The following is a 70,943-nucleotide window of genomic DNA, read 5'->3' as shown; positions in this document are numbered from 1 at the left end:
TCAGTCGTGTCCGACTCTTAGCGATCCCCTGGACTGCAGCCTACCAGGCTTCTCCACCTGTGGGATTTTTCAGGCAAGAGTACTGGAGTGGGGTGCCATTGCCTTCTCCGATGTCCTAGAGCTCCTGAAATCAGTGTGTGCATAGCTAACACACCATCTTCCCTTTAAAACCTGTCCCTTCTCCCATTTTTTCCATCTCTGAAAAAGGAAAACCATCCATCCAGTCACTCAAGCCTGAAACCCTCTAATCATCTTCTCTATACTTAGCCTCGGGCCTTCTCATTAGTGCTTCCCCCTGATAGCTCAGTTGGTTAAGAATCCACCTGCGATGCAGGAGACCGTGATTCAATTCTTGAGTTGGGAAGATCCACTGGAGAAAGGATCGGCTACCCACTCCGGTATTCTTGGGCTTCCCTGGTGGCTCAGCTGGTAAAGAATCTGCCTGCAGTGTGGAAGACCTGGGTTCAATCTCTCGGTTGGGAAGATCCCCTGGAGAAGGGAAAGGCTACCTACTCCAGTATTCTGGCCTGGAGAATTCTATGGACTGTAGAGTCCATTGGGTCTCAGAGTCAGACACAACTGAGTGACTTTTACTTCACTTCTTATCTAGTATTTGGGCTTTAAACATTTCTCCTCAACTGTTTCTAAAAGAGAGGCCTTCCCTAGTGGCCCTCCACCCCACCTTGGCACACTCTGTCCCCCTCACCTGGCTTTGCTTTTCTCTATAATACTTAACACCAGCCTCCTCAGGCCTTGCTTGTTTATTATCTGCTTTCTCACAGTTGAATGGAAGCTCTGAGAGCTTAGGGTTTTATGTGTCTTGCACATGCTGGTTTCTAGAACAGCTCCTAGATCACTGGTGGGCTCCTTACTAATTGTCTGTGGAATGAGGGGTTGATGCCACCAGCTCCCTCACCCATGTCCAGTCAGCCACAAAGTCATTTCTATATTTTCCTGGACCCACCGCCACCTTCACACCCCCCGAGTCAGCACCCTGGTCCTGCCGCTTCAACCATCACAGCTGTCTATTACAATGTCCCTCCCTCTGCTTCCTAGGCCACTTAAAACATTAATTTTGATTATTTTCCCCCAATATAAAAATAATGTAAAAATACATGTTGCCAGTGGAAAACTTAGAAGACACATATCAATGAAAAAAGAGGGGGAAAAACCCACCCACATCCCCACCATTTAGAGACAAGCACTATTTACATTTTGAAGTGTTTTCCTGCCAGTCTTTTTGTGTGCATAAGCTACTGCATTTTGTACAAATACCAGTGCTTCTGACAATTCTCCAATGAATGCGCTACTTTGAAGAAATCTATCATCATAGTAGCTAACATTTAAATTTATTATGTAACTTTAAGCATGTCATTTCACCTTTCTATGCCTGTTTCCTCACCCATAAAATGGGAATGGTATTAATACCTACCTTCTTTGTGGGTTGTGAGGATTAAACCTGAACAGTGAGCCGGGTTAGTGCTCAGTAACCATCAGCTATTATTGTTGCTGTTTCTGATTGCTTATGCTGGACCAGGCACCTTTCTAGACATGCTACTTGCACTGAGCTCGTACAGTCCTTACTCTCACCCCATGAAGTAGGTGTGGTTATGTGTGTGTGTGTGTGTGTGTGTGTCTGTATGTTAGTAGATCAGCCGTGTGCAACTCTTTGTGACCCCATGGGCTATAGCTTGTCAGGCTCCTCTCCCCATAGAATTCTCTGGACAAGAATACTGGAGTGGGTTGCCATTCCCTTCCCCAGGGGATCCTCTCAACCCTGGGATCGAACCTGGGTCTCCTGCACTGTAGACAGATTCTTTACCGTCTGAGCCACAATGGAAGGTGTGGTTATAACGGTAACACAGTAACATAAAGAGGCTGCAGTGGTTTCACAAAGGAAAGAGAAAGCAACCCTGGTCAGGGCTCTCTCCAGTTTACAGGAAAGTCTGATGCTCCCACCATCTGGAGGATTCATAATACCAAAAACAATAGCTGGTGTTCCCTGAACATTAACGTCCGTTGGGCCCAGTGCTAAGTGTTTGCGTGAGCAGGCAGTCCTCCCACAGCGCCGATTTTCATAACCTGAACTGCACAGAGCTTGATGGATCAATTAGCGAACACAATTTGCATCCCGAGGCTTGTGATTGGTTATACACAACTGCAAGCTGGAAGCTGCCGGAAGCTGCAGCTGCATGCGGCTGCTGGCTGGGTCTGGCTTTGTTTATCCTAACAATGGTTGCTTCTTAAGGTGTGTTCCTGATGGTGCTGGAGGTGATAGACATAGGAAGGCGAGTACTCCAGAGGAATATCTAGATGTAATCAAACCCAGAGATGCTCAGAGATGTTTAACATTCATAGCTGAACACATATTGCTAGAGTAAGCACCTTTATCATTAAAATATCGGGAAGGAAAATGACTTTGCAATTGCTAGATTGAAAGTCTGTAGTCTGCCCGTTTTCACATTCGTTTTTGTGATTAATTTCAAAACGATAACACAATGATAATAATGATAGTAATAACCTTCATCAGTCTTTCTTGAACTTACTATGTGCCAGGCCCTATGCTAAGAGCTTTATATATATGATCTATTTAATCTTTACAATCATTTTGTTTGTTATTGCTATTTTCCAGATGGGGAAACTGAGGCATAGAGAGACATGACAGTTGCTCAATGGCACACGGCCGAAGGAGGCAGAGCTGGGCTTTAAACACATGTGATCTGACTTGAGCCAGAGGTCTCAACCTCATTGTACTGTTGGATCATTGATACCATGAGATTTCTTTGTTATTGCATGATGGTTGAAAGAGTCCATAGCATCTCTTTAGTGTTCCTACCCATCCCAGGGATGATTACCACTATTTCTGCTCTTTGCCAATGAAGACCAAGGCATAGGGATGTCAAGCAAATTGCCTTTGGGAGTCACACTGCCAGTAAGTGGCTGAACATGGTTTCAAAATGACACCTGCTGAATCCAAAATCCTTGACCTCCCTGTCTGGGTCAAGTCCTCTTGCTGTTTCCTCTCCTAGCATTGTGTGCTTGAAACAGAGCACAGCTAGGTCATGGTTGTCATTTTATACACACCTGGTGTGGTTATTGGCTTGTCTCCCCAACTAGGGGGTAAGCTCTGTGAGGGCAAGGTCTGTATTGAGTTTTGCTCATTATTTGTCTCACCACGAACAGGTGATTAATTATTATTTGTGGATTTGAATGAGTGAATGATGGATTCTGCCACAGGCACTGAGTTAGACCCAGGGAATGCAGCCCCACTGAGGCAGTTTCTGGGCTCAGCCTGTCTTAACTTCAGGAGTCATAAAATAATCTCAGCACCTGAACCCACTGGCAATAAAGGCCTGGAATTACCTTTATTGCCCAGAACTTGGATCCAGGTCCTTGGAGTTATGATAATGCCCACGGACTAGCCAAATCCATTCCTATGTCTTTCTTGCTGGAAAGGCCTATTTTATTTGGGTGCCACCCTCTTGCGGTCAAGCATTCAGAAGACAGGCCCCTCCTCAGTGCTTGGACATGAATGGCCCTAAGCCAATCGTGGTGATTATACTCCCATTGCCAGTGTTGGCTTAATGAAAAGTACATGATTTAATCATGGTCAATGGGAACTGAGGGGAACTTTGATGAGATGCTTCAAATAAAAGTTTTCTTCTTTTGAACATGCATGGGAGGAAACACCTTCTTCATGCAACATTGTCATGTCTGCAGATGAAGGCAGGCATTGCTGCATCCATTTTGCAACCATGAGGCAAGCTAATGCCAAGAGGGGAAGGAACATGGTGCATCTTTAAAGGCATCGCTGAGCCACTGAATTTCCAAACTCAAGAATGTTTCTCCTTTGTTATGTAAGAAAATGAACTCCTTATGGATGAAATCTATTTAGTTGGAGTTTCTTGCTGTTCAAAGACTCCTGACTGGCACACATGGAGCCTCTGGCTCCTATGGAATTTGTCTAGTTGTTCAGCTGCATGTCTGCACATTAAGCCCTCATTTAGGGGGTGGAAACTAACATTTGAGGTTCCTAATACAAATGCATTGTCTCATTTATTCCACTGCAAAGTAGATACTTTTAATTCCAACTTGCTGATAGGGAAACTGAAGTACTATCTGGTAAAGTGATTTGTCCAGGACCACACAGACATTGCTATTTGCTCATGGGATAAAACCCAAACTTCTTACCCTAGCATTCAGTACCCTTCAGGATCCCTGGTCCTCTCTACCCTCTTCAGCTTCCAGTCTCACTATTCTGCATTCCCCATCTCACTCTAGCCAGACCAAACTTCAGTTTCCCTGGTGTGCCCTTTGCACATGTCGCTCCATCTGCCCAGGATAATCCAATTCCTTTCTGCATGATTCCTCACTCTTCAGGCATTAGTTTTGCTGTCAGAAGCCTTTCTTGATCACCTGAACTGGCTTTGGTCTTCCCTTTTTCTGCATGCCCACGATGCCCTCACCCATCGCTCCTCACCCTTTGTATAGTTGCCTGAAGTCATGTCTATCTTCCCATGAGATTGTAAGATTCTAGAGGCTTAACAGGGCAGTGTTGTGCAGAGGTCATAAGTTCAGAATGTGGGACTTGAATGTGACTGCCAGCTCCATCGCTTCCCAGCTATGGGACTTTGTATATTCCTGCATCTTTCTCTGCTTTAATTTCACTCCCCATAAGATGAGGATATTAAATAGATTCTACCCTGCACAATTTTTGTGAGGATTAAATGAGTTCATTCGTGTAAAATACTTAGAACACTGCCTGGCACATTGCAAGTTCCCAATAAATCTTGTCTATTTTTATTACCTCTGCACTCCAAGCACTTGGCACCTACCAGACAATTTGTTAAAGGAATGAATGGAGCAGTTGTGATAGTTAGTTTTACGTCAACTTGACTAGGCTATAGGATATCCAGGTATCTGTTTAAACAATATTTCTGAGTGTGTCTGTGAGGTAATTTCCAGAAGAGATTAGCATTTGAATCAGTAGACTGAGTAAAGCAGATTACCCTCCCCAGTGCGGGTGGGCATCACACAATCTGAAGAGGACCTGGGGTGGGGAGGCAGAAGAAGAAATGAATTTGCTGTCAGTCTGAATGTTTGAGCTGGAACTGTGGTCTTCTACACTCAGTTTTGGACTGACACAATTGATTCTCCTGGTTCTTGGGCCTTTGGGTTTGGACTGGAAATGCACCATCTGCTTTCCTGGTTCTTCAGCTGACTGGGGAACTTCTCAGCCTTCATAATTCCATAATGAGCCAACTTCTTATAATAAACATCATCTATCTGTCTATCTAGGGGTTCCCTGGTAGCTCAGCTGGTAAAGAATCTGCCTGCAATGCAGGAGACTCTGGTTGGATCCCTGGGTCAGGAAGATCTGCTGGAGAAGGGATAGACTACCCACTCCGATGTTCTTGGGCTTCCCTGGTGGCTCAGTGGGTAAGGAATCCATCTGCAATGTGGGAGACCTGGATTTCACGCCCATGGTGCCCACTGCAACCCACTCCAGTATTCTTGCCTGGAGAATCCCCATGGACAGAGGAGCCTGGCAGGCTACAAGCCAAGGGGTCACAAAGAGTCAGACACAACTTGAGCGACCAAGCACACACATCTATCTATCTATCTATCTATCTATTTCTGTTCCTCTGGAGAACCTTAATACAGAGTTGAAATTTAGGTTACCCAGAATAATACCCTTGGGCACTGATGCGGTTTGAAGTTAAACACTATTAAGGTTCTTGCATCAAACACAGGGGCTCAGATCCTAGCTGTGTGACCTCAAGCAAGTTACTTCACCTCACTGGGTTCCATTTCCTTCTCTGTAAAATGAGGAAGCCAATTCCCACCTTGAGAGATTGTTATGTCTATGAAAGATTCGCTTGGCACAGAGCCCAGAATATAGTGGTGGCTCAAATACCTTAAGTTTCCTTGCCCCCACCCCATGTCATAATTTTTGCCAAGGGCCACATCAGAAGAAAGGATGTTAGGAAGTTGGCTTCTGGCCACTCAAAATCTCAAAGGATAAAGTGGTCTTTGTGATTTAAAGGCCCACTCTCCGCTCTGAGCTGTCCAGGCCCACCCCGCCTCCCCCCCACCACACACACACACACCATTCCAGGGTACTTTGAACTTGCTCAGCTTTGACGGGAAATGGACCCCCCACAGCAGAGAGATTGGAAAGAGCAGGCCCTCCCTGCTTGCTTCCCGCTGAGAAAGAGGAAGCAGGAGGAGCTTTGAGGAGCAGAGACAGCCTGGGTGAGCACTACGGTTTCCCCGGGTGACCTTGACCAGCTCCTGCACCTCTTCAGGGCTCCCTGGGCCCCACCTGTCCAACAGGGTTGGACTCCATGACCTCTGAGGTCTCTTCCGGAGCAGGCATTCTGGGACGCAGGAAGTGGGACCCCTTGGCGGCTGGCGGGCTGGGGAGATCAAAGGATGGCTCCACCAGAGGAGGCCTCCCAGCTGCCTGCCCTCTGGAGCAGCTCCGGGCTTCCTGCTCTGCAAGGAGCCTGCAGTGTAGCCCTGGGAACTGTGGAGGCCACCACCCCAACATAGAGTTTCCTCACCTCCCCCACCCCCAGTCTTGAGTCAAAGGTTTGAGATACTTGACTCCATTTTCCTCCATTAGCCACCTGTGATGGAGGCACCACGCTGTGTATTCTTCAAGTATAATTCATGGGAAATGTCTGTCTGTGCCTTAGGACACTGGGGACTTCCCACTTTCTGGCCTCCTGGAACCTCCCTGGACTCTGCATGGCTAGGGGATCCCATCCACATCCCTCACCTGGCCTTTGAGGCCTAGTGCCACCTGCCCTGGCTGGCTCTAGCTGGTTGATTTCTCCTGGCTCTGCTCAGTGCCACCTCTATAGCTTTACAGATCCCGTCCCTGCCCTGCTGCACTGCATACCTTCTCTCCCAGGTACTCACGGCCAAACACAGGTAAAAGCCTGTGAGACAGAGATCATTGCCGTCTTTGTTTTCCAGCAAGACGGAACAGAGACTTGGGAGGGTGAGAGATGCTGAAGGTGTCTGGGCAGGGAATTCCCTGGCAATCCAGTGGTTAGGACTCGGAGCTTTCACTGCCTAGGGCGCAGGGTCAATCTCTGGTCAGGGGATTAAGAACCCGCAAGCTGTGCAGCCACAAAGAAAAAGTCTCTGGGCACCTCCAGGCTGAGCCCAGTCTAGGACCCTTGCCTCCTTTCTGTACATCCAGTGCCTGTCCATGCTCTCACCTCTCCACTTCCACTGGTCAGGGCTTGGCTTTGTGCAGCGCAGAAATCCAACTTGAAGAAGCGTAAGTCAAAAAGGAAGTTATCAATTTATTAGAAGGATATCAGGGTAGACTTTGGAGTGAGACCAGGAGCCAGACTCTGGGGGTATGAATTGACTCTGCCACTCCTAACAGCGCAGCCTACAGCAAATGAGGAGCCAATGAGGTCACTTCTTGGTGCTCTAATTTCTCCACCTATAGGATGGAGCTTATAAAATGCCTCCTTCCATAGGTTGTTGGGAAGGGTCAGTGAATTAGGGCAGTGACAGCGACCCACAGTAAGAAAAGCACTTTATATCATGACCCAGTACACACGTACTACAAAACAAGCACCTGTAAAACAATATTTCCTCTTCTTACGTGTGATATACTCAGGGATTTTCTTTTGTAGCTTAGTCTAGTCCCAGGTCTAGTTTAGTCTATTTTGTTTATTGAAAAAATAAGTATTGGTAGCAACTCCTTAAAATGATTTCATGACCCCTCCCTTTGCCATGGCTTGTGGTTTGAGTTTAAAAATTAATTCACATCTATTAAGAGCTTCGTTGGTTATCCATCTTAAATATAGTAAGGTGTACATGACCTTCCCAAAGTCCCTAATTATCCCTTCCATTTTCCCCCTGGCAACCATAAGTTTGTTTTCTAAGTCTGTGAGTCTCTGTTTTCTAAGTTCATTTGTATCATTTCTTTTTCGATTCCACATATAAGTGATGTCGTATGATATTTTTCCTTTTCTGTCTGACTTACTTCACTCACTCTACCCCAATACAGAATGTTTTGGGTGTTAAAAAATAAAAACAAGAATCCACATTAAAAAAGAGAGCTTAGCACATCATCTGGCACGTAATAAGGCCTCAATAAATGTTAGCTTACTATCATCGTCATTATTCAGGGCAAACAAGCAAGACTGGAGAAGGACGGGTTTGACTGTAGCAGGCACTTCAGTACCATCAGGGTTTTCTCTCTGGCCTCTGTGACTCACCTTGGCTCCTCTTTCTGTGTGTTGGCATCTCTTCCTCACTCCAGCTTTGCCATTTGGTAGAAGCCGTAGCTGCAGCTGTTCTATTGAAAGTCACTCAGTCATGTCTGACTCTTTGTGACCCCATGGACTATACAGTCCATGGAATTTTCCAGGCCAGAATACTGGAGTGGGCTGCCGTTCCCTTCTCCAGGGGATCTTTCCAACCCAGGGATCGAACCCAGGTCTCCCACATTGCAGGCAGATTCTTTACCAGTTGAGCCACCAGGGAAGCCCCTGGTGTTCTAAGCAGCTATTCTAATGCGCCATCAATATGGCTTGACTACAAATTATCATAGCTAACATTTACTGAGTGCTTCTGAGGATAAATCGGACACTATTCTAAGTCACTACAGTTTTTTTTCTATTTCAGTCCTTATGGTAACCTAGAGTCCAGAGCAGAGACTGGCTAGATGCTCATCAGATACAGTTTCTCTTCCTGGACCCACAAGTGAACTACATTTCCCAGAACCCCTGCATCTAGGTGGGACCACAAGACTAGTTCTTGCCAATGGAATATGTGTAGAAGTGACCTGTGGTCCAATGCAGGTAAGAATGAATGCTCTTCTGTGCTCTCTCTTTAATCTGACCGCTGACTGAAGACAGGGCAGCCTTAAAGCCAGATGTTAAAGAGTGGAACAGTATGGTAGAATGAGTGTGATCTGCAAATGACTTCATGGAGCAGAGTTGCTACCAACTGTGCCACCTGCTTCTGACCATCAGCAGTGGACTATGAACAGCATAAGAAATAATTTCTTTGTTGTGCTAAACCACTGAGATACTGGAGTTGTTTATTATAGCAACTGGCATTATCCAGTCTGTTTAATACAAACATTTTTTTAGTCCATGTTTTACAGATGAGCAAACTGATGCACGAAGATGTTAAATAATATATATTCTTTGCAAAAATACCAGGTAATAAAGTCAGGATTTGAACATGGTTAAGTCATGAGCCCACATTTTATCCATCTTTCTATATTGTCAATCAGAAGCCAGCAAACTCCAGCCCACCATGGGACAAATCCAGCCAGGACTGTTCCGTTACATATTGCATTTTCCTCTTTCACTTGCAGAAGGAAATTGCAACCAACTCCAGTATTCTTGCCTGGAGAATTCCATGGACAGAGGAGCCTGGCCGGCTGCAGTCCTTGGGGTCACAAAGAGTCAGACACGACTGAGTGACTAAAAGGACAGAGTTTAGCACAGATTGAGGAGTTCTGAAAGAGATCTTATCTCCCTTTCCCTCAAAACTGAAAATATTTACTGTCTATACTTTCATTAAAAAATTAGGATTCCAGCTCTAAACTGTAAAATAAACTCTCTTAGAAAGTCAGATTGAACCATGTGCCTATGGATGGACCAATCATCATATTGGCCAAGCTTAGATCAGGCACTTGCCCCTCAGCCGATGGATGCCTCAAGGAAGGCAAGGTTGTATAAAAAAGACGTAAAGCCAAGCCAAAGCAGGTGTTATTGACAGAAACGTGTCCCCCTAAAATTCACATGTTGAAATTCTAACCCCCAATGTAACTGCTTGGAGGGAGGGTGGTAATTAAGGTTAAGTAAAGACAGATGGGTGGGGCTTTAATCCCATAGGACTGCTGGTCTTACAAGAGGAAGAGACAATAGAACTCACTGTCTCTTTCCATTGAAGACGCAGTGAGAAGGTGCTGTCTGCAAGCGGAGGAGGCAGTCCTCACTGAAAACTAACCCTTCTGGAACATTGATCTTGGACTTCTAGCCTCCTGAACCATGAGGAAATAAATTTCTGCTGTTTAAGCCACCCAGTCTTTTTGCTATCATGCTACAGTAGTCTGAGTAGGCAAATACAGGAGGAGGGTTTTCCACATGGTTGTGTGTTGCTTGGGGGCTTGGGAACAGAAACATGGTGAATTAACCCTGGGAGCCAAGGAACACCCACCCCATCCCCCAATCTGTATCAGTTGCTTTATCTGTTGTTGTTTAGTTGCTAAGCTGGGTTGGATTCTTTGAGACCCTATGGACTGTAGCCTGTGAGGCTCCTCTGTCTATGAAATTTCCCAGGCAAGAATACTAGAGTGTGTTGTCATTTCCTTCTCCGGGATCTTCCCGAGTCAGGGATCAAACCCACATCCCTGCATTGGCAGGCAGATTCTTTACCACTGAGTCACGAGGGAAGCCCCTGTTGTATTATTATCAAATACTATTAATGATAGGGGATTATAAATGGTTGATAATTATACCATTGGACAGAACAGTGGCCACAAACTTACTCTAGGGGGATTTGTAGACAAAAATTGAAAGGAGATATCAGATTTGTTCTCTCCTGCTTCAACATCCTTGGCAAGACCCAACACATGGGCTCCAATAGGGACCCCCAGCATTCCCTCTGGGACCCCTTAGGTCTATTTTCCTGGTACTCATATATACCTATTGGTACGTAGACACATACAGGTATTTATACACACATGGCCATGTATTATGCATATTGTTATACAGAAAGTAAGAAAGCACTCCAAACAATGAGGAGACTTCCAAAGGACACAGGAGCTAACTTGAAGGGGTTCCCACTGGCCGTATCAGGGACAGTCTGAAAACCAAACTAATAAATGGTAGTAATGGATTATACACCATCGAGTAAAACAGCAACCTATGAGTCCCTGTTGATACAAATGAATGAATGAATGAAAAGGAAATGGTTTTTTTCTTATCATAGAATGACAACTACTAAATATGGATAGAATGAGAGTTAGAAAATCACCAAGGGATGGTATTATAGAACCAGTGGGTAAAAGCCTGATGAGGAACAAGGTATCAGTGGGGTCTCAGAGTACTTCCCCCTTGTTATTTATTAGTGTGCCTTTCCAGTGGTTTCTAGGTTCACCTAGTGTTGAGGTAAACATCGTCAATATTGGGATAAGATGACGTGCTGTGCTTTCTGATATGATGTCCTGGATCAGTGGTGGACCAAAGATGGAGCTATCTGGTGGAGTGTCCACTGCCCTGGGTGCTGGCAATAAAGAGATGAATTGTATTTCTAAAGAATTTAAAAGTAGTAAAACTGACTAAAATTTATTTGCTGTTTGTGATGACCACATGCCAGCAGTTTGGTGATTAAAATATTGGAAAATAATCTAAGCAATTGTTAGTTACTTTTGAGTTTCAATTATATATTTAGTATATACACACATGTGTTTCATATGAACATATTTTAGTGACCTATTTTGTAATAAATATTGAGTTCAAAGCAGAAGTGTATTTGGAGAATTCCCAGTTATACAGCTGACCTTGGCATATGTGGCCTCTGAAAAACGTGGGGTTTTTTTCCCACTTTTCTTTAGAGTACATCAGTTTCAGTTCTTGAAACTATTTGAGCTAACTTTGGTGCAGTTTGTGCCCGCAACCTCTATTGTGCTATATATTCCAGTATTTAAATAGTAGACTTGAGATAAGCAATAATAGAGTGGTGGCAAAGAAACTGATCTTGAGATAGTTTAATTCTGACACTCTATGTGACTACCTGGAGTTTTTCCCCCATGTGTGACATTTTTTTGAACTTTAGAAAAAGTGTAGTCATCTTTTCAGGCTCACTTCATTGATGGAAAATGAGGAACAGTGAAAAGACTTTCCCAAACAAAAGGGATTGCTCCACGTGAAGCTGTGCATGCAGTAGAAATAAGGCTGGAAAAGTTAACCTCAACCTTTGAAGAACTGCACGATCCAAAGGAGAACCAGTTCAGATTTTGCTTTCTGCGGTGTGTGACAATTTCCTCCTGAGTTATCTTTGATCAGTTGTGAAGTTTTCAGTGAGGCCCATCAGACACAGAAATATCTGAAGCAGCTGGAATCAGCCTTGATCCCTGTACAGTAAAACATCAAGCTTTGAAATTGCTTCTTGAAGGTTGGTGGACAGAAATTGTGGAAAAGCTCATTAACTATGCAAGAACAAATGTGAGGAAGTGGCCATGTACATAGAAATGGTCATCGGATTTCAAAAAACAGAGCTAAGAAAATAAAAGATGCCGGTCTTACCTGGCCAGAAAAAATAAAAGGGAGATGTCTGAATGCTGCAATCGTTTTCACCAAGAACTGGATACTTTTGAAAAACAATGTATCATAGAATGTCAGTTTTCAGCCATTTTGTCTGTTTTCAGGAAAGAAGAAAAACTGTGGAAGTTTAAAAAAAAAAACAAAACAAGTATAATAGAAATATTTCCACTGCGGAGCTGTTTGAATCAGTATCAATTTGAAAGAAACAAAACCATGAGCAGCACTGAAATTTCTTGGATTTATTGTGAAAAGGGATTTTCTTGAGTGTCTTAGAAACTTCCCCGTTTTTCTATTTGTTTATCTGTTGATTCATATGAAAGAAACTGTTCTAAATTAAAACTAATAAAAACTATTCTTGGAACAATTAAAAGGACAGATTTATCAATCTAGTTATGCTTTCCATTAAGCACGAAAATATGAATCAGATCAGTTCTGATGAAGATGTGATAAATTTATAGCAGTTGAGGCGCAGAAACAGAAGCTATTGTTATTATGCATTTCAGTAACAGACCAATATGTAGTATATTTTTCTCCCTTCTTATAAAAACTACACTGATGTAATTAAAAATCATTAATCCATTAAATTTTTTGCTCCTAGAATATGTTTTAATATTTCTATTTCCTCATATTTTCATTGGCATTTCTGTGTTTCTTTTCTGGGTCATTATTATCACTCGTACCATTTCATGAACATCTCTGAAAATAATTGTGTCATGTGTAAGAGGAGGATCTGTGCTGGATGTTGGGTGCCCAAGTAGGGCACTGAGAAGGATACAGCCTTCAGTGGTATTCCTGAAAAAAGTGTATAATCGGATTCTGATCGTGAAGAAACATCAGACAAACCAAAACTGAAGCCATTTTACAGAATAACTTGTCCATGAATCTTTAAAAATGTCAAGGTCAAGAAAAACAAAGAAAGACTCAGGAACTGTTTCAGATAGAAAGGGACTTCAGAGATATGACAATTAAATGCAACGTGCCATTGTAGGTTGGATCCTGGACTAGGAAAGAATAGTTACAAAGGACATTAGTGGAGTAGTAATTGACAAAATTTAAACATGGCCTGTGGACTCAACAGAATTGTATCAGTGCGAGATTTCCTGTATTTGATGATTGTGTTATTGCCTTTAAGAGTACTTTTTTCCTTAGGAAATATTTAATGGAAAGGGGCAAGATGTCACCATATGAGTGTGTGTGTGTGTGTGTGTGTGTGTGCGCGCGCAGATATATGTGTAGATAGATAGATAGACATTTTTATCTATATACAGATAAAAGATATACTCTTTTTAGAGTGAATGAGGCAAAATGTATACAATTGGTGAAACTGAGTAAAGGATATTTGGGAGTTTCTTATACTATTGTTGACCATCTGGTGATGTCCATGTGTAGAGTCTTCTCTTGTGTTGTTGGAAAAGGATGTTTGCTACGACCAGTGCATTTTCTTGGCAAAACGCTATTAATCTTTGCCCTGCTTCATTCCACATTCCAAGGCCAAATTAGCCTGTTATTCCAGGTGTTTCTTGACTTCCTACTTTTGCATTCCAGTCCCCTATAATGAAAAGGACATCTTTTTGGGGTGTTAGTTCTAAAAGGTCTTGTAGGTCTTCATAGAACCGTTCAGCTTCAGCTTCTTCAGCATTACTGGCTGGGGCATAGACTTGGATTACTGTGATATTGAATGGTTTGCCTTGGAAACGAACAGAGATCATTCTGTCGCTTTTGAGATTGCATCCAAGTACTGCATTTTGGACTCTTCTGTTGACCATGATGGCTACTCCATTTCTTCTGAAGGATTTCTGCCCGCAGTAGTAGATATGATGGTCATCTGAGTTAAATTCTCCCGTTCCAGTCCATTTTAGTTCGCTGATTCCTAGAATGTCGATGTTCACTCTTGCCATCTCTTGTTTGACCACTTCCAATTTGCCTTGATTCATGGATCTGACATTCCAGGTTCCTATGCAATATTGCTCTTTACAGCATCAGACCTTGCTTCTATCACCAGTCACATCCACAGCTGGGTACTGTTTTTGCTTTGGCTCCATCCCTTCATTCTTTCTGGAGTTATTTCTCCACTGATCTCCAGTAGCGTGTTGGACACCTACTGACCTAGGGAGTTCCTCTTTCAGTATCCTATCATTTTGCGTTTTCATAATGTTCATGGGCTTCTCAAGGCAAGAATACTGAAGTGGTTTGCCATTCCCTTCTCCAGTGGACCACATTCTGTCAGACAAAAATCAGATTGATTATATTCTTTGCAGCCAAAGATGGAGAAGCTCTACACAGTCAACAAAAACAAGACCAGGAGCTGACTGTGGCTCAGATCATGAACTCCTTGTTACCAAATTCAGACTGAAATTGAAGAAAGTAGGGAAAGCCGTTAGACCATTCAGGTATGAATGACCTAAATCAAATCCCTTATGATTATACACTGGAAGTGAGAAATAGATTTAAGGGCCTAGATCTGATAGATAGAGTGCCTGATGAACTATGGAATGAGGTTCGTGACATTGTACAGGAGACAGGGATCAAGACCATCCCCATGGAAAAGAAATGCAAAAAAGCAAAATGGCTGTCTGAGGAGGCCTTACAAATAGCTGTGAAAAGAAGAGAGGCGAAAAGCAAAGGAGAAAAGGAAAGATATAAGCATCTGAATGCAGAGTTCCAAAGAATAGCAAGAAGAGATAAGAAAGACTTCTTCAGCAATCAATGCAAAGAAACAGAGGAAAAGAACAGAATGGGAAAGACTAGAGATCTCTTCAAGAAAATTGGAGATACCAAGGGAACATTTCATGCAAAGATGGGCTCGATAAAGGACAGAATGGTATGGACCTAACAGAAGCAGAAGATATTAAGAAGAGGTGGCAAGAATACACAGAAGAACTGTACAAAAAAGATCTTCACGACCCAGATAATCACGATGGTGTGATCACTCACCTAGAGCCAGACATCCTGGAATGTGAAGTCAAGTGGGCCTTAGAAAGCATCACTATGAACAAAGCTAGTGGAGGTGATGGAATTCCATTTGAGCTATTTCAAATCCTGAAAGATGATGCTGTGAAAGTGCTGCACTCAATATGCCAGCACATTTGGAAAACTCAGCAGTGGCCACAGGACTGGAAAAGGTCCGTTTTCATTCCAATTCCAAAGAAAGGCGATGCCAAAGAATGCTCAAACTACTGCACAATTGCACTCATCTCACATGCTCAAAAGTAATGCTCAAAATTCTCCAAGCCAGGCTTCAGCAATATGTGAACCGTGAACTTCCAGATGTTCAAGCTGGTTTTAGAAAAGGCAGAGGAACCAGAGATCAAATTGCCAACATTTGCTGGATCATGGAAAAAGCAAGAGAGTTCCAGAAAAACATCTATTTCTGCTTTATTGACTATGCCAAAGCCTTTGACTGTGTGGATCACAATAAACTGTGGAAAATTCTGAAAGAGATGGGAATACCAGACCACCTAACCTGCCTCTTGAGAAATCTGTATGCAGGTCAGGAAGCAACAGTTAGAACTGGACATGGAACAACAGACTGGTTCAAAATAGGAAAAGGAGTACGTCAAGGCTGTATATTGTCACCCTGCTTATTTAACTTCTAGGCAGAGTACATCATGAGAAACGCTGGACTGGAAGAAACACAAGCTGGAATCAAGATGGCCGGGAGAAATATCAATAACCTCAGATATGCAGATGACACCACCCTTATGGCAGAAAGTGAAGAGGAACTCAAAAGCCTCTTGATGAAAGTGAAAGAGGGGAGTGAAAAAGTTGGCTTAAAACTCAACATTCAGAAAACGAAGATCATGGCATCCGGTCCCATCACCTCATGGGAAATAGATGGGGAAACAGTGGAAACAGTGTCAGACTTTATTTTTTTAGGCTCCAAAATCACTGCAGATGGTGACTGCAGCCATGAAATTAAAAGACGCTTACTCCTTGGAAGAAAAGTTATGACTAACCTAGATAGCATATTCAAAAGCAGAGACATTACTTTGCCGACTAAGGTCCGTCTAGTAAAGGCTATGGTTTTTCCTGTGGTCATGTATGGATGTGAGAGTTGGACTGTGAAGAAAGCTGAGCGCCGAAGAATTGATGCGTTTGAATTGTGGTGTTGGAGAAGACTCTTGAGGGTCCCTTGGACTGCAAGGAGATCCAACCAGTCCACTCTGAAGGAGATCAGCCCTGGGATTTCTTTGGAAGGAATGATGCTAAAGCTGAAACTCTACTACTTTGGCCACCTCATGTGAAGAGTTGACTCATTGGAAAAGACTGTGATGCTGGGAGGGATTGGGGGCAGGAGGAGAAGTGGACGACAGAGGATGAGACGGCTGGATGGCATCACTGACTCGATGGACATGAGTCTGAGTGAACTCCGGAAGTTGGTGATGGACAAGGAGGCCTGGCATGCTGCGATTCATGGGGTCACAAAGAGTCGGACATGACTGAGCAACTGAACTGAACTGAACTGTACTATTGTTGCGACTTTTCTATAAATTTGAAATTATTTCAAAATGAAAATTTACCCCCTTCCCACAAAACCAAAAATACACAGGGTAAGCTGGACCCAGTGGTATGTGAGGTAACAGGAAGAAGATGACACTGAGCCATCTATTATGGGTGAACAGAAAAAGGTGTGTGGAATGTATCAATTCAGTGAGAAGAATTATGGGAAGGTGACGAGGAGGCTGTGAACAGGTGGAATCTCAGACTCCTGAAGTATTACCGGGGGAGGATATACAAGCCACTGAGTATGTGGTCCTGGTGCTGGAAGGACCTATCAGAGTGGTGAGAAGTAACCTTGGGCAAGTCCTGGAAAGGATGGACAAAACTTCACAGAGAAGAGAGAACGGGGATGAACCATAGGGAGAACAATATTGAAGAGCTGGCTGAAGAAGAGAGGTCTGCAAAGTAAATAGGAAAGCAGTGATCAGAGGGCAAGGGAGAGTTAAATGCCACTGGTGTCACAGAAGTCGAGCAGGAGAAAGTGGTCCCTGGGGACAAATGCCATGAAAAGCCAAATAGGACAGCAGGCTTTTAAAGTGGAGCCTAGCAAGCAGTTAGCAATAACCCCAAGAACATGCCTATAAAGACTCAGGAAAGGACAAAAATTCATTAAGACATCAAAAACCAAGGTTAGAACTCTAGCCATGATTGGAATCAAGACTTCCTACTAACTAGAACTTGATGGAAGTGGATTAAGAGGTGGAATTAGCAAGGCACAAGTGATATTTGATAGGAAAGGGCAGGTTGTGAATATTTCATCCTTCCTTCCCTTTCTGTCCCTGGGGCAGTCACTTAAGGTATGTTGCCATTGGAAAAAAAGGGCAGCTGTGCCTCTAAGCTTATGCTTTTGGGGGAGCCAGAGTGTTGTCTCCACAACAGTCTTTAAAAAGTCCATATAAAACTTGCAAGTCCTAGAAAATGACCAAGTAGGTGGTGGAGAGAGGGACCTAGGAGTGCACTGTATCCTGACTTGGATTCTGGTTAACACTTCTTATTTCTCTTTTTCTTTATGTACTAATTTTCTTCATGTATTATAATACGAGAAGGAAGATATTCAAAATAATTATATGAAAGTTCGGTAAAATGCCTTTGTGAAAAGGCCTGGGCTACAAAAAGACTGGAGGCGTATACATCCAAATATTAGCGATCAAAGGAGATTTTCCCCTCCTCCTATGACTTTTATTAATACATAGATTTAAATGTTTCTATCATAAGCATGACTTGCTTTTATAATGTAGTGAAATTAAAGAAAAATTTTTAAAGGAAAAGGAAGTTGAAAAAATGCCTATGAGTTTGGAGACTGGTGAAAGAATTGTTGAGGGATGGGATGGAAGAAGCAGAAATGCAGTTGCTATGAATAATCGCTGACATTTCTAGAGCACTTTCTGTTTTGCAAAGTGTTTTTATAAACATTATCTCAATTTGTAGACTTTGCTGGCTGGAGGAGCCAGGGTCAGCTCCATCACTGCAGTATAAGGGAGACCTCCCTTAGGGGTCGGCAGTGGGTGCTGGCCCAGCTCATGTATTGATAACAAAAACCATTTAAGTAGCAAAAGTGCCTGGTATTTAGCTCATTCTCACGTGAGTCCCTATTGGGCTTCCGTATTGGGCTTCCCTGATAGCTCAGTTGGTAAAGAATCTGCCTGCAATGTGAAGAGACCCTGGTTCAATTCCTGGATTGGGAAGATCCACTGGAGAAGGGATAGGCTACCCACTCCAGTATTCTTGGGCTTCCCTGGTGGCTCAGCTGGAATCCGCCTGCAATGCGGGGGACCTGGATTCCATCCCTGGGTTGGGAAGATCCCCTGGAGAAGGGAAAGGCTACCCACTCTAGTATTCTTGCCTGGAAAATTCCATGGACTCTATAGTCCATGGGGTCGCAAAGAGTCAGACACAACTGAGTGACTTTCACTTTCACATGAGTCCTGTGAAGTAGAAGATACTATGGTCATCTTCATGTTATGGATGTAATGCACAGAGAGGGTAGGGGATTTTCCAAGGTCACACAGAACCAGAGAACATGGCTCTAAATCTCCTCTGCGCTCTGTGGATGCTCCAAGCCTCAGTAAGACCTGCATCCCAGCATCTTCCCAGCCTTTCCTGCTGCTGCTGCTGCTAAGTCACTTCAGTCGTGTCTGACTCTGTGTGACCCCATAGCCCCTCCTCAGTTCAGTTCAGTTCAGTTCAATTCAGTTGCTCAGTTGTGTCCGACTCTTTGCGACCCCATGAATTGCAGCACGCCAGGCCTCCCTGTCCATCACCAACTCCCGGAGGCTGGTGAGTGCGGAGACTGTGTCTTTGTCAGCCTCAGGGATTATCTACCACATGTTCTCTTGATTCTCCAATCTCAGATCTGGGCCCAGGCTTTTGACACAAAAGCCCAGAACACGAGCCCTTTGTCACCCCCACTATCATGTCATCTCTGCCTGGAGGCACTAACCACAGGAGCGCCCTAGCTAATGGGATTGTTTCATGCAACAAATATTGATCAAGTGCCAGGTATGTGCCAGGCACTGCTTCAGGCACCTGGCATGCAACCGAGAGTCAAAGCCCAATGGAGACAGGACTGGAGGCACAGGGGCATTTTAGAAAGGGAACCCCTCAGCCGATGCTTCAGGATGCTGTCCCTCCCTACTTCTAAGCACCCCACGCCACTGTGCAGGTGAGGAGACAGGCCGAGGAAATGGAGTCAGACCAGTCCCCAGCATTCACTTGCTGTGTGACCTTGGCCACTGACTTCATCTCTCTGAGCCTCAGCAACTTGGTTTGTAAAAATGGGGATCACCAAAGCTGTCTCATGGGATTATGGGAAGCATTAAGGGAGGATCAGTTGCCTGAGTGTGGAGCCTGGCTTGGAGGAGGCACCCAGTAGGGAAGAGCTACCAATATTGTGTTTTTTTTTATCTCTGGGGTTTCTCCCACGTGGCCATGAACCTCATTTAATCAGCCTTCAGATTCCTTTCCTTGGCCCTCAGCTCTGCAGGAGCAGAAATTTGACTTTGTCAGGTCCTGGGGTTCATACTCTTGGGATCCTGATGAAGAAATCAGGTGTCAGGTGTCTCCTTTGTAGTGACCTGAGTACTGGGTCTACCTTCAGATCTGCGGCGACAAGCTTGTGTGGAGTGTAACCTGTGAGGCTGGGTCTTGCTTTAATCCACTCAGCATCCCTTTAATCCACTCAGCATCCCTGTGGATAGATAGATGGTCCCAGGTTCACAAAACAAACCCTGAGGCTGAGAGAGGGACTGCACTCCTGGAAGCATTTTGAATTAATTTATTTATCTATGTACTGGGTCTCCGCAGCTGCCCACAGGCTTTCTCCAGTTTCTGTGAGCGGGGGCTCCTTTCTAGCTGCAGTGCATGGCTTCTCATTGTGGCAGCTTCCCTTGTTGTACAGCATGGGCTCTAGGGCGCACGAGCTCAGTAGTTGTGGCGCGTGGGCTTAGTTGCTCCGTGGCACGTGGAATTCTCCCAGACCAGGGATTGAACCCTTCTCCCCTGCACTGGCAGGCAGATTCTAAACCACCCAACCACTGAAGAAGAACAGGAATTAGTATTTAAAGTGTTGTTCAGAGTCCAGGACCAGGACAAAGGGAGGAGGACTGATCCATGCCTGACCCGAGCAAGGCACTTATAAGTGAGGGTTCTTTTGGCTACAAGGACATAACGCCTGCTGTAATGGGTTAAATGGCAGCACCCCCAAAAGGTTGTCTCTGTCCTAAACCCCAGAGCCTATGAACATTACCTTACTTGGATAAAGGGTCATGGTAGAAGTAATTAAGTTGAGAATTTGAGGTAAATCCATTGTGGAGTACCCGGATGGGCCCTAAATCCAGTGACAAGTCTGCCTGTAAATGACAGAGGAGAGGAAGGCTGTGTAAAGACCAAAGCAAAGATTGGACGCTTGAGCCACAGCCAAGGGATGGCCTGGAGCCACCAGAATCTGGAAGAGGCCAGGAAGGATTGTCTTCTAGAAGCTGAGGAGGGAGTGTGGCCCTGCCCACATCTTGATTCAAAACTTCTGGCCTCCAGAACTGAGAGAGGAATAATTTCAACCCATCAAGTTTGTCATAATTTGTCACAACAGCCCTGAAAAGCTAGTACATCTGCCCAAGGGTAAACTGGTGTACTGTAGCCAAACCAAGGGAGGGGCTTGCTGTTAGGCTGAACTTTGTGGTGGCTGGGCTGAGGTCTTGGGGTGCTGCCAGCACCTTCTCTGGACTGTAACCCTCTCAGCATGAGATTTCTAGTCTCTCAGATGATGGCTTCTTCTGGGGCTGTGGCTTTAGGTGACCAAGGACAGTCCAGGAAAAGGATTCTGATTGGCCTGGTTTGGGTTATGTGACCCTTTGGTCCCCCCGGAACCACCTAGTTGGAATAAGAAGCGCAGCAATTTCTCTAAAGAGGGAGGCTGTTGCGCTCATCGGAGAAGGCAATGGCACCCCACTCCAGTACTGTTGCCTGGAAAATCCTATGAACGAAGGAGCCTGGTAGGCTGCAGTCCATGGGGTCGCTAAGAGTCGGATACGACTAAGCGACTTCCCTTTCACTTTTCACTTTCATGCATTGGAGAAGGAAATGGCAACCCACTCCAGTGTTCTTGCCTGGAGAATCCCAGAGACGGGGGATCCTGGTGGGCTGCCGTCTATGGGGTTGCACAGAGTCGCTCACGACTGAAGTGACTTAGCAGTAGCAGTTGTGCTCATAGAAGGTAACAGCCTAGTAGGCAGTATGAATTGATGTCCGCATGCAGGTGTTTCATTCAGGCCATTGAGAAGCCTGGAAACTGCCTCTCTCCAGGTGGATGAGGTGTCAAGAAGAGATGCTCAGACAGGACTGGGGTCTGAAGTCAAGCCTATAAGCTCTCTCTTTCCTCCCTACCCCTGCCCAGCAGTGCGCCTCTAGTATGTCTGCATTCCCAGGGATTTATACCACTGCTTTGGTTTAATGACATTCCTTCCCTTTCAGTCTTGCAGGGATTTTTGTTTTTAGTGAATAACCATGATTTTGCCTGCCTAGTGCCCCCTACTTCTCCCCAGGCAACTTGCCCCTTCTCTTCCTGGCTCTCTAATGCTCCTCTGGGATGCTATAGATGCTGCTCTACCGGCTGCACTTGATTGGTCCAAAAGTGGACACCTGACTCAAGCCGGGCCAATGAGAGCAGACTCCTTTAAGAGCCTGAAGCTCTGATCTGCAGGTTGGAGTAGCCATTGGTGCCCTTGCACTCTGGAGAAAGATTAGCACTGGTTCTAGGGAGGCTGAGAGGAGGGGGGCCTGAGGTATTCTAGTCCCTGGGCTGATTGTTCCTGAGACCTCTGCTTCTTGTACAGCTTGGCTGTTCAGCTTTTCCTGAATTCTGTGAGCCAGTAACCTCTTTCTTCTGCTTATTTGCTAGCCTGAGATGGAGTTCTCTTTCTTACCACCTAAAGTGTATAAAAAGAACTGCTCGGTGTTATATGTGAACAGAATGAAGTCTAGGACAATAGACTCACATCAGGTCACATGTTGGCTCTGTCTCATTTTACCTATGGGAGATAGCTGACCAGAGAGGGAAGTTAGCCACCCGGAGTCACACAGCCTGTGAGCAGTGGAGCCAGGACCTCAAATGCAAGCCCCCAGTTGTCTACCACCGAGTCTACCAAAAATTGTCTTCATGGACTTTTCCATGACTCTGACATGCTGCTTCGTGAGTGGCTTGGAGTGGCTGGCCTTATTCATTCTTTGCCTCAATTTCCCCATCCTATCCCTGTGGGCATGCAATTCCTGGCAGAGGAAAAGGGAGCCAGATGTTACCCATGTGGGCTGCTTTGAGTTCTTGGGGCCTACAAAAGACTATTATTATTTAATTACTGCAAATGGTAATTATAAGGGAAGGTAATTGTCTGCTCTTTCATTATAGCACTTTTGCCCTTTTCCTCTGGCAGCCCCTAGGCCAGTCATAAAAAGAGCTGGGTTTAGATCTGCTGTGACAGTCAGTCGTGAAGGTCTGTGGAGACCAGCTAGGGAAAAGGGCTGAAAATAAAATAGTCACTGCCATCACTTTCTGAAGGTGATTTGTGGATGATAAGGCCCTCCATACCCATGAACTCCTTAAACCCTGTAGGGATGGGGGAATTAACACTCCCTGAGCTTCTTTCACGTCCTAGGCACTGTGCTTCTGGGTGCTGTAATTCTCCAGGTGAGATCATGCCCATAAAAGACCCAGCAAGGGGCCTCACTTATAGTAAAATCTTGGTCAGTGGTGCTGTATACAATTTCTAACCCTGACACACTGCCCTGTGAAATAAGAATGTGAGTGAAAGCTCAGTCGTGTCCAGCTCTTTCCGATCCCACGGACTGTACAGTCTATGGAATTCTCCAGGCCAGAATACTGGAGTAGGTAGTGCTCCCTTCTCCAGGGGATCTTCCCAAGCCAGGGATCAAACCCAGACCTCCTGCATTACAGGCATATTCTTTTACCATCTGAGCCACCAGGGAAACCCAAGGGTGATTATTCTCATTTGATAAAGGAGCAGACTAAGATGCCCTCTGGTCCTAAAGCTCATGGGAACCAGTATTTGCACCCTCTGTGTCTGATCTCAAAGCACTGAGGCTTTTCACTGACAACTTGCCCCAGGTGCTCTTGACCCATTTCACAGTTGAAGAAATTGAGGCCCAGAGCTGCAACATGGCTTACCCCAGCTCACTGACATTATTAACAAAGTGAGGACCAGGATCTACGTGGCCTGCCCTGCCTGGTTAGGGCTCTGACCTGCTTCTGGCTCTATTCTTCCCCCTATCCCTGGCTTTCCTTCTGTACCCTCCTCTGTCCCACCACCCCCAGCTCACTAGTGACGATGGAGACACATGGACGGCTAAGACACAGTCTTGTTGTTGTTCAGTCTCTCAATTATGTATGCGTCTTTGTGACCCCGTGGACTGCAGCAAGCCAGGCTTCCCTGTCCTTCACTAGCTCCCAGAGCTTGCTCAAACTCATGTCCATTGAGTCGGTGATGCCATCCAACCATCTCATCCTCTGTCACCCACTTCTCCTCCTGCCCTCAATCTTTCCCAGCATCAGGGTCTTTCCCAAAGAGTCATCTCTTTTCATCAGGTGGCCAAAGTATTGGAGATGCAGCTTCAGCATCAGTCCTTTCCATGAATATTCAGGGTGGATTTCCTTTAGGATCGACTAATTTGATCTCCTTGCTGTTAAGGGACTCTCAAAAGTCTTCTCTAGCACCACAGTTTGAAGGCATTGATTCTTTAGTCCTCAGTCTTCTGTATGGGTTAGCTCTCACATCCACACATGACTACTGGAAACACCATAGCTTTGACTATATGGACATTTGTAGGCAAAGTGATGCTCTGTTTTTTAATATGCTGGGTAGGTTTGTCGAACTTTTCTTTCAAGGAGAAAGTGCATTTTAATTTCATGGTCGTAGTTACTGTCCACAGTGATTTTGAAGCCCAAGAAAATAAAATCCGTCACTGTTTTCCACTTTCCCGCCTTTATTTGCCATGAAGTGATGGGACCAGGTGCCATGATCTTAGTTTTTCGAAATCTTTTTCACTCTACTCTTTCACCTTCATTAAGAAGCAGCTCTTTAGCTCCTCTTCACTTTCTGCTATTAGTGTGGTATCATCTGCAAGTACTAAGCTCAATTGCGGACCTGGAAACTCCTGAAGAAGGCTGGCCCAGCCCATAACATTCATTAGTAAAAAGTCACAACATTCTTTCTGACTAAAGGCCAGATTCCTAATCCTTTGAGATCTAAATAAAAATTGACTGGCATTTCCTACCTCACACTTGATAGAAATCCAATGATGTCCTCAAGGTTTCTTCAAATTCCAGTGAGTTAGAGTCCTGGTCCCTTCCAGCTCTGACTTTCTCCTTCCCAGCCTTTCCTCTCTGCTAATTCAGGCTGCCTAGTGCCAACCTATCATTCAGCATGCACTTCATCTTACTAAAGGAAGCAGAATGGGGGTTGTATCATAGCGACACAATGAGCAGAAAGTTGAGTGATAGATATCACTGTGCTTACAAGTCCTGCACCTCCTGTTCACTGGCCACCTCTCTCCTCAAGCTCTTCCATCTTCCTGCTCATCCTCACATTTCAAGATAGTGCTCACATATTGCATTTTCTGAACCTCCTCACCTTCAAAAATTCAATCCCCATTATTTTTAATTGAATGGATGCAAAAATATGTACAGACTATCCAATTTGTCATCTGATGTCCAGTGAAAGGATTAGCAATATGAATGCAGAATTACATCAGGGATAAGTGTGCACAAAAGGAGAAATTTATAGTTATGGCAGCATCCTGAAGACAACAGTTCCTATTAAGGGGTGGGTGTTTTCAAGGAAGATTTTTTTCCAGAGGAGATAAGGTGGGATTGGATTCCTGAAATAAGTACGGGTAGTTAACATTGCAATGGCCTAACCCACACATGATCTCACTTCCTATTTTCCCTGTGAAGTAGGTATTGCCATACTCAGTTTGCAAATGAGAAAACCGAGGCTAGAGAGAGGAAAAACTTGCCTATAAGAGAAAAAGTTGAGGTTCAACCTAGCTCTTTGAACTTTTAAAAATTATCTATTAACTCTAAAGTCTATGGCCATCCTGAGAGAAACAAAATGAGTAAAGAGAATTGAGTGGGCAGAGAACTCACATGCTCATTCATTCATTCACTCAGCTAACACCACAAAGCTCTCACCAGGCACCAGGCCCTGCAGCAAATAGAGCTCTGCACCAGGAGTCCAGGGACCTCAGCTGAAAACCTGACCCCAAACTTAGCCAATTATTTTCCTTCTTTGGGCCTCAGTTTTCCCGTCTGTGAAGTGGGGGTAACATGCCTGCCAGCCATCCTCCCATGGATCCTATGGGGGTGCAATTAGAAGGTGTGTGTGATGAGGCTCCAGGTTGTTGTTTTCAGTTCTGATGGGACGTACATCCCTGTTTGCAGGATGAAGAGGCAGCTAGCTTGAAGGGCAAGGAGAGGAAGATGGAATCATGGCATCAAGGGTCCCACTGGGAACAGGCTGGGGATGCAATGCTGTGAAGTCACCCTTGTACTTGCCAGATGGGGCTGCAGTGCCTGGGCATCACCTGGTCTCCTCTTGTTTCCTCACTCCCCATATCTATTTGTCACCAAGTCCTGGTGACACGAAGTCTTTAATATGTCCCACGTTTGTCCACTTTTTCCCACCTCTGCTAGTGCCACCCTGGCCCAATCCATCTCCATTGCTCACCTGGCAGACTTTGAAAGTCCCCTTCCTGGCCACCCCGCCCTCCTGCTTTGCCCCATTGCAGTCCATTCTTTCCTCAGCAGTCACAGAGACCTTTTGAGAAGAAATCTGGCTACTTCTCTGCTTAACTCTCACCTCTCGACTTCCTATTGCTCTTAAACTAAAATCCTAAATACTTGCCAGAGCCTGCCTGGGACTTCTGACCCTTTGCAGCCCCCCTCATTCCATTTGCACTCAATTGTCTTTCTGGCCTTGGGATACAGGAAGCTCCTCTTTGCTTCAGAACCTTCACATACTGTTTTCTCTGCCAGAAATGCTTTTCTCTTATCTCTTCCCTGGTCTCAGCGTCAGTGTCCCTTCCTCTGGGAAGTTCTCCTTGATCTTCTTTTACCCCTTCCTCAGATGCTTCCAACCTCCCTTTTGAAGCTCTTATGAGATGAATTAATTATTCATTTGGTTATTTGTTAAATTCTGTCTCCTGGAACAGATGGTGGGAGAACTCACCAAGATCCACTTCTCTTCACCTTCCAGAGGAACAGTCTTCCAGCGTCCCTTGGAACACACAGTTAGAATACAACCAGAGACTAAATTGTAAAAATTAAAGAAGAAGGAGGTGACTTCTCCAGCGGTCCAGTGGTTAAGACTCTATTCCACTGTAGGGGACATGGGTTTGATCCCTGGTCTGGAAACTAACATTCCACATGCTGTACAGCATGGCCAAAAAAGATAAAGAAGAGGGAGGGAGGCAGATCAATGGGCTGGAGTAGTCATGGAGGGGCTCCTGGAGGAGAATAAGGAGGATTTGAAGAACTGGAGAGGATCAGGTGGTGGTTTAATCGCTAAGTCATGTCTGACTCTTGCGACCCCATGCACTGTAGCCTGCCAGGCTCCTCTGTCCACGGGGATTCTCCAAGCAAGAATACCAGAGTGGGTTGCTATTTCCTTCTCCAGGGGATCTTCCCGACCCAGGGATCGAACCCAAGCCTCTTGCGTTGCAGGTGGATTCTTTACCAACTGAGCTATAAGGGAGGCACCAGAGAGGATAAGGGTGGGTTGCTATTTACTCTGTCGTTTGTCCTTCCATCCAGCAAATATATATTCTAACGCACCATGCTCAGTGCTTTACCAGCAGTGTGGCCAGCAGACTCTGGTGCTCTTGGGAACCAGAGGAAAGTGTCACTCCCCACGCAGAGGACCTTGAATAGCCTCCCAGAGGAGGTGATGTTTGAGCCAAGCCTTGATAAGTAGGTGTTTTCCAGAGAGATAAGAGATGGGTGAAAAGAACTGAGGATCCCAGGCAGAGAGAACAGCATGAGCAGAGACCTGGAATCAAGAAGGTGCAGTGTGTTCAGGGAAGCAGCAGGGTCCAATGTGCCGGGATTTGGGGTCGAGGGGTCTGGGTACCAATGGCAAAGAGATGAGTTCAGTCTCTTCACATCTGGCTTCTTGCACCTCAACCCACACTGACTCCATTCAGATGATATTAAAAACCTCTGGGATGGCCCCAGAAGGCTTTTTAGAGAACATCTAAGTAAAAGTGACCAGGAAAGGTGGGATGAAAGGACAAGGGAGGGTATTTCAGGCAGAGGGAATGGCATGTGCCAAGGCTTTGGAAGACAAAGGGTCAGGCCTGAGACGGCAGCTCACCTTGTCTGGCTGAAGCATAGCTTTCCAGGTGGTTAGACAGGAGGCTGGATTCTTTACCACTGAACCACCAGGGAAGCCACCGGGCCAACAGTCAAGTCCTAAATGTGTATTTTTAAAATGGAGCATTGTTGCTTTACAGCATTGTTCAAATTCTTCTGCGTGAGATATTTGTCTCCTCTTCCATTTCTTAACTTATCATTTCCCCGAACTTCTCAACGTGGGTTGATATTTATCTCTTACTTTCCTGGAAACCAGAAAACTGTCCCTTCTTCCCAACCAGCTCACTTCGGACCTAATTTCTGAAAAGCTTCTCCCGCTCCCTGAGGAAAAAAAGAATGACCTTCTCCCTGTCTTCTATAAGTCCTTCCCCTTTAAAATTACAACTAATTGCCACTACACATACCTATTGTAGGGCTTCCCAGAACCCGCCTGCCCATGCAGGAGACATAAGAAACTTGAGTTCAATTCCTAGGTGGGGAAGATCCCTGGAGGAGGGCACAGCCACCCACTCCAGTATTCTTGCCTGGAGAATCCCATGGACAGAGCAGCCTGGCGGGCTACAGTCCACAGGGCTGCAAACAGTTGGACACAACTGAAGCGACTTAGCACGCAGCACGGCATATGTATTGTACTCTGCTCTGCGCCAGGTACCGTGCTTGGGACTTCTCACAGACGGTCTACATGAGTACTCTGCTGCTGCTACTGCTGCTAAGTTGCTTCAGTCGTGTCCGACTCTGTGCGACCCCATAGACGGCAGCCCACTAGGCTCCCCTGTCCCTGGGATTCTCCAGGCAAGAGTACTGGAGTGGGTTGCCATTTCCTTCTCCAATGCATGAAAGTGAAAAGTGAAAGGGAGGTCGCTCAGTCGTGTTCGACTCTTCGCGACCGCATGGACTGCAGCCCACCAGGCTCCTCCGCCCATGGGATTTTCCAGGCAAGAGTACTGGAGTGGGGTGCCGTCGTCTTCTCCACATGAGTCCTCTAGTTGTTCACAGCCTTGACATCCTGTGCTAGACTGGAAGCTCCCTGAGGGCAGGAACCTTGTCCAATTTGCTAACAGCTGTGTTTCCAGCCAACCAGCAGGGTGTCTGATAGGAGGCCCTTAATCACTATTTAACCAATTGGGAGATGCTTCCTGGAGGAAGGCAAACACTGGCAGGTGATTGTTTATGTGTCCTTCCCCAGGGACTGGGTGCTCCCGGAGGGTAAGGCCAGCCTCGATTCATTGAGATCTAGAGGCTGAGTGGCAGCTGAGTGTCACAGGAGGTCTGAGCCCCTGAAAGGACCCAGGGACTGGCCGCCTCCTCAGGTAGAAGTGAAGTTTGGAAGCTGACACAGCCCGGGAGGCCGAATCGGGAGGACTTGGTGACTGATTGGCTGGGGAGGGTGAGGCGGGAGGAGGAGTCACACACAGATGGCTCTGAGGTCTGGAGCTGGGGGACAGCCGGTGCCACCTCTGAGAGACTCGGCGAGGAGAGCCGCTGACAGCCTCCGGCGGCCCCACCCTATGGGGGCTTGGGCCTAGGGCCAGGGAGGGCTGGAGCTTACTGAGGGAGGGGTGGCCTGGCATGTACAAACTTCTGCCCCCATCCCCGTGTCCTCGACTTAAAAAAAAAAATCTCAGGCTGGATTTTGAACGCGACCGTTGGTTATCAGGTGTGGAGGGCCCATCCTAGGGGTCCCCTCCTGCCTGCGGTCTGCGACGAAGACCCCCAGGTGCCGCCTGGCCCCGCGCAGGCTCGGCCTGGTCCGGGCCGCGGCCCGGCAGGCCCAGGTCCCCCAGCCCGCCGTCGCCGAGGAGGGGGCGGCGAGCCGACGGCCGGGCCTGGGCGGGACAATGGCCGCGGCCGCCGGGGCCCCGGGAGCCCCCGCGCTGGGGAAGGGGCTGGCCTAGGGCCGCGGGCTCCGGTGCCCTCCCCGCGCGGCTCGGGCGGGCGGAGGGGGGCGAGGAGTTCCTTTGTGGCTCTGCCTCCGGCGCGGCGCGGGCGGGGGGCGCCGCGCAACTTTGCGAGGCGGCGGCGGCGGCGAGCTCGAGACGAGGCCCCGGGGCCCGAGCGGGGCCCCCAGCGCGCGGCCCGCCCCCGCCCCCCGCCCGGCCCCCTCCCCTCGCGCGCCGTCGCCGGAGCCCGGCGCTGCCCACTCGCGGGAGCCCCCGGGGCCGGACGGGCTGCGCAGCTGGAGAGGCGGGGGCCCGACGCGGCCCCCCCGGAGCCGGGCGCCTGGCGCGGGGGCTCGCCGAGCGCACGGGGGGCCGCGCGGCGCTGCAGACCCAGCCTCCCGCCGCCGCCGCCGCCGCCTCGGCGCTTGCAGAACCCAGAAGTGAACAGCAGGCGACCCGGAAGGTTTGCGCGCGGCTCCGCACCGAGCCGGAGCCGGAGCCCGGAGCCGGAGCCCCAGCCCGGCCCTGCTCGGGCCGCCGGGCGCGGGGCTGCGGCCGCGTCCCGGAGCCGCCGCCAGCACAGCCAGGTCCGTGCGGGCCCGGGGCGCGGGGAGCGGGCCCGGCGGCGGCGGGCACTCGCCCGCGGGAAAGTTGCGCCGAGTTGCGGGCGGGGGGCCGGCCGGGGCGCGGGTGCTGTCAGCGCGGGCCGGGGCACTCCGAGGGCCCGGGGCCGCCTGCGCCTCGGGCCCGGCCCGGAGCGGCGGTGGCGGCAGCGGCGCGCGGGGTAGGAAGTGTCTCCGGCGGCGTGTCTGGTCTGTTCTCCGAGTGTGCGTGTGTGTGTGTGTGGTGTGCGCGCGTGTGTGTGTTTTCTTAAGCCGGGCTATTCAAACCTGCTGCAATTCTCCGGTAAACAATGATTCATGGGGCTTAATGCAAATAAACGGATTGCAAACGGCGCGGTTCGCGCACTTTGCAGGCGGCCCGGTGGAGCGGCCAGTGCCGGATTTCTCCCTTTTTTTGCAGATCTGCAGAATATGGCGTCCCTGTCCTGTTTTAAAAATAAGCCAGGCTGCCATTTTTGTTTTTCTTTTGTCTGAAAATTTTAATAAAACTGTCTGAGAATGTGGGAGAGGCGGCTGGAAGCAGAGGGGGCACCCGAAGGGTTGGCTTTTTTCCTTTTCTTTGGCGAGAGCCGCGAGCCTTTCGGGGAGGTGAGACACAATGCAATTGCACTTTAAAGAAAAAAAAAAAGGAAGCCGCTGGGCGATTTGGGGGGGAGGTTTGGGAATTTAAAGTTAACTCCGAAAGTTTTCTTTTTTTTTTTTTAAGCTTTTTTTTTTTTGGAAGGCGGTGAAATGCCGCGAAAGGATCTCTGGTCTCATTTCTCCCCCCCAGCCAGCCGCCTTTGCGGGATTTTTGGGAAAAGTTAACTGCCTATTTCCTCATAGCTGCGGGGGGGATTGTGGAAGGTTGGGGATGGGGGTTTCGGGGACCAGGAAATGTCTTTTGGAAGAGGCATTGCAAGGAGCTATATTCTCAAATTTGGAGGAAAGGGTTGGCAGTAGGAGCTCTGAGTGGGCCCCCGGTTTCCAGCTAAGACCCTTGGCATGAGGAAATAATCCTGCTGTCTGCCACCGTGCCCTGGAGCAGTGTGCAACCCTCAGAGCAGTGAGCTCTGTGGGGGGTGGGGGTGGGGGTGGGGGTGGGCCTGTCTCCTTCATGGGTGGCCAGGGCTCTATTGTAGGCGGAAATCTTGCCCTCCGTGCTGGGGTGGCTCCTGCTGGAGAGCCCCTTCCCCTGGTGGGCCTCCTGGCCCTGGTAGGTGGCATCTGGGTGAATGCCCTCAGGTGGTTGGCTGTTTGGCTGGGGGCAGGCAGGCAGCCCCAGTGGGTCCTGTCTGAGGGGAGGGGCAGGAGAGTTTGTCTGGTAGTGGGGGTGGTCTGAGCCTCTTCCCTGTGGTGTGCTCTTACCGCCTCTGCCCTGCATCCTGGAGGCTCCCTGTTGAAGGCAGTTTAGACTTGGGTGAAGTTCCTGGAGCATCTCTCTGGACAGGTCAGGACTTGCTGGCTTTCAGGCTACAAAAGTGTTCTCAAGGTCTACAAGGTCTGGTGTGGCTGGTGCTGTCCAAGGCGCCTGGATGGGCTGGGCCTGGTCTTGCCCTTCTGGAAAAGTCTGTCTGTCCTAGGACCCTAAGCCTGTCTAACCCCTGCCCCAAGTTCTCTTGGAGGCAAGACCCCTCTAGTCACTCCTGTGTTCTGGCCCCACCGGGCAGGGTGAGCTGAATTCAGGCAGAGCCAGGGGCTGAAGGCTGAGACTTAGGGATTCAGGGCTGCAGAATTTGGTATGTCTGAGCCAGAGGGGAACTAAGCTAGGCATTTTTCAGATGGAGAAACTGAAGTCCAGAGAGGAGAAGTGACTTGCCCAAAGTCATACTGCCAGTTAGGAGATCTGAGACAGAGATGTTCAGGTTTTCACGTCTGGGCTCTCTCCACTGTTCTCTGTTGGCAGGGTGGCAGGGGAGGTGGGGGTTGACTCCTGGAAGAGTCGTTTTGGACAGAACTGGACTGGGATGGAAGAGCATGTCTGCCTTCACTCATCCCCCTGTCCCTACCATCATAATCCTGCCTGGGTGTAGAGCATGGCCGTTATCACGTCAGGTTCTCCCAGAAACTCATTTGGGTGAAACTGTCAAGGTGAGGATACTTAACTCCATTTTAAAACTTAGGAAACTGAGGCTTGGAGAGGTTGAGCAGTGGCAGAAGAGGGCTTAAACTCAGGCTTCTTAATTCCTTGTCCAGGGAGCCTTTTCCTGGGTAGATTCTGGTACTTGTGGATAGGTATCTTTCCTAACTTCTGGTTTTTGATCTTTCAGATTCATCTACTGACCTCAGTGACTGTGTAAAAAAACAAAACAAAACAAAACAAAACAGTGTAGAAGCCTGTCCCCTTAAGACTATCAGAGCTGGTAAGGCCCGGAGAGGTCATCTGGGCTCAGAGAGGGGAAGCCACTGGCTTGAAGTCACCCAGCGATCTGGGTCCCAGCTAGGAGCAGAGCCATGGTCTCCTGTCTTCTTTTCTCTGTGAGACACTCAGAGGGAGAGGGACACCACTCTACCTAGTTGCCAGACTCCACTGGGCCCAGGACATCGCTGGTTGTAGTTGGTTGCTGGGGCCAGGGGCGTTATAATGGCCAACACTAGTCTATCTCCAGCCCTTCCCTGGGCAGATACGTCCCTGCCCTTCTGTACAGTGAGTCCCTTCCTCCTTTTCTCCCTCCCTCCCTTCTTTCCTTCATCTCCATCCATTAGTTCATTAGTTTGCCAGATTATTCCTTCATTCTTTCATTGTACATTTGTTAATTTATTGGTTAGTCATTTCAGTAGTCATTCATCTGCCCGTCCATCTGTCCATCCATCCATTCAATTCCCAGCTTATCTAGTCCGGGTTGGACAGCCATGTGATATACAAATACAGTCTTCAAGGGCTCCAAAGCCAGTAGGGTGCAGAAAGCACTAGCTCAGGCAGTATTTGTGGGCTCCACATGAGTTCCCAGGGAAGGTCTCTGAGAAGTAGAGGCTTGAAAATAATCTTGTGATGGTGAATCTGGGTGCTGGGACCAAGATGCTTTTTTTTTTTTTTTACAGTGTGGTATATGGCTTGTATGACTTTGGGCACATTCTTCTCCTCTCCCAGCCTCTACTTCTTGATCTTTAAAATGGGGTAATCTCTGTGACTCATGGCTTGTTGGGAACCACCGCAAGAGTGTCTGCAGCCTCTCCCTGCCCTGGCCAGGCACGTGATAGGAGCTCGGTGTGTATCAAGAAGGATTGTTGATTACCAATTCAGGCCCTGCCTTGATTTTGAAAACCATTATGGTTTCAGAATGAGCCCAATGATCTGGGGACCCTGAAAACCCTAACCTTGTCATTCCCCTGCTGAAACTCTTCTCATATTTCCTAAGCATTTCAAAGACCGAAAACCCAATGTCCTTTAGGGGCCTATAAGGCCCTTTATGAGCCTCCCAAGTGGCGCAGTGGTTAAGAATCTGTCTGCAATGCAGGAGACTCAGGAGACACAGGTTCAGTCCCTGGGTCAGGAAGATCCCCTGGAGGAAGAAATGGCAACCCACTCCAGTATCCTTGCCTGCAGACTTCCATGGACAGGGAAGCCTGGCAGGCTACAGTCCTCGGGGTCACAAAGAGTTGGACATGACCGAGGACATCACACAAGGCCCTTTATGGTCTGGGCCTGCCCGCCCCTCCATCTCAGCTCCCCGTCTTCCAGTCTCACCACGATCAGCCACACCAGCTTTCTTTCTGCAGCTCGAATTTACAAAGCCTTTTGGCAGGGCCTTTGCACATCCACCCAAACCTAGAATGCCTGCATGGCTGGCGCCTTCTTGTTTCACCGGTTTTGACTCAGCTGGGGCTTCCCTGGCCACCTGCTCTGTAATAGCTTACCACTGTCACTCATGGGCACATCATCCCTTGCAGCTCTTACCAGTATCTGAAACTTCTTCCTGTATTTATTTATTTGCACTTCTTACCTGTCTGCATGGCTGGCAGGTGCTTAAACCCCATGCAGGCGAGTGGGCGGGTGGGTCTAGTGTGGGGTGGCTGTGGCTTTGATGGAGGTGAGGAGATGCCGGGGAGCCCAGGTGTGGCAGAAACCCTGCAGCGGGGTAGCTTCTGGGAGATGAAGTGACACCGAGCTCTCTGCCCCCCTCTCCCCTGGGAGGCTCCAGGCTGTTGTCAGGAAATAATGAGATGATTAAATCACAGGATCTAAGAATCCCAGTCTCTTCCAATCTCAGAACTTTGCATCTGAGAAGCTTTCTGACTCAGAACCTTTGACACTGGAGTCCACATTTGATCAAATCTGGGGTTTTTCGTTGCTGTCTAGTCGCTAAGTTTTATCCACTTCTTTGCTACCCTGTGGACTGCAGCCCCCTGGGCTCCTCTGTCCATGGAATTCTCCAGGCAAGAATACTGGAGTGGGTTGCTATTTCCTTCTCCAGGGGATCTTCCCGACCCAGGGATCGAACCCAAACCTTGTATCGCAGGAGGACTCTTTAGCACTGAGCCACCAGGGAAGCCTAGATCTGGGGTTTAGACCCTTACGTAGAGGCTCTTCACTGCCTTATTTATTTAGTGGCCCCGAGTGTCACTTTGTGCCAGGCCATGTTCCAAAAGGCTTTGTAAACATGGACATGCTTAATCCTCATTGTCATCACGCCCATTTTACAGCTAAGGAAACGGAGGCACAGAGACATGAGGTAACTTGGCCAAGTCCACAGAGCTCATCAGGCGCATTGTGTGACTGGAACCCAGCACTACAGGACTCCACCTTAGAACCCCACAGCTGTTGAGGGGAAGCCCAAACTCACCCGACCCCTCCACAGAGCGGGAACCCCCTTCCCACATCCTTGACAAGAGGGCCTCTGATCTCCGCTAGAGTGATGGGGAGTTCCCTCCTGACCAGGCCCCTCAGCCTCCCTTTGTCAGACCATTGTCATATCTGGAAAGATCGTCTTTACAGAGGGCAAAGTGCTGCTCCCACCCTGTGAATGACGCTTGGGAAGTGATGGTAGTGGTATGGTTTCCCAGTGCTTTTGACCTTGTGGTTTTGTGACTTCAGGAGCTTCTTTCTCCCCACTGGGTTGTGAACTCCCTGGGGGCAGGCCACCCCGTGCCTGGTGTTGTATGTGTGACCTGGCACCAAGCATACATGCCTCCCGAGCCCCTCCTGTGCCTGTAGCACTGTGCTTGGCCCTGGTCCAGGGTATTGGGCAGGCTTGGTGTACTTAGGGCAACAGGATACTGACGTCTCCATGTAGCCCCATGTGTACCCAGTTCTTGGAGAACCACTCGATCTAAAGTCACATGTTAATTGAAGAGAGGCAGACGTCACAGTTAGCCAGCCAAACTTCAGTCTGTCCACTGGGGAGACTGCAGCAGGAAAGGAGAGGCGTGGGCCTTGTCCAGGGCCACCCATCCCTCTGGATGCCTTCCTGGTAGGCTTTCCTCTCCCCAGGTGTCACTTGGCTGCCACAGTATGTGTCTTGGGGTCAAAGGCAGCAACAGCCCTGGTAGGGGAGCTGCCCCCTCTGTCACACCGCCCTCCTTATCTGCACCTTGGTGGGAGTGCTCCCCGACGCACAGGGCTGCCGAGGGCCCAGCACCCCTCCTGGACTTTGGTGGGATTGAGAGGTGGGTGGCGTGGAAGTGTGTTGGGGGTTGTGGGTTCAGCTTCCTACTGCCAGGACTGTGGTCAGACTCTGGAAGCTGGTAAGGATTTGGGGAGGGGGCTGAGTGGTGTGTTGAGTGTTAAGGTGTGTGTGGGAGGCCTGGGGATTTGGCTGTGGGGCCCACAGCATCCTGCCTTGTCCCTGCCTCATCCATGTGGCAGAATGTCCGTGGGGGCAGTCCTCACCATTTGAGTCCATCTGTGAGCTTTGAGCAAAGGCTTCATGCTCCTTGAGGGGACAGTCTAGCCATTTTAACTTCTGGGATTCAATGCAGGGGGCACCTGGTTGGGGTGGACACACCCCAGACATCACGCACACACATATTCACACCCCCAGTCCTTCCACATCCACCTTTGACCCTACCTCCGCTACCCGACTTGTGCCAGTTTGAGGGGCTGCCCTGCTATTTCAGAAACACTACCAGAGATGCCCAGAACTGGGCCTATAGGAGCCAGGCATTCAGAAGACAAGTCCGCTAGAGTGTCCACACACGTGATATACACGCGTGCAGTCCTGCAACCCACGGATCACACGTGGTAGTCATATGCCCACGTGTGCCTCCCGGGAACCAATGCACAGCCGCCTGCTGCCCCTGCTTGGGGCCTTCCACACTCATGTGCATGCTGTGTTTACACGTCAGTGCATCTTACACTGGCCTTACATCCTTTGGCCTTACACAGGATCCCTCCCACACACCTGTGCACTCACGTGTGCCCTTGCCCCACCCAGACTTGCTTGCAGCCTGCCTGGACCTCCCGCCCTCACTCAGCAATGCTTTTCGAGCACTTACTGTGTACCAGGCCCCCTGCTTGATGCTGGGGACACCGGTGGGGGGGACCGATGTCGTCCCCGCCCTGGTCTGGAGACTTGAGGCAAACACAGCTGAGGATGTGATTACAGACTTTGGTACTTGCTGGAAAGGAACCGCTTTCCTATGACGAGGACTGCCCTATAGCTTGGTGCTTTTGCATTTACTGTAACCAGTGACGATGATGGTGTGTAGAGGGGAGAGGTGCTTCAGGGATGAAGTGATCTGGCTTGAAGTTTTCCAGGTGAGGGCATTCCAGGCAGAGGGAAGAGCCGGGGTGAAGGCCCCGAGGTGGGAAGTCAAGGACCACGGAGAGGGTGGTGGCCCTGAGACCTGGGGGAGGTGGGCCTGGTCTGTCGGGGCTTGTGCTGGGTCTTCCGTGGCCTTGACCCTCCCACCCACATGTCCAGACCAGACCCACCCCATCCCTCTCTCTGATCAGCCCAGCCCTCCCTTTGGTGCTTTGCACTGCTCAGGGCCCACTTTGCAGGCTGCCACGCCAGCCTTGGGCCCCGTCTTTCCTGCCCCATAGGCTGCCCCCCAGGGGTCCTGAGATACAGTCCCAGTACAGGCTCTGATAGCCTGCCGGGGGTTCCCGGCCTGGGACCCCCAAAGACCTATCTAGAAAGCTCCTGGGGGCTAGGCCGCAGCTGGGGTTCAGCAGCTGGCTCTTGCTCTGAGCTAATCCCAGACTTGACTCTCTCCCAGCCCACCGGGCAGCCCCGTGGGTCCTGAGAAACTGCACCCCGCCCCCTGCCCCCTGCCCCCAGCCCAGCTGACATCTCTGGTTGGTCCCATTTCCAGGAGTCTTCAGAAGGTTAGGAAAGGCTCCCACGTGCCTTGGAGAACCTCATAGCAAAACGGTAGCAGCCACCACGGAATCCGTACCACGGAGCAGGTTCTGTTCTAAAGACATTATACCTATTAACTCATCAGATCCTCCCAGCGATGCTGAGGAGACACCGTTATCATCCCAGTTTGGTAACAGTATCTGTGGCTTTGACCTTGTCTTGTTCCAGAATCTGTACTTCCAATACTCAGTGGCCACATTGCCCCTCAGAGGGTCCAAGAACCCAGGCTGTGGTTTAGTTGCATCTCTTTGTTTTATAAAGGAAGGAACAAAGGCCCAGAGAGGAAATGGACTTGCTAAAGGTCACACAGCGAGTGGACGGAAGGGGTTCCCTCTGCCCCCAACAGCTGCATGGTTGGCAGGTTACATCCTCTCCAAGTCTCATTCGTGAACCCAGGCAGGCAAGGGAGAGATTGCCTTAGAAGCCAGCAGGGTGGAATCTTTGTGGGGTGTGGGGGACTGCAGTTGAATAGACATGGGTGGGGGCTTTGGGGCACCCCGGACGTGGGCTTCGTAATAAGTCATTGAGTTGCTCATTTTTGTTCCAGGCATCTTCCTGAATGTGTGTTATATTTCAAAATGTTCACAGCATCCACCTCACAGGGGTCATTAGGAGCCTGAGTGAGAAATGCTTATAAAGCACCGAACAGTGCCTGGGATGGAAGAAGCGCTCAGTGACTTATGATTATGGTCATTTCACACTGGCAGAAGGAGTTCCCGCTGGGGATAGGAGCTAGGGGTCCCCAGGGGGCATGGCAGCAGAGGAGGGCATGGGTTCAAAGCCTGCGGAATGTCCTCTCAGCCCTGAGAAGGCAGTCACGGCCCGTTCCCTGGCAGAGACGCTAGGGCTCCCAGAGAGGATTACCACCCTGGGTGTCTGGGTGGCCGATAGTGGGAGAGGGGGGACTGGGAGGGGAGGGCACAGCATCCCAGCTCCCACTGACCAGGGCGCAGACAGCAGCCCCCTTCCGCTCTGATCAGCCCCAGCCTCACAATGAAAACAGCCCTTCCCAGCCCCGCAGGGCTGCGGAAACCCAGCCTAATTGGATCCAGGACCCTCGGGAGCCTAGTTCCTCACAGGAAGTTCCCAGGAGCAAGTTTCTGAGGCTGGCCTGGGTCTTGGGGATGGGGTGGGGTGCAGCAGCTGGGACTCGGGACTCTGGGCTGTGTAGAGTAGGGGCATATGGAGGGCAGAGGGGTCGTGGGAATAGGGTCTCAAGGTGCTGGGAAGACAGGAAACTTCAGCTTCTCTCTCCTAGACCAGCTCCTTGTCCATGCAGGCCATCTTCCTGGCCCCATGATGACCCATCTACTGAAAACCTTGACCATGGCCTTTCTCAGCTCAGGGACCCCTGAACATGATCCCACGTGGCCTTTCATCTAAGTGTCTAAGCCTGGAACTCTGGCCCTTTGTGAATTGCCCTGGCTGCCCCTTCCCCTGCGAATTCCTACACTGGGCTCTTGTGGACCCTACGACTGTAGTTCTCCAGGCTCCTTTCTCCGTGGGGTTTTCCAAGTAAGAATGCTGGAGTGGATTGCCACTTCCTCCTCCAGGAGATCTTCCTGACCCAAGATTGAACCTGTGCCTCCTGCATCGTGCATTGGCAGGTGGATTCTTTACCACTGCGCCACCTGGGAAGCCCACGAGAAGCCCACACTGGGCTCACACCAGACCAACATGATGCCGTGTGCTTTCCTGCCTCAGGGCCTTTGCACATACAGTTCTTCCCACCCAGCCTGCCCTTCCCTGGCATCTCTCTTGACATCTCCCCTTCCCTCCAACAGTAAGTTCCACCGTCATGCAGTCTTTGTTCATCCCTCAGTGGGATGAGCTCATCTTCTCAGGAGCACCCCTAGCCCTAGCCCAGCCCTACCCAGCAGTACCTTGTTGCCCTTCTGGGGCGTGCCTGTGTGCTGAGTCACTTCAGTTGTGTTCAACTCTGTGACTCTATGGGCTGTAGCCTGCCAGGTTCCTCTGTCCATGGGATTCTGCAGGCATACATACTAGAGTGGGTGGTCATTTCCCGGGATCTTCCTGACCCAGGGATCAAACCTGGATCTCCTGCATTGCAGGCAGATTCTTTACCACTGAACCACTGGGGAAGCCCCCTCTCTGGGGCAGGGAACATATTTGAGAACACATTGCTGTCCTAAGAAGCAAGCAGCTTTTCCCATGTCTTTGCATCTGTGGTTTCTGCCTGGAATGCTCCCCCTCTGCTCTCTCGCTTTCCTGGCAAACATCCCCATCTTTGAGGCCCACGTAGACACACCCCCTCCTCCCATGTGTTTCTTCAGTGAACATCTGTCGAGCAGCTAGAGTGAACTAGGCACTTGAGCACCTACTGTGCGTCTGGTGCAAGGCTCTGGGGTTGTGGCAGGCTCTCAACCCTGTGTTCAAGGGTAGCAGCGGTGGAGAGCGGGATGTTAAGAGCCAAGATACAGAGGCAGGGGAGGGGAAGTGTAAAGGGCCATGGGGTGTGTATAACAGGAGAGGGTCAGAGAGTGACCTTCAGCTGAGACCTGAAGGAAGAGCCCTAGTGGGCTGTGCTGCTGAGTCCCAGTATAGGGTTGTCCAGGAGGTTGCTCAGCCAAGAACCAGACCCAAGCCCTGATCTTGGGAAGCTCACAGCCGCCTAGGGGCTCAGGCAGATAAGTCACCAGGCAGTTCTAGGGTAGTGGGATCAGTGCTTTGGTTGCAGTGAAGGAGGAGCCTGGGACACTGCAAGAGCTCAGGGGAGAGGCTGCAAATAGAGCCTAGGATGGGGGTGGTGATCAGGAAGGTTTCCTCTAGGCGGTGACACCTCACTTAACTCTTGATGGTTGATGGGTATCTGACAAGGTTCCCGCTGGGTGATGGCCCCCACATGGAAGGGCAGAACCTGTGCAATGGCACGATGGCACGAGAGCAGTTTGTTTTGGGAACCTGAGAGTGGTGTAGTGAGGCTGGAGGGAGGGATGCTGTGGGGATGTATCTGTCCGGATGCATGTGACCAGCAAGGCCTCCTTAACAAAGGCCTCTGGGCCACCCTGGAGAGTTTGAACTGTGTTCCCAAAGTTATGGCAACCCAATAAGGATTTTACACAGGAGAGTGAGTGAGAAAGTAGACAGGCTTTCCTTTGTCTGACTTTGGCTCCCAAAGTCCCCAGATAGGAAAGGGGAATCCCTTTCTGACTGCACTCCTGGCTTGGGTCTGGGATGGGGCTCAAGGGCTGTTGTGGGACTTTGAACAAGCTCCTGGCCCTCTCTGAGCTTAGGTCTCCTGGGTAAACCTGCAGGGCCTTAGGCCAGAGTCCTAATGGGGCCATAGGCGGGGGCTGGGGTGTCTTGCTTGGCCAAAGCTGGCTGAACTGTTAGTGTTATTAAAAATATTCCTTAAAAAGTCATGTAGCCACACTGCAGAAAAGTCAAGAATAGAGAAATGAAGTAAACCAAAACCTACCCCCATTTCTGTCCCCACCCTAAGCCTGAAACACACCAGTGCTAGTATTTTGGTATTTTCTTCCTATCTTTTCTTCCAGCACCTGGTTTTTATATAGATGTCATTGCTCTATCTATACAAATAATTTAAAACTCTCCCCCCACCCCCATTATTGTTGTATCACGAGTGTTTTCTAAATGACTGCAGGGTGGTTTTAATCCTTTCTAATGGATCTAGTGTCAGGGTGGAGAGCATGAGCTTCGGAGTTTCTGAGTTCAAATCACCCACACACTGCATGACTTTGGGCAAGTTACCTAATTTCTCTGTGCCTCAGATCTTTGTGAGGTCGATATGAATGTAAAATGAGTCATTACAATGCCAGTAAACATTGGCCATTATCAACGACTATAGACTGTGTCACTGTGTAACTTGATTTACAGAGCCATCCCCCCGTTTAAAATTTTGGCTGCTCCAGGGTTTTGCTACTGTGAAAACAAACAAACAAAAAACCACTGAAGCAAACAGCTTTGTGCATAAAACTTGGTCTATATTTGGGGTATTTTCTGGGGACAGATGACCAAGAATAGGATCGCTAGACCAGGAAGTTTGAACGTTTTTATAGAGCTCCTGACACATTATTGCCAGATTGTTTTCAGAAATGACTTCCAATTTACACTCCCAGAAATAATGCAGGAGAGTGCCAATTTCACCATACCCTCAACAGCACTGAGCATTACCATGTTCTTATTGCTTTTTGCTATTTTAACATGTGAAGCTCATTTAATTTTCGCTGCTAGGGAAGCAGAACCATTTCTATGTTTATTAGCTGTTAATAACTTTTTTGGGTCTGCTAGTCTACAGCACACAATCTCTTCTTAGATCAATTAGGAAGATAGGGCTTAAGATACAGGAAATAGGGAAGAGTATAACACAGGCGACAACATAGTGCCAGAGTGGGTGGCGGGTGGCGGGGACTCAGAGGAGGGGGAGGGGACTTTCCTCTGGGCCATGACACTTTCAGTTCCCTCTGCTTAGACTATTCATTCATTCAAACATTTATCAGGTACTTTTTGGCTTAAAGGTAAATGACTCAGCCTCTATTGTGCCCTGACAGAGAGCATGTCCAACTGCAGAGATGGATGAGAAAACAGACAGAAGATGGAATGACAGGTGTCTGATGATGGAAATGCAAGGCACAGAGGGAACAGAGAAGAGGGGCGCCCAACATAGCCTCGCAATCCCAGAAGGCTTCCAGGAGGAAGTGGCCTTTAAACTGGGGCCTAAGGAATAAGTTGTAATTAACCAGTGAAATGGGGAAAGGCAGAGAGTTCCAGGGAGAGGTGAGGAAGTGAGAAGGGAAGTGGAGCACTGGGGAAGCCCTCGGTCTGCATGTTCAGAGCGGAAGGTGGAAAGAGCCAGTGAGGCCAAAGAGGTCAGCGGAGGCCAGTCACGGAAGGCCTCAGGAATCCAGACCTGGTCTGGAAGGAACGAGGGAGCCATTAAATATTCTCATGAGGGGAATGTTGTGATCTGATTTGTATTTTAGAAATAGCAGAGGGACTGCAATAGGAGAACAGAATGGGAGGCGTGGGTACAGGTGAGGGTCCCTCGGAGGAGGCTCTTGGAATAGCTGAGGCCAGAGCAGAAGGGGGCCAGGACCAGGGCAAGGAAGGCGGTAGGAATACTCCTGGATGGATCCTGGCCAACACCTGCCAGGACCCACCCCGTCCTGTGTGCCTGGAGGATGGGGCTTGTGTGGGATTCAGCATGGGACTATCAGCTGAGCGCCCACCACCACTGACCCTGATCCCGCCTGCTCCCCGCTGCCTCCAGACCCTTGTATGTTGCTCCACCCCTCCCCCCGGTTACCAACCACTTTCTTTCTCTCCTTTTTTAAAGAATAAATTTATTGTTTTCATTATAAAAGCAACAACATTGCAGAGTATTTGGAAATCAGAGAAACAAAGACAAAAAAACCAGGTTAGTTCCAGCCGCCTCCCCCAGCACTGCCAGCCTCCCTCTGGGCGTGGTTCCCCGCGGCTTGCTTTTTCTGACGCAGGTTTTTATTTTTGCCTCTTTGTAATCATAGTATCTGGACAGTTTTGGGTCCTGCTCTCTCCCATTTGCTTGTTGGGAGCTAGTTCCCCGGTGGCCATGGGGTCTGGGCAAATCTCATTTTTTAACGTATCTGGGCTGGCCCGGGGATGGGGTGGGTAGGACAAAAGTTGCTTAAATATACCCTCTGTCCTGCAGTGGGCAAAGCTAATCACCTTCCCCTTGGGCTGCCCCGTTTTCTTTGCGACTGTTTGTGTAGGCCTGAACCTCCCCAGGTGGGAGGGCCTGGCACCAGGTGTAACCCTTCCTCAGTGCCCCTGCCCCTAGTTCCCCTTTGTGGAGCTTGCTAGGCTGCCCTCAGGGGCCACTCTCCTGGGAAAGCATGATGGACTGACTTGGTTTGCGATCCATACTCAGCTCTGTGACCTCAGGCAAGTTACTTAACCTCTCTGGACCTCAGTTTTCTCATACATACAATGGGTCTATTGCAACAGTGAAGTAATGGCTATAAAATGCCCTGACACCTTTCTTGCCCTACTGTAAGAGTTCAGGAAAAGATGGTTGATATTGTACTTTCTCATTCTGCAAAGAGTTTCTGAGACCAGCTTGGACCAGATGCTGGAATGGCAGAAGGGAACTGAGCTCTACCTGTGTACAGAGCTCAGTCTGGTGGGGAGGTCACCCAGGGAAACATGACTGCGCCAGAATGTGATCACCCCTGCACTCCTGCAGATCTGGGTGGCGTCCTACCTCCATCACTTGCTAGCTGTGTGACTTTGGGCAGATTGGTCGACCTCTCTGAGCTGCAGTTGCCTCTTCTGTTAGGCGCATATCTCACGGTGACGTGATGCGTGCAACATACTCAGCACAGTGCCTGGCACTTAGTAGGTGTTGAAATCAATAGTAGCTGCCATTTTTATTATTACTGTTATTGTTATTCCCATATACAAGGTGCTGTTGGGAACACAGAGGAGTGACTGACTGGGGGTTCAGGGAAAGCTCCGTAGAAGAGGGAACACTTGAGCTGGGTCTTGAAGGATGAGTAGAAGTTCACCAAGTGGGAAAGGACACTCTAGGTAAGGAGCCTGTGATTCCAGGTTGAAACCTGTCAATGAGGGGTTTGTTCTTTGGGTGACTAAGGCATCGTGTTCCTCCCAACTCCCCTGAGTGCCCCTCACCGCCTCCCTCTGGGTCTGCTTGGGGGCTTTGTGCTCCCACCCTCCTGTCATAGCATCCACCTGTGACTCTGTCCTGGAGGTTGTGGGGTCCCGCTCACGGGAGTTGCCGTGTCCCCATCTGTTGATGTTTGGGATCACAGATCTGTGTCTGTCAGAGTTTGGTGCTGTCTGTCTGCATGTTCCTGTGACTCTGTCTGTCTGTGTTGGTATCCAGGGGACCTCCCAGGCCACACCGTGGTGCTGGGGGGCAACCTGCCTGCTTCCTTGGTCTCCAGCTCTAAGCAAATAGCCAGGCCTTCTTGGTCATTCTCCTCCCTGGCCCAGGGTAGCTCCTGCCTCTCACCTCTGTTCTATTCCCTGGGGACCTTCATCCGGTTCCCTCCCACTGCTGCCTCTCCTAGCTTCTCCAGTCCCACCTACGCTCAGCAGGCAGAGGGGCCTTTCTAAACCACAGATTCTGTCCCATTACCCACCTTCTTCAAGTCTAGACCCCAGGCCTCAAATTCAGGAACTGCCTTTCTAGGTCTAGCTGTGGCCAGTGGCTCCAGCCTCACGTCCTGTCTCACGTCCACACTGATCACTTTAGCTACCCTCCCACACCATGCTGTTTCTCACCTTGGACTTTTGTTAAGACTGCTGCTTCCACCAGCAATGTTCCCCACTCCTTCTTTGCCTGGCTAACTTCCACTCATCCTTTAAGACCCAAAGCACATATCACCTCTGCTGGGAAGTCCTCCCTGATCCTTCCTTTGCATCCTGAGCTCTGGGCTGCTCATCCCTGACTTGGGGGGTAAGAACAAGTGACTTGCCCAAGATCACACAGCTAGTGTTTTGGAGCCAAGATTTGAACCTGGGTGCTCTGGGCTCCAACTAAGGCAGGTTGTTCCATGGTCCAGGTAAGGGGACAGTAGCTAGGACTTGTGAAGAGGATACAGTGGATCTGAGAGAGTTTGGAAATGGAATCCCGGGGACGTGGCTGGTGGTGGGTCTGAGCTGGGAAGGGGGAGGTCAGGGTCCGTGGCAGGAGCATCTGGGCAGGTTGGGATGCCCTACTCAGAGGGGATGCCTAGAGGGTTACGTATCCCAGGGGAAGGCCAAGTCCAAACTGAACAGCCCATGAGAGGTCAGGGAGATAACTGGAAGGTGGTCCTGAAGCTCTAGGGGGCAGCCAGGTCTAGGGGTGGAGACCTGGGGATTTTCTGGTATTTGAAGTCCTGGAGTGGATGGACCATCCAGGGACTGGGGCCGGTGGAAAGAGGAGGCTCCCGCTCACCCTGAGAAGCCTAGGCTGTGGAGGTGCAAGCTGGGAAAGAGAGCGAGAAGATGTGGAACCCAGGGCTCATAGCACTGATCTCCAAGGGTCAGGGTGGCCGGGAGGCCATGAAGGATAGGACTGGGAGGTGGCCCATTGGCTTTGACCATATGGAGGTCCCTGGTGGCATGTGGCAGGTCTCATAGGCCAAAATTCTTTTTTTTTTTCACAGAAGAAAAATAAGTGTCTGCTTCCTCCACTTAGCTCGGGGCCCCCAGAGGACAGGGCTCTTCTCTTTGCCTTTGATTCCCCAGCACCAGTCTCCAGTTTGGCCCAGAGGATGTATCCAGAACCAATGGATGGGTGGATGGGCGGGCGGGTGGCTCTACAAGGTGTTTCATTGACCCATCTGACTTTTTTCACCTTTTTGAGCAAGAAAAATAAAATGACACCTTGCTCACCCTACTGCAAGGATCAGGGCTGTGTATCTTGGGGCCCACCACCCAGAGTCTTGGCTCCTTCTGGAGCTTTGAAGCCCAGTCTGTATGTCCTGCCCACTTGCCAGCATGTCTCCTCTGCCCGTCCGGCCTGGACACTCAGCCTCCTCTGCCCCCGGTTCTTCTGTCCCCCGGTGCTGTCCTCAGACTCCTCCTGCTGACCTTGGTCCTCTGAGCTACCTGGCTGCCCCGCCCAGCACACTCCCTGATGCCTCCTCACAGCCAGCATTCCTTCCCAACCGCTAGCTCAGCCTTCAGAATGCTGCTGGCTGGCCTCTGTTTCTCCCCACTTCACCACTCTCCAGCTCTCTTTGGTGTTAGTGGGTAGCTGCTCACTGTCCCAAACCTGCTCCATGTCTGCTCAAACTGTTGCCTCCACCTGGATGCCCTTCTGCCTTGTACACCTGTCCTAAGCAGATATCTAGCCACTTCTCTCCTGCTTAAAATCTCTCTCAACACAGGTCTGCGTGGCTTAGCTTGGCCCCGGCCACCTTCCCACCCTGTCTTGCAGGTCCTAGGACTGCACAGATGCACACTCACCTCGAAGGTTTGTTGAGGGGTTCATGTGAGATGTTCTTGATGCACGTCTAGCAATGAGCCGGGCCCTCAATAAGGGCTCAGAAAGTCCACCCCTCCCCCTGCCCGCCTTTGCTAACACAGGTAGATGTACACCAGGATCTGGAGCACCGACCCAGTCGTGGAGTTCCTTAAGCCCAGCCCGAGAAGGACACAGAGGAGTGAGCGCTGTGTGGATCAGATTCCATGACCCAGGGCAGACCCTGCTCCCTGTCCAGGGTTAGGGGTGGTTCCCTCCCTGATCAGGCGTCTGATAAGTGGCAGAGAGGATGCTCTATCCCAGCTATGGGACCCCCTACCTCCCTGACCAGTGAGGGGCTTTGGGAAGCCTGGACTTGGCGTTGAACTCAAGAGGAGGAGAGGACAGCTCCCCTGGACCAGTCCAAGGAACGGTTGGGTACAGTGGGCAGAGCGCTGGGCCAGGGCAGGAAAGAGGCACAGGGGCCTGTGTCAATCCCATTTTACAGATGAGAAAAACGGAGGTTCAGATTGCCGATGCCCAACACTGCAGGGCAGTGCTTCCTTCTGTTTCCCCATCTGTGTGGCCAGGAGCAAGTGCTTCCCTGGTGGTGGCCTAGCTTCCTCCTCTGCGAAATGGGGGTGCAGATCTTCCCAGCTTCCTGGGGCTCTGGCGAGAATGCTGCTGGATACAGAGGGCGTTGTACACCGTCAACAGGGGTGGATAATTGTGTGGGATTGCCTTTAAAATGCGTCTGATTATTTATTCCTTCATTTATTCATTCTATCCCGCAACTCACATTGTTAATCACCTTTGGGCCTAGGCACTGATGATGCCACGCTGAATGAGACAGGTGTCTTCAATTCCCAGTCCTCTCTGAGGCAGCTCCCCAGCTCCCCTTTCCCTCAGCCCTGGAGCCTCCCTACCCTGGCTCTACAGCTCAGATGACTGCACATTTTCCCCCGTGGACAACAGCAGGGAAGGGACAGGTCTGAGACTTCTGAATGGAAGGGTGGTGGGTGCCATGCCATCCTAACACAGGACCTGTCCACAATCCTAGTCAGGATGCTTTATCCTTCCTCCAAACAGCTGGAGGGACTGATGAGCTGGACGTTGGGAGTCTGGCAGATCAGAGTGGGGATCTCAGCTCACTGCTTACTTGCTGTGTGACCTTGACCAAGTCACTCTACCTCTTTGAACTTCAGTTGTAAAGTGGGGATGAGGAATGTACCTGCCTTTTAGTGTCAGTGTGCCTGGCACAAGGGGGGTACTTAGTAAATGGCAGCCTCCTCACTGGTTTTACTGTGTTGAGGGACCTGGAGCAGTCAGGGAGAACTCCAGGCAGGAAGTGCTGGTATTGGGTTGTGAGGGATGGGCTGGGTTGGATGGGTGGAGAGAAGGGCAGCTTGGTGTTTGTTCGTGGCAGAAACAGGAAGGCTTTTAGAGCTGCCTGGCCACCCAAGAGGAGGGCACTCTGATTCCCAGCTGGCCAGACTCAGACCCAATCCGACCCCCAGGCTGGGAGTGAGAGGCAAGACTTTTATATACAGGTATTGAGTCATATGCATGTGGATATTTGTTCCACCAAGGACTAGGGTTTGCAAAACACATTCCCCAGAGGAAACAACTTGAGCAAATCTGATGTCTAGTCTTGACTCTTGGCACCCTAGCCCTGTGGTCTTGGACAGGTCTCTTCCCCTCTCTCCAAGCCTCAGTTTCTTCACCAAAAAGTGGGATAATAGCTCCTGTGACTACTCCTCAAGTAAAGATCACAAGCAATAATTTATATAAACGATCTTTCTTAAAGCGTTGAGATTAGGTTGTATCCTTACAGAGGGTTTTTTTTTTTCCTGAAACCCTCTGCCTGCAATTCCAGTAGGGCTTCTCCCGCTTGTAGAGCCAGGAAAAAAAGGTTAAAGACACTTCATTTCAGCCTTGCCTGTCAAAAGAAGCAGTTCCATGTAAGCGACCAATACCAGTAGGCATTTAGTTTAGTGCTTTCTGTAAGGGACAGATAAAGCAGAGAAATTTGATAGGGAGCGAGACTTCATGGAATACCCCTGTCCAGCAGTCTCTGTAAGTCACTTCTTGACTTACTGTAGGGCCACAGGAAGACATGAATCCTTTGGAAGACAAAGATAGCTTTGAAGGCCCACCCTTCATAGTGCCCTGGTTGCAAAGCCCTTCTCACTGCACAGGAACTTGCCAGCGGTGAGGGCCACCAGACAAATTGTCCCATCCTTCTACTGAAGGGTCCCAAGCCTCAGGCCTCTTCATTCCCCTCTTAAGTACAGTGTTCTGACACATCCTTATAAGCACAATGTTGTACCTGGCCATGTTTGTTTCTTGAGGAGAACTTTCCAGAGGTACAATTCCCTGGGTCAAAAAATACTGTAATCATTTGAGTCCCCATAAATCATCCTGCCAAACTGCCCTTCACACACAGAGGCTGTTACCTGGTGACCCAGGTTGCCGGCTGTGTTCTGTGGGTCAGAAGGGCAGGGATCAGGGAGGGGCAGTTGCCTCTAATCTGCAGCCATTGACAAGGTTGCCCCAGGACTCCTCAGTTTGTCCCTGGGCAGCAGACTTGTGTGTCTAATCCATGGGGTTGGCTCTGCAGCCTAGAGTCTCTGTTGGGGGGGCAGGGATTAGTCCACTGGCATCAGGGTGATTTGGGAGGGGTGAGCTGGGGGGTGCTCTGTTTGGGATAGGACCTTTCTCTCTGGGGCCCACTGTGGGAAACGCTGAATTCCAGAGCTTCAGTCTGGAGGTGTGGTTCTCTGGGTCTGGGGGATGTCCTGCTCTGGTGTGGGGTGAGGGACCCACGGGGGCAGGGATCCCAGACACTGGCCCAGACTTGAGCGGGCATAGCTGATGGGAGCTCACCCTTGGCCGATGGGGAGGGCCCTCTTCCCTGTGACAGTCGCTCTCTCCCCGCAGGATGGCCGAGCCTCGATTTAACAACCCCTACTTCTGGCCCCCTCCTCCCACCATGCCTAGCCAGGTAAGAGGAAGCGTCGCCCCTCCTGCTGCCCTCCCCGGAGCTGCTTGGGTTTGCGCCAGGCTTTAGCTGCTGCCTGCGGGACGAGGGGTTCAAGGGTGGCCTGGCGGCCCGGGCCGGGTACGGCCCAAGCCCTCTCAGTCCCTCTCCGCTGCCTCCCGCAGCTGGACAACCTGGTCCTGATTAACAAGATCAAGGAGCAGCTGATGGCGGAGAAGATCCGGCCGCCTCACCTGCCGCCTACGTCGGCTTCGTCGCAGCAGCCGCTGCTCGTGCCACCGGCGCCGGCCGAGAGCAGCCAAGCGGTCATGTCGCTGCCCAAGCTGCAGCAGGTGCCGGGCCTGCACCCGCAGGCTGTGCCGCAGCCCGACGTGGCGCTGCACGCGCGGCCGGCCACCAGCACGGTCACAGGTACAGAGGGGCCCTGTGGGCGGGGCTGGTGAAGACTGGGCGGGGACTACCTGGGAGGGGCGTGGCCATGTCGCCCGCAGCGGGGCGGGGCAGGCAGGGCCTGGGACGGGGGTGGAGCTTCCAGACTTGAGGTCCTGTATCCTGTTGACCTGTTATACCAAGCCAGCCAGAGGGGGCCGAGGTTGGGTTGCTTGACCGTCAAGGAAGCCAAGTCAGGAATTTCAAGGAAGCCAATTCCAGCGAATTTCTGGAATCCAGAGGCGAACCCTAACCAGACTTGTGCGGGGGATTGAAGGGTGAGGGAAGACTTCCTTGGGTGGGTCCCCATGCGAGGAAGAGTTGGTGGTTGACTAGGGAAAACAGAGCAGCACGTGCAAAGTGAGGATGCGTGTCTAAAGCAAGAGTAGGACAGCGTCCATGTGGGGAAGATCAAAGGGTGATGAAACTCATCACCATCACGTGGCAGCTAACTCCAGGTGAGCATTTGTGTTCATCAGTGTTCACTCCCAGCCCGTTCGGTGAGGTGGCTGCCTTTTATAGGCTGAAGTACAAAAACCAGCAGCTTCCTGTGGTTCACCCTAACGTCTCCATTCAGCAGATGAGCGAACTGCGGCCCAGTTTCACAGCCAGTAAACGGCCGAGACAGGCAGTGTGGTTCCAGAGCCCAGGCGTGAACCCTGTCGCTCTGCCAGGGCTCTGCTGAGGCACCAGATTGTGAAGGACCCCGTGGGCCACCTGGGCAGTTTGGATTTTTACCTTCAGGCAGTGGGAGCCCGTGGAAGTAGGTGAGGTTAGAGAGCTGGGTCTCTGGCTGTGAGGTGGAGACTTGGCTCGGTGGGAGACTGGCATGGAGGCAGGGAGAGCTGCAGGAGAGGGTGGTGGCCTGGGCCAGGCAGCGGCAGAGAGGATGGAGAGAAGGGAAAAGAACTGAGGGATGCTGAAGAGGAAGAGCCCACAGGGCTGGGTGCTGGGCTGGATGAAGGAGTGAGGAGTGGGAGGATGGGCACCAGGGACACCCAGGCATTGCCAGTGAGATGGAATCATAGGAGGAGTGGGGTAGGGGACCGACTGTGAGCCCAGTCCTGCATAGATTGAGGCTGTGGGCTGGGAAGACATCCTAGGCGATATTATGGGGCTGGGCTGCCTGGTGCCCACCTCAGCCTGCTGGACAGACTTTTCCCAGTGGCCACTGTAACTGGGCCATTGTTCCTCCTTGGGCTGGCCCCCGCCACCAGCCAGACGCGTCTCCCGCCTCCCTCTCAGAGATGCTCAAGAATCTTGGGGCCCCATGAGCCTCCCTATCCAGGCCTCCTCCAGCCACCCTCTGCACGTTCCCTCCTTATCATGACCTTATTAAATTTATTTTTTCATTATAAAAGTAATATTAAAAAAGTAATATAAGCATATTAAGGGAAATTTGGAAAAAAAAGAGAAACTGAGAAAAAAAAATCACTCATAATCCCCAGCTTGTAACCCAGCAGCTTAGAGAGCCTTTAGTCCATTTCCTTCTTTTTCCAACGTTTTTGTGTGTTTTTTAATGTGCAGGGGGTGTGTTTTGCTGAGTTTGTGGTAAGGCTATACCCATGCCTGTAACTTTCTTTTCCTACTCAACATTTTATCATAAACAAATCCAGTGCATTTTTATTATAAAGGTAATTCATAGTCATTATAGAAAATATAGAAATTGCAGACAAGCTGAAAGGAGAAAAATTAACCCTTGTCCTACTATTGTTAGCATTTTCATATGTTTTCTCTGTATTTATTTTATCTTATCCTTTAATCACAGATGTAAAAAATGGATGAATTCACCAGGTAAAAGATTCAAATAATATGGAAGCAGATAACGTATGAAAATCTCCTTTTACCAACAAATTCTTTGCCCTCCCTAGAGAGAAGCACAGGTTACACACAGTTTAGTTTGGTGTGTCTCTTTTCGGATCTATCCCTGTGCTTTCACACACACACACGTTCTCTGTGTGTGCGTATGTCGTTGGGATGTGTGTATTTTTTGAGTCGGGGTTTCGTGCTGTGTATGATTGGCTCTCTCACCTGAGAGCACAGTTTGGCCTTCTTTCCCCGTCACTGCGTGTCTGTCTTGTCTTCGTGGTTTCCCTGTTCTTCATCTTGTGGTGAACCACATCTCTTTACACAGTCCCTCCTGCGGATAAGCAAACTGTGTCCAGTTTCGTCTGATCATCGTTTAGTTTGGAAGGTCCGAGTACACAGATCTTTGTCCTTATGTGCAAATAGATACCTCTTTATGGGCAATTTCTAGAATTAGAATTACTTTGTCAAAAGTTATATACATTTGAAGTTTCAATGGCTGTTGGTAAAGCACCCTTTATTATTAAGGTTGATAAGCTTACACTCCCAGCATGTATGACACACACGTCAAATACCTGTGTCAACTCTGGATATTAACTTTTCCAGTGCACAAGTTTTGGGTTCTTTTTTTTTAAAGTGTAGTTTTAACTGTATGATAGATATTTTCATTTTTGGTGTACTTTTCTTGATGTTATAAATGTTTCTAGTCCCTTCGTTTTTAAAATAATAACTGTTAATACAGAACTTAAAAAAAGAAAAGAAAAAGTTCATTGTCAAAGAATCAGAAAGTTAAGCCAAAAAAACTGTTTTAAAATTACCCCTAATTCTGCCATCCATATCACACATTGGTGTATCTCCATCTCCTACTTAACTTTTTCTGTGCCTTAAATTTTTTTTTTTTAAATTTTACGAACAGTCTCCTTTTTATCGGGCAGTTGATGTTCAGTAGAGAAAATTAATCACAATTTATTGAAACCTTCCCTAATATTGCATATTTCAGTTGCCTCTGATTTTTACTGTTATAAATGACATAGTAGTGAACATCTTTGTGCTTCAGAGTTTTTTGCTTGTCTGTTCTTTGTTGGGCTGATTTCCAAAGTGCCCCTGTTATAGATAATCAGACTCATGTAGTCTTCAGATGGGCTTCCCTGGTGGCTCAGTGGTAAAGAATCCACTTGGCCAATGCAGGAGACGGAATTCCATCTCTGGGTGGGAAAGATCCCCTGGAGAAGAAAATGACAACCCACTCCAGTATGCTTGCCTGGGAAATCCCATGGACAGAGGAGCCTGGCGGGCTATAGATCACGGGGTTGCAAAAGAGTCAGGCACAGCTTAGTGACTAAACAACAACAGTCCTTAGGTAGCTAAAGAATCTTACACGGCTCTCATTTATTGACCCCTGAGTAAAACTCTGCAAAGGGAAGGGGAGGCTCAGAAAGGCTGGCGACCTCTCAGAGACACACAGCTGGGTGGCGGGGGCTGACCTGGCCTCTGGCTGCCCCTCACCCCTGTCCCCACCCCCGTGTCTTCACAGGTCTGGGAATCTCCTCCCGGACCCCGGCTGTGAGCACATCGGAGTCAAGCGCAGGCACGGGTACCAGCAGCCCGTCCACACCCACCACCACCAGCCAGAGCCGCCTCATCGCCTCGTCCCCCACCCTCATCTCAGGGATCACCAGCCCCCCCCTCCTGGACTCCATCAAGACAATCCAGGGCCATGGCCTGCTTGGCCCCCCCAAGTCCGAGCGCGGCCGGAAAAAGATCAAGGCGGAGAACCCAGGGGGGCCGCCTGTCCTCGTAGTCCCTTACCCCATCCTGGCCTCGGGAGAGACTGCCAAGGAGGGCAAGACATACAGGTGGGGGTCTTGGTGGGAGGGGTCCAGCGGGCTTGGGACAGAAGCTGGTGCCTCGGGGCTGCCTCCGGAGCCTAGCAGTGGGCGATTGCAAAGAGGGGGCCCAGGGGCTGGAAGGTGGAGGATGTGGTCCAGAGGGGTGGGGTCTCCTGACACCTCCCACCCAAAATCCCACAGCCTTGGATTTTGATAGTCTATTTCCTTCTCTGTTCAAGCAATATTGTCAACCCTCAATGTTAGAATCATCTGGAGAGCTTTTCAGAAATGCCAGTGCCAGGGCGGTACCTCCAGAAATTCTGATTTAACTTGTCGAGGGGAGGCATATGGAGGGCCTGGGATGAGCCATTTCAGAAAGCTCCCCAGATGATTATAAAGTGTCTACAGCCAGGGCAGAGAACTCACCGAGTGTTGGAGCCCCTCTCCCAGAGCCATGGCCCAGCAGGCAGCTCTTCCGGGTGAGGTGGAAGCCTGCTTCCCAGCCTGGTGTCAGTGGGCCTCGGGGGGAGGATGTCCAGGCTGGGGGCCTGCCTGTAGCCCCCCACCCTGGACCCTCCTCCCAAAGCTCTGGCCCTGGTGCAGGGTCTCTCTGACACAGAGGGCCTCCCCTCAGCTCTCCAGGCATGGGTCGGAGGGATCTTCCCAGGGTGAAGCTGCCTCTTGCCCGCAGGTGTAAGGTATGCCCGCTGACCTTCTTCACCAAGTCCGAGATGCAGATCCACTCCAAGTCGCACACAGAGGCCAAGCCCCACAAGTGCCCGCACTGCTCCAAGTCCTTTGCCAACGCCTCCTACCTGGCCCAGCACCTGCGCATCCACCTAGGCGTCAAGCCCTACCACTGCTCCTACTGTGACAAGTCCTTCCGACAGCTCTCCCACCTCCAACAGCACACCAGGTGAGTGGCCAGCCTGGGGCTGCCCCGCTGCAGCTGGCTTCAGCTCGGCCCTTCTCTAGGTGCCTTCCCCAGACTCCTTTGCTTGGCGTACAAGGCCTTCTGTGATACAGCCTCTTTGGTGCTCCCTGGCCTCAGCTCTCACTGCTTGCCCTTCCCACCATTTGTTGTCTGTAGGTCTTCGCATGTGTTATGTCCTTTACCTGACACACCATCCCCCTCCTTTCCCTTGTTTTTCTGGCCCTCTCTTATCCATCTCTCAGTAAAACCTCCTCCAGGAAGCCCTCCCTGGCCCCCTGTGCTAGTTCCATAGCCCTTGGGCTTCCCCATCCAAGCAGTGGTAGACTGTCTTCGACTTGCCTGGTTATTTACCCACCACCCCTAATATATTGGGGATTCTCAAAGGTAAGGGCCCAGTCTCCTCCATTTCCACATCCCCAGTGGGTGGCACATAATAAGCATTGAAGCATTTATTTAATATTTGTGGAATAAATAGAACTGACTTTTCCAGGGCATGTGATTCATCCCTTTAACGAATATTTACACAGCCCCTACCACGAGCAGGGATGCCCCTCGGTGCTGGGAATACAGCGGTGGACAAAACAGAGACAGAGTCCTGCCCTCTTAGGGTGTACAGTCTAGTTGAATGTGCGAAAGGGAGATTCAGAGATAGACATGCTTTAAGGGAAAAAAGTTTTTGCAGGGGAGTACAGGCATCAGACTGGCTCGCCAAATAAAAACACCATAGTAGTTAAAGAAATAAACTAAAGGTTACCAAATTATAGTTCATCTCTTCAGAGGGAAAGAAGCCCAGCAGTTTTCTCGCATGATGGTTCTTGTATCTATAAGCACGGCTGTCTGCCAATATCAGCATTGCGAAAGTCAGGATAAAATAGTTTCTGCTGCGGAATTTGTACCTCACAGAAAGTGCTCAGGGGTTGCTGTCTTTGGGGCACTAAGACTAGACAGAGGGACCTGAAGCTTGGTTTTGTTGTTGTAATTTATCCATTTCTGTCCATTGTCTTTGTATGCTTTGTCCCAGAGTGCAAGATGTTATATCTGTTTCTCTGACTTTGAGGCATGATGAGTAGGTTTGATGATAAGGAACAAATAACAGGATGACCTCAAGATGGCATCAGTCTGCTTTTCTCATCCCCATGCCTCCTAAGGCATGGATTTGACCATGAAGATTAGTTTCAGAAACTTTCTGATTTTGTCATGATTTTACTTTTTGAAGTTTGGCTAGCTCTATGGATATGCACGCACGCATGCCAAGTCGCTGCAGTTTGTTTGATTCTCTGCAATGCTGTGGACTGTAGCCTGCCTCTGTTCATGCCATGCCCTCCTCCAGAGGATCCTCCTGACCCAGGGATCTGGACTCTGCATCTCTTAATGTCTCCTGCATTGGCAGGCAGGTTCTTTATCACTAATACCACCTGGAAAGCCCAGTGAAGTGCTGATCAATAAACAAAGTCCCTCTGCATGTTTGGTTATTAAAAGTAGAGCATGTGACCCCCCAGGGTTTGAGAGTTAACTTCTGTCAGGAGATTTTCTAAGGCCCCAGGCTATAAGTTTAGTCTGTGTATGTGTGAAAAGATTTTTCTTATCATGTTATCTAATCGAAGATCTATCTAAGTTCCTACAGAAGATTAGGAACCTAGAACCATCACATTTCACCTCTTGTCAGGTTGTGCGCATACAGCCTGTAATGGGAAAGTTACCATCTGTTGGGAGAATCCCTAGTTTGTCAGTGTTTCTGGGCTGGCAGGAATGACTTTGCTCATAACCTTAAAGGCAAGGATTCCACAAGCCATGGAGTAGATTCAGTCCAGTTTCCTGGAAGCCTGGGGAGGCTGTATTCCCACTTACGAAGTACAGGCCTTGTTTCTTGCTATCATGCCGTCATGCCTAATTAAATGAAATTTGTCTTTAAATGTGACATTTCTGGCATGGTCATGGTTACAAATTTGATTTACCCAATTATATCCCATTAGGAAGGAGGACAGCTTCTTAGTGAACCTGTTTAGAGAAACGAATGGTTCTACGAAGGAAAAGTCTCAGTAAAGGCACTTTGAGTATTTTTTAGCAATCATTCTGGGTAGATTTGTAGACACGGCCAATTACATGTCTTTTCAATAGAACTATCATTTTAAAATTTCCTTGATATTTCATCAGTTTATATCTGTGTTAAATTTGTAGAGTCCCCCTGCACTCTATCCTCTGCGATTCTGCAGGGCTAACTGGAGCAAGGAACCATTTAAGGAATATTCTAGTCCAGTTTGTTCAAATATAGCCCCCTAAATTGAATAATAGTGGTAGATCAAAGGAAAGAAAAGGGGGCTTTCTCATATATTGGTGATGGCTCAGTTGGTAAACAATCTGCCTGCAATGCAGGTGACCTGGGGTCGACCCGTGGGTCAGGAAGATCCCCTGGAGGAGGAAATGGCAACCCACTCCAGTACTGTTGCCTGGGAAACCCCATGGACAGAGGAGCCTGGCGGGCTACAGTCCACGGAGTCACAAGAGCCGGACATGACTTAGCAGCTATTTCTGTTAGAAGATAGAATATTAACTGCAGTTAAATCACTTTTATCCAGTCCCAGGTCATAATTCTTGTTCCCTGATCTTGGGGAGTTAGTCTGCTTTGCAAAGTCATCTCCTTCTGGACTAAGGACTTGGATCCTGGCTGCCTTGGCCTCAGGCAGTGTAGGTCGTGGTGACGGGGCATCTTGGAAGCCTGTGCCCTGGGTCTCTTCCCAAAGTGTAAAGAGCCAGTGCACTGGCCCAGTCCTCTCCTGAGGCCATGCACTCCTGATGTTTCTTTCAGAAGGCTCAAGCTCTGACCTGAAGCACAGGGCTTTACGCACGTGTGAGGCAGAGAGCCAGATGTGTTGCTAAGATTGAATGACTCTGGTCTATTTATCATATAATCAACAAAACCAGAATGGAGGAGAGTGGGGTCCTCTGTTCAGGTGTGATGTATAATCAGTTGTTCAGATTCAGAGCAAATTTTTTTAAACTTTTCACTTTGTATTGGGGTATAGCTGATTACCAATGTTGTGATAGTTTCAGGTAAACAGGGAAGGGACTCAGCCATACATATACATGTATCCATTCTCCCCCAAACTCCCCTGCCATCCAGGCTGCCACATGACATTGAGCAGAGTGCCCTGTGCTATACAGTAGGTCTTTGTTGGTTATCCATTTTAATTATAGCAGTGTGCACATGTCTATCCCAAACCCCCTAATTATCCCTTTCCCCCATTCTTCCCACTGACAACCATAAGTTCATTCTCTTAAGTGTGAGCCTTATCCTATTTTTAAGTAAGTTCATTTTTCTCATTTCCTTGTAGATTCCACATATAAGGGATGTCATAACGATATTTCTCCTTCTCTGTCTGACTTTAGTTCACTCAGTATGACAATCTCTGCATCCATCCATGTTGCTGCAGGATGGCATTGTTTCATTCTTTTGAATGGCTGAGTAATATTCCAGTGTGTAGATGTACCACAACTTCTTTATGCATGCATCTGTCAGTGGACATCTAGGGTGCTTCCACGTCTTGGCTCTTGTGAACAGTGCTGCCGTGAACACTGGGGTGCGTGTATCCTTTTGGATCATGTTTTCCTCCAGATATATGCCCAGGTGTGGGATTGCAGGGTCATATGGTAGCTCTATTTTCAGTTTTTTAAGGAACCTCCTTGCTATTCTCCATCGTGGCTGTACCAGTTCACATTCCCACAGAGCGTATTATAGGCAGCAAAGGCACTGACTCATCATCATGATCTTTTAATTGATCTCATAAAACAGGGGCCCCCAGCCCTCAGGCCGTGGACCAGTAGCAGCCCATGGCCTGTGAGGAACTGGGCTGCGTAGCAGGAGGCGAGCAGTGAGCAAGCGAGCAAAGCTTCACCTGTATTTACAGTCACTCCCCATCGCTTGCATTACCACCTGAGCTCCACCCCCCGTCAGGTCAGTGGCAGCATTAGATTCGTATAGAAGTTGGAACTCTGCTGTGAGCTGTGCCTGTGAGGGATCTAGTCTGTGTGCTCCTTATGGGAATCTAATGCCTGATGACCTGATCCCCCATAATGGTGCGTTGAATAATTATTTCATTATATGTCATCATATATATTATGCCCCATATATCATTTTATTATAGATTATGTAATAATAATAGAAATAAAGTGCACAGTAAATATAATGGGATTGAATCATACTGAAACTACCGCCCTGCCCCTCTGTGAAAAAATCGTCTTCTGCAAAACTGGTCACTGTGCCAAAAAGGTTGGGGATCACTGTCATAAAGCATGTGTTATGACTGGCACCAATAAGTAGTTAAATCTAGGAGAAAAATCTTTTCAAAGACATTTCTCTGTGGATACTTCTCGTGCTGGTCTCTGTACATGAAAATAAATTGTTGGTTTTTTTTTCTCTGTCTTAAAAAGTACACAAATATATATATTTATATTACATGTGATTATATATTACATATTATATTACTATATATTATATTTATATAAATTATATGTAATTACATATATACACGCATAAAATTAACTCAGGGAGATTGAGCTTCTTTTCTTTTGATTTGCCAACTTTCTCATGCTACAAACTTCATGGACCGCTGGTACTCTGGTGTTTGGCTAATTAATAAAATGCGGAGAGTACAAAACGTGCCCGCACTGGGAGCATTTGTAAAGCTGGGGAGCAAATCTTTGGTGTTGCCCAGTGGCCAGCTGGAAACTCCCAAGAGCATCTGGGTGTGAAAGATACCTTGGTAATTTATTATTCTGAACTGGGGGCCTGGATTTGAGCAAGCTGGCAGAGGAGGCAGAGTCGGAGCGTCAGTCTGGTAGGAAATAAACCCGGGAGCAAGTGATAATTAGAGTCCTAGTGTTTTCAGAAATAGCTGTTTGTTTGAAAATATTATTTAAGGCCGTGACCAAACAAAAAATTCACAGGCCCTTGAGGGGAGAGTATTTTGTCAGAATGTTCCTTGTTCAGGGATTGCTCTCTGCTCTTGAGGGCACAGTTCTTTTCTCCTCCTCTTTTTTTCCCGAGTGATTTGAGTTCATAGTGGTTGGAAACTAAACGAGCAACAAAAGAGGGTCCTATCAACATTTAGAGACAAATTATTAGTCATTATGCAGTGGTGTATGTAATTAAACCAATGTGTCCTAACCCAGTGACAAAGAGGTGGGTGTCCCCAGTGCCCGCAAGTCCCAGAATCCTTTAGATAAACAAACCCAAAAAAGCCAAACATACGGAAGCAACCAGATTCCAGGTTTCTTGTTTTCCACTATTCCACAGAGACTCCTGTTTTTTGCCCCTGGATCGAGAACCAGACAGTCAAGGCATATAATCAAATCCATCTTCCTAACATTGTGCCAGCAATGAAGGGGGTAAAAGAAGGTCATGTCAAAACAGAACCAGCTCCGGGCACGTAATAAAGGCGGAGCTAGAAGCAGGTTGAGCCGGACCCCCCGGGAGTTGAGAGAGCTGTGCCTGGAAGCACGTGGGGGCTTGTGTAGTTTGAGTGGCTTGGCAGCTCTGAGTGTCTCGGTGGGACCTCCCTCTGTGAGAGGAAGGCACAAGACGAGAAAGGTGACTCGCAAAGTGTTTGCAGAAATCCAGGCTTCGGAAGGGTCAGCCCTGTAAGTTATAAACACCACGTGTCTTTAAGGAGCAAATGAACAGGAATTTGTAGTGAGTCTATTCATGGTCGAGACACAGCAGATGTCTTGTGTTTCTGTAGATGAGGTAACACGTCTGTAGGTAACAGCTGTAGATGCCACGACGCAGAAATCAGGGGTAACCTTGTTTCACGAGGGGGTTAGTTTATGAGGTCTGAGAAGGAGCTCGATGTTTTTACCTGTTTGGGGAACATCTGCGAGACAGTGACTCTGGTTGTGCCTGTTTACTCAGGCTGCGGAGTGGGCTTCGCCTCTGTTTCCCTTCTCCTGGCTTTGTGATGTTGTGTACATGTGTGATGCTAATTGTGGCAGGGTCGGTTTCTCAAGTGTGATGATAGTGACATCCTAGCAGCAACTGCTCCTTGTCAGAGCATACAAGGTATGCCTTATACCTGCTTTGCATATATACAGGGTATCCGTAAAGTCCATACAGGGTATCCATAAAGTCCTTACACGGTATGAACCTATTTCTCAATAAGATAATGAATCTGAAAAGTGCCACGGAGAGAGAACCATCTCAAGGGAGGTCCAGTTTTACTGTATCTATCATTGTTTTAGTTACAAAACACAGTGGGACTGAAGCCACTCAATGTAACATGCCGTTTCTTACCTGGAGGATAGAGGATAAACAGGAACTAATGACTTGTCTATATTTATTTTATTTTTTTTTTTATTAAATTTTAAAATCTTTAATTCTTACATGTGTTCCCAAACATGAAACCCCCTCCCACCTCCCTCCCCATAACATCTCTGTGGGTGATCCCCATGCACCAGCCCCAAGCATGCTGTATCCTGCGTCAGACATAGACTGGCGATTCAATTCTTACATGATAGTATACATGATAGAATGCCATTCTCCCAAATCATCCCGCCCTCTCCCTCTCTCTCTGAGTCCAAAAGTCCGTTATACACAGCTGTGTCTTTTTTCCTGTCTTGCATACAGGGTCGTCATTGCCATCTTTCTAAATTCCATATATATGTGTTAGTATACTGTATTGGTGTTTTTCTTTCTGGCTTACTTCACTCTGTATAATCGGCTCCAGTCTCATCCATCTCATCAGAACTGATTCAAATGAATTCTTTTTAACGGCTGAGTAATACTCCATTGTGTACATGTACCAAAGCTTTCTTATCCATTCATCTGCTGATGGACATCTAGGTTGTTTCCATGTCCTGGCTATTATAAACAGTGCTGCGATGAACATTGGGGTACATGTGTCTCTTTCAATTCTGGTTTCCTCGGTGTGTATAATTCTTCTTAAACATAGAATAAATGCCCCCTTTGTTTTTCATAAATTATCTTAAAAGAGACGTGAGTGTATTAAAAGCTAACGTGAAAATGTCTTAGGAACACCCTTTCTGTAAGTTACAGTCCTTAACGATCCATACTTAAAAATTTTTTTAAATTATTTTGGGGCGCGTCAAGTCTTAGTTGCGGCAAGCGGGGTCTTTCGTGGGGAGCACAGGCAACCTCACTTTCACTTTCCTGCATTGGAGAAGGAAATGGCAACCCACTCCAGTGTTCTTGCCTGGAGAATCCCAGGGACGGGGGAGCCTGGTGGGCTGCCGTCTACGGGGTTGCACAGAGTCGGACACGACTGAAGTAACTTAGCAGCAACAGCAGTACAGGCTCAGTAGCTGTGGCACGTGGGCTTCGTTGCCTTGTGGGATCTTAGTTCCCAGACCAGGGACTGAACCTGAATCCCTTGCATTGAAAGGCAGATTCTTAACCACTGGACCACCGGGAAAGTCCCTACAATCCTTATTGTTATCCCCATTTTAGAGGTGAGGAAATTGGAGCTCAGGGAGGCAAAGTCACTTGCCCAAGGCCACCCGCTAAGAGGAGGCAGAAGTGAGATGCGAGCCAGAGTGCCAAGGAGCAGCCTATGGCTTGGTGGGAGTGCGTGGGGGGTGGGGTTGGGAAGTCAGGTTGCAGAAGAAGGTGGGGCGAGGTCCAGGCAGGAGAGCAAGGCGAGTCTTCTGGATGCCAGGGTGAGCTTGGGGTGGTTAGTGGGGTGAAGGAGCAGCTCAGAGGCACTGATTTCAGCTCTGCCTCCCTGCACTACCCATGCCTGGAGTCGGTGGTGAGTTCCCCACATCACTACAGATGCTGGGAGTCGGGGCCAGTGCTCCCCTAGTGGGAAGATGCCCTACAAAGAGATGACTCATTTCAGAATTGAGGACATGGCCCTGACTTGAATTTCAGAGGCTGAAGAGCTTGGGGGCCAGTTATCAGGGGTACTGTGGCTCCTTGAAGCCCTTCTGAGCCAGCCCAGTGCTGAGTGCCATGCATAACGAGAGATCAGAGGCCAGAGGCAGGCTCTGGGCCAAAGGAACTCCTACCACGACCTGGGAGGCCGATGGATGTGAAAAATCCCATGAAAGCGGGAAATATGTGATGGAAGGTTGGGGAGGATCATCTGGGTTGGGTCCATATGGAAGGGTCCATAGCCCTTTATAGTGAGAGACGGAAATGGTGTTCCCAACTAGGGGAATGGCATGAGCAAAGGCTCAGAGGCTGGTGGGGGGCTGGGGATTTGGATTCTGTCCCAGAAAAGGGGGTAATATAGGGGGTGTGAAGCAGGGCTGTGACAAGGTCGGATCCCACACTGCTGCTGTGGTGGAGGTCAGGAGAGGAGAGGCTGAGACTGAGAGTCTAGGAAGGAGGCTGGGCAGCTGGGGCACGGGGGGTGGAGGCCAGAGGAGCAAGATCCGAAGCAAGGACCTGATGTCCCTGGAGAACCATCAGTCAGTCAGTCAACACACACTTATGAGATACCCCTGAGGAGTAGGTGGTGGTGATGATGTGAAGCGTAGTACTGCTGTCAGTGACTGACTTCAGGAGGAAAGAACTCACCTTCCTATGAGGCCCTTCCTGTGCCAGGCCCTGGGATGATGGTGGTGAAGAGACCAAGAGCATTCTTGCTCTCGAGGAGGGAGGCAGCCAGTGTTGGTGACTAGACATTGACAAAGCACGTGCCCACACACACACAGACTTCTGCTCAGGGGTAGGTGCAGGGGCCAGGCCTAGTCTGGGGGGCCAGGAAAAGCTTCCCTGATCAAGGGGCTTTTATACTGAGACCTAGAGTCTAGGTTCTAGCCAGGTGTGAGCTGGAGGAAGAGTGTGCCTAGAAGAGGAGCAGTCTGGATACAAGACGAAGGTAGGAAGGGACCTGAAATGTTCAGGGTGGGGTGGAGGGGAGGCGGCAGGGCTGGAGCCTTGGGGTGGGGAAGAGGCATGACCTGGGCAGCAGTGGGAGGCAAGGACTTTGGGGTGGGCATTGTGGGGTTTAAAACAAAGTCAGCCTACATCCTGGGGTGCCTTGGTCCCCTCTGCCACCTGACCCCTAGCTGACCGAGTTCCAAAGCCCTGGGGGGTACAAGGATAGGATGAAATGGAAGGGTTCTGGCAGCAGGTGCAACTGGCCCAGGTGGCCATTAAGGTGCTCCCCTTGTAGAGACGGGTTGCAGCAGGCTGGGGTGATGTCCCCAAACATGTAACACCCCTAAGTGTGCAGGTAGAATAGAGGTCCTCAGAACTGCAGCCCAGCTCCACCTGGCCTGTCTCCACACAGCCTGAGATGCGCTGTCCCTGCCCTTGGGGCTCCCTGTCTAGTAGAGAAAACAGAGGAGGGGGCGGTCACGTGCTGAGGTTGCAGCCAGGGCACGGGGGCGGCGAGCAGAAGCATCCATCAGGCATGGTTGCAGATGAGAAGTGGTCCTCCTGCCAGGACGCAGGGTGCAGGAGCAGAGAGGTGAGGCCGACCGCAGGTGAAGGGCCTTGACTGGCACTCTAGGGAATCTGGACTCAGTGTTCATAGTGGGCAGTCAAGGTCATGGGCTCACTGATGGCAGGGAGTGTTCCTTATTCCTGTCTGGTCAGCACAGGACCTGGCCAGAGGGACCTTAGTTGTTTGATGAATCTGTTGATGGGCAGAACAAACCAAAGGGTTGGGGCTTTTGGGAAGGAGGTGGACCACATGGTCAGAGCTGGATTTCCCCCTCTCATCTAATGCTTGTTGGCAACTTAGGCAAAAGAGGTCCATGTCTAGCCTGCATTCCGTTGCCCACCTGCTTGGCACAAGATTTGCAGAGCAGATGACTGAAGACAAGCCTAGGAGAGCGGGGAGGGCCTCCCATCCCTGTGTGTGCGCCACGCTCCTGAGCCCCAGTTTTGCACTAGATCCCAGTCCCCCTCCATCCTCACCTGGCTGCTGGGCAAGTGCAAGCAGCAACAGCCATCAGAAAGCGCAGCCATCAGCCTTGAAGTCACTGCTCCCAAGTCTCCTCAGTGAGGACCCCCATCACCCTATTTAAGATTACACCTCCGACATGACCCCACTCATCCGCTTTCTTCTCAGAGCACTTATTACCTTCTACACACGCTTTACTTATTTATTTCATGCTTGCTTGTTTTGGCAGTGAGTTTGTCTGTTTTGTTCACTTATATGTTTTGAGCACCCAGGGTGGTTCCTGGCACACAGGTGCCCGACATAGTAATTGTTAAATGAATGAATAATAATAATAATGGTAAGTGGTGATGGAGTGCTGACTTTGTGCTGATATTTGCCTAAGCCCCTTTGCATATTATCCAATGTAATCTTCACAAAGCCCAGTGAGGTGGATGACTGCATTTTTATACCCTTTGTGCAGTTGAGGAAACCGAGGCTCAGTGATTTGACCACGGTCACCCGGCTAGTAAATGGTGGAGCCAGGATGAGAACAAAGAGGGGCTCACAGGAAGGACACAGAGGGGCTGACCTTCAGGGCCACCCTGCCCTGAAGTCTCTCAGTAGCTGGGGTGACCAGATAGCCACATGGGGGGGCGGGTGGGCAGGACAAAGAAACTGGGGGCCAACTGGGGAGGTGTCTCCTGAGAGAGGCAGGCAGGCAGGAAAGGTCCTGGCAAAGCTGTGAATCTGTTCTTTTCAGTGGGTTGGTCTGCAGTTGACTTTTTTAGAAGAGGGGCAGAATGCAGTCAAAGTAAGCCCGCCATGATGATTGCGAGGCCTGAGTGGGTGCTGGTGGAGGGCTGGGTTTAGTGGGGCCCTGTGAGGAGCCTGGAGGCTCTGGTCACAGACTGGCAGTGGGAAGCTGGAGAAGAAAGGACAGGGCTGATCTTCGAAGTCCCAGCTCTTGTCTGGGGCTCACTTGGGGTGGGGGGAAAATGTGTGGAGCAGGGAGCCTGGGAGGCTTGGGGGCCAGAGGTGTGGGGCAGGCCAGCCAAGGGCTTGGGGGCTGGAGCTGGCCTGGGGGACCTGCCAGGGACTCCACCTTACTGGGCTCCCCATTGCAGAATCCACACAGGTGACAGACCCTACAAGTGCCCACATCCTGGCTGCGAAAAGGCTTTCACTCAGCTCTCCAACCTCCAGGTGAGTGCCTGCCTGCCCACTCTGCCTGCTAGGTGCACAGCTCCCTCCACCCTCTCCAGGGGAGCTCAGCTGCCTCCTGACCCCCGCTGTGCTCCCCACAGTCTCACCAGCGCCAGCACAACAAGGACAAGCCCTACAAGTGTCCCAACTGCTACCGGGCCTACTCGGACTCGGCCTCCCTGCAGATCCACCTCTCGGCCCACGCCATCAAGCACGCCAAGGCCTACTGCTGCAGCATGTGCGGGCGTGCCTACACCTCGGTGAGTGCCCGGCCCCTGGGAGCCTCTCCCTCACCCCAGCCCCCTCAGTCCTGTACTGATGCTCCCATTTTCCAGATGAGGAAAGTGAGGCCCTGGAAGAGGGTAAGATCACAGTGAATGTCAGAGCTCGGCCATCCACTTCCCCGTTCTGTTTTTGGCTGCCTCAGGCTAAGCTCCCCTCAGGCAGCCTTTAGCCTGGGTGCCAGAGGTGTGGTTTCCTTCAGGCAGTGGTGGAGGAGGGGGGCTGTCACCCTGCTTCCCAGGGCCAGGGAAGGAAGTGGGCCTTTTCCCCACTGGGGAAGCTGCAACCCCTGTCATGACCACAAGGGGGCATAGTGACCTGGCCCAAGAAAGGCGATCTACCAGGAAAGGTCTAAACAGGGCCAGAAAGGTGCCAATCCCCTGTCCTCTGGTGGGAATTTCCCTGAACAAGGGCCTTTCAGACCCAGGAGAGGGAGTCCAGGTGAGTCACTCATGTGTGTCCTTTGGCCTAATCAGATATTCTGGTTAACAGACCCCCACATGTCCCAGTGATCCCCAAGCCTCAGTTTCCTCATCTGTAAAACGGAGGAGCCAATAGTTCTTAACTCATAGGACTGTTGACTGAGAGTCAGCGCCTGATAGACCTCAGCTAACACAGTTATTTATTTACCCAGTGTCTTCTGAACACTTGTGCCAGGCACTTGGGAATCAGGATGAATCAAACAGACATATTTGTTGCCCCCAGGCAGATTAGGAGTCTACTGCTGGAGACAGACATTAAACAAGTAGCCACACAAGTGAACATGCAGTGACCGATCACGGTGACTGCTCTCCAGCAGGCTTTCTCGACCTTGGCCCATGTTGACGTTTTTGCTGGGGGTGCTGCCCTGAGCATTGTAGGGTGTTTAGCAACATCCTTGGCCACATTCCACTTAGCAACCGCTCTTGGAAGAGGCCTCTAGACTTTGCCAAATGTCCCTTGGGGGAGAAATTGCCTCTGATTGAGAACCTTGGCTATAAAGGAAAAAAAGAAACATATGTTTTGAAAGACAGCTGCAGGAAGGATAAAATGGAGTTGGGGAAGGGAGATGGTTTGGGGTAGGTGTGTGAGGAAGTAACATTTAGAAGAAGGCGTGGGGGATAATTGGCCAGGTGAGGAGAAGAGGAGAGGAACTTTCCAAGCAGGGGGACAGTGAATGCAAACACCCTAGGTGGAACCAACGCGGTGTGTTCCAGAAACTGAAAAATAATTAGGTCACACGAGGCTGTGGGGCCCTGTTAGGAAGTTTGCATGTTTTCCCAGGTGGAGTGGGGACCCATGGGGAGAAGGCTGTCCAGGAGGGTTATTTTGAAAGTTCACTTTGGTTGGAGGGGGCGCATGGATCGCACCTTGAAGGAGGGGTCGCCAGCCTGCAGAGCCATGGTTCTTAGAGGGGATCTGAACTCTGGGAGAAAGGGGCTGTCAGATTTCACCTGGCCTAAGGCCTCACCCTGAACTGGGCCTGACTGGACTCCACAGAACAAGAATAATTACCTTTTCTGAAAAAACATTTTAGTGGATTGACTTTTAAGCTACTCTAATACATAAAAGAAACATTTGCGAATAGTGAGCCCTCACGTTTCCGCTGGGGCTTCCCAGGTGGTTCAGTGGTAAAGAGTCCTGCCAGTGCAGGAGATACAGGAGATCCGGGTTCGATCCCTGAGTGGGGCAGATCCTCTGGAGGAGGAAATGGCAATCCACTCCAGTATTCTTGCCTGGGAAATCCCATAGACAGAGGAACCTGGCGGGCTACAGTCTATGGGGTCGCAGAATCAGACATGATGCAGCATGCATGCATACTGCCATCAGACCCCAGGACCTGGCATCAACCAGTCCTTCCTCAACCATGTCCCTGTTTTTTGAAATAAAACTGACATCATATTGTTCCATCTGAAAATTTTCACTTTGTGTCTTTAAACATACTCTTTTTTTTTTTTTAACTTATCCACAATACCTTTATAAAACCTTAAAATGATTCGCCATAGTCCTTAATATCATCAAATACCCAGCTGGTATTCACATTTTCATTTGTCTCATTGGATGGCATAATTTATATTTTTATTTATTTATAAATTTTATTTTTTAATCAAGATCCAAATAAAATTCTTACATTGTACTAAGTCAGTGTAGCTTTTAAACTATTCTTCCTTGCCCCCACCCCGATCCCTTTTCTTTGCAACTTTCTTTGCAACTTACTCACTGAAGAATAGTCTCCTCGTTTGGATTTTGCTGATTGCTTCCCTTTGGGGGTGTTTGATAGCACTTTGTCACCACATTTGAGGGCTTCCTCTGCCCGATGTTGAGCACACTGAGGTAGGAATTCAAGACGTGGCAGATGGAAACCAGAGCACCACTTGGCGGGTTAGTGTGAGGGCCTGTGGGTCTGCAGGTGAGCCTTGGGTCACCTCACCCACCCAGTCTTGGGTGCCTCAGGTCAGACTCAGCCGATGCTGGGGGTGCTCAAAGGATGAACCGAGCCTGCCCAGTTTATGCTTCTAAAGTCACCAGTCAGATCAGGCCCCAGTTCTTCCCAAGGGAGGGGAGAGCTGGGGGATGCTTCTGCTGGGGCTCCCATCACCACCTAGAATGAAATGTAGAGACTAGGAAAGCAGTGGTCCCCTCAGCCCTACTGCTTGCTAAGAGCGTTACCCTCATCACCATAGCTACCCTGTGAAGTCCTTCCTTCCCCATCCCTGCCTGCAGAGGAGGAAACTGAGGCTTGGAGGGGTGAGATGACTGGTCCAACGTTCCACTGCTGAGAAATGGCAGAGCCAGGGTCACCCGAGGCCTGCTGCTCCACCCTCACTGGAAGCACCGGCCAGATGGGGGCAGGTCTGCTCCACTGGACAGGACTCCACTGCAGCCAATTGGTTAATGGCCTGGTCCTAGAATTCCAGGTGGTCACGGCTGAGGGACGGGCCTGATGCCTGCCTGCTCTCTAGTCAGCACACAGTGGGCTGCGACTCTGGTAAATGAGCCAGCTCCCACCACTGGCAGAAATGCAGTACCCTGCAACCAATACCAGTGCCCATCTGGCACCCCCAAAGCTGTGGCTGTCCACCTCTAGCCGGCTCATCTACCCAGGAGCCCTCCAGTGGCCGCTTATAGGAACTGCAGTTCCCCCTGCGCCCTTGCCAGCAGCTCGTTTTAAGTTCTGAATCTCACCCCCTGCCCGCAGGAGACCTACCTGATGAAGCACATGTCCAAACACACGGTGGTGGAGCACCTGGTGAGCCATCACTCGCCCCAGAGGACGGAGTCCCCCAGCATCCCGGTGCGAATTTCCCTCATCTGAGCCGACCCGAGGCGCCGCCCCGCCCTGCCCACTGGCAGACACAGACCCAGGCAGCACCGGCCCGACTCCCTCCAGGGGCCCTCCAGGAACAGCCGAGCTCTCTCATGACCTTCCTGACCTTCCAGAAAGCCTGGGCCGCAGAAGCCCTGCCCGGTCCAGCTCCGGGGGTGGCCAGGCCAACTGCAAGATTCTGGACTGTTTTGGTGGCATCCAAAGACGATCTCAGAGCACTTTGAACCTCTCCGCTGGGTTTTCCTTTTCTTCCCCCATCCTTCACTTGCTTCACTGTTTTTTTGTTTTGTTTTGTTTTAAGTTTGTTTTGGAAAATAACAAACAAAAAAAAAGATATTTATTGGCCAAGAAGTTGGTGCTGCTAAGACCGAGAAATGGAAAGAACCGGACAGATGGACACAGAGACCCAGAGGGCAGCGTGGGACCTTCTCTTGCCACAGCCTCGGGTCTTGAGGGGAAGGCGCAGGCCTGAGAGTCTGGACCGCAGTGGGGCTCCCCCGTGGGAGGGGCAGGAGGCAGCTGGAGTGAGCCACTCGCCCCCTGCCGGCTGCCAGCTCGAGCCTCCAGAGCTGCGCCCTGGGCATCACTGAGCAGAGGGACGTGGCAGCTCCCAGGGCTGCCCGGGCTTCAGGAGACAGATGGAGAGGGGCCGGGAGGTCCGCAGGACCAAAGGGTGCAGGGTTGGCTGGGCTGGGCGCAGGCCCAGGGAAATGGGGTGGGGGCGGGCTGGGTAAGACCCGGTGCCCCCACTGCCCTGAAGACCACCCCAGTCTACCTCAGTGCTGGCCAGGAAACCTATCGGCTACCTCTCCCACCATCCCAGACTGTGGGCAGCGGGGGAGGGAGTGAGCCTGGGGCAAGGACCCCCTCCGCTCGGCAGAATTTCCTCCGGTTGGGGCAGTGCCCAAGGAGGGGTTACTTGTCTTCCCTGCCGTGGAGGGGGATCCCCAGCCCAGGCCCTAGGCCGCTCGGCAGGGAAGGGATCCTCGGGGAGGAGGGTCCCAGGAGCAGACCCTGCCCTCAGCCCCCACAGACACACCCCAATCTGAAAGCCATGCGTGTCCGTGTATATAGGAACTATGTACAGAGCCCGGAGAAGCCCCCTCTACATCCCCTGGGGAAAAAAAGAAAACTAGACAGAAACTCATCTATATATTCTGTATCTGGAGTTCCGTTTTGAATATTAACTGTGTTATTTTTATACACTTTTTAAGCCTTAACTCGCCATTGATTTACCAGTTTAACGTCTCCCGGGGTTTCTTTTCCCACGGGGTTCTCCGCCCCGCCCCCACCCCTTTGTTTGACTTGCGTCTGATACTCAGTATTGTAGCTTTTCGTCCGCATGTTACTACCCTGTAAATACGCTGTTATACATACTGTTAACACCCTTCGCTTTTTTCTATGGGACCTCCAGGCCACCGTATTTAGAACTAGTTACCTTATTAAAAAAGAGAAAACAGTCTGCTGGCTTCTCAGTGTGCATCGTGGTGGCAGGGAGGTGAGGGCAGGTGCTCCCCCCAGTGCGCTTCAGGAACAAGGTTCGCGTTCTGTTTAAGAAACGGGGTGGGGAGGAGAAAAAGGTCAAATGTGGGGGAAGACCCTAAAGGGGGCAAGAAACAAAGGAATCCCAAACCCTCTGCTCTTTGTATTTCTCTGTTGTGAAGAATAAACTGTACCTGCAGCCGGGTGGCAGCGGTGTGTGTGCTCTGTGCGAGGGCGGGGCCGGGGGGCACCTTTCCACGCTCCTCTCCCCTCCCCCGCGCCCCCCTCCAGAACTGGGAAGGAAGGGAAATGGCCTTTCTCGTGTCCATCACTTGCAGCCAAGAACCACGAGGGCTCCGAGGAGTGCAGTCCTCGATGGTGACTCAAGGTTGAGTCACTTTCTGTCTCCCA

The 70,943-nt window shown here is 49.7% G+C and overlaps 1 protein-coding gene across 1 annotated transcript; it reads left to right on the top strand.

Moving 5' to 3' along the window:
• The first annotated feature begins 30,109 nt into the window (after nt 1–30,109).
• ZNF362 (zinc finger protein 362) lies at nt 30,110–70,557 on the top strand. Its single transcript, XM_068968695.1, has 9 exons — nt 30,110–30,157; nt 43,901–44,025; nt 49,352–49,415; nt 49,577–49,823; nt 53,182–53,503; nt 54,168–54,392; nt 65,383–65,461; nt 65,563–65,721; nt 68,922–70,557. Exons 2-9 carry the CDS (start codon nt 43,988–43,990, stop codon nt 69,036–69,038), a joined length of 1,251 nt encoding a protein of 416 aa, XP_068824796.1. The 5' UTR covers nt 30,110–30,157; nt 43,901–43,987; the 3' UTR covers nt 69,039–70,557.
• Nucleotides 70,558–70,943: the final 386 nt, after the last annotated feature.

The sequence above is a fragment of the Capricornis sumatraensis genome, chromosome 3 (assembly GCF_032405125.1).
Source record: "Capricornis sumatraensis isolate serow.1 chromosome 3, serow.2, whole genome shotgun sequence".
Taxonomy (NCBI): Eukaryota; Metazoa; Chordata; class Mammalia; order Artiodactyla; family Bovidae; genus Capricornis; species Capricornis sumatraensis.
This window is presented reverse-complemented; position numbering and strand designations above follow the sequence as displayed.

Excerpts from the sequence above, each read along its gene's own strand:
- ZNF362 (XM_068968695.1), top strand. The coding sequence starts at position 43,988 with ATGAGTAGAAGTTCACCAAGTGGGAAAGGACACTCTAG. Across the intron at positions 49,416-49,576 it reads CTCCCACCATGCCTAGCCAG|CTGGACAACCTGGTCCTGAT; the intron begins GTAAGAGGAAGC and ends TGCCTCCCGCAG. Across the intron at positions 54,393-65,382 it reads CACCTCCAACAGCACACCAG|AATCCACACAGGTGACAGAC; the intron begins GTGAGTGGCCAG and ends TCCCCATTGCAG.